Raw genomic sequence first — 72089 nt, 5'->3', positions numbered from 1 at the left:
GTGTTGGCTATCAGACAGTAAAACCAAGTGTTAATTTAATACCTCTCTTGAATTAAATGAACACTGATTAATTGCGTAGGGTTGGAGAGGTTGACTGACCATATGTGTGTGCTAGCAGGTCACCCTGGTAAACTCTTTGGTTAACCCACCCCCCTCCACCTCCCCCTAAAAAAGAGAAGGAGAAAAAAGAAAACACTAAACAAAAGGCAGAGGAGACAAGCGCAGCAGTTATTTGGGCGGGCCGACCGTCCTGCTTCTATTCAGGAGCCTGGGGTCTAAGTGACTGGCCGACTGCATTAAACAGTACATAGAAGTCAAGGCAGGCAGATGCTGGGCTGGATAATGGGTTAACTGACAGCTTATGGACCCATCTGTGGCTCTTTCTGGCGCGTTAAAAGAGAGATGTGTGCGTGTGTGCGTGCGTGCGTGCGTGTGTGTGTACTGGTATTAATATAGAGTACTTGTGAGGACCAAGTATAGAATTTGAGACATTGTGAGTGAGGACAGCTTTCCTGGTACTCACAAGAGAAATGGATGTTTCACGGTTAAAATAAGATTTGGGAAGTTAGGAAATCCTTTCCCTTCAATACGGAAAGGATTCAGGTTTGGATTAGGGTTAGGATTAGGCATTTAGAGGTTAGCCTGCATGATAATACAGAAAATGATCAATCTACAAACTCACAACACGTTGTAGATCTGCTGTTTTACAGCATGTAACTAGCATTTATAAATTGCTGTCCTAAATAGTGTGGGAGGTTCACTTGTCTTGCTTAGGAGGGTGTGTGTGTGTGTGTGTGTGTGTGTGTGTGTGTGTGTGTGTGTGTGTGTGTGTGTGTGTGTGTGTGTGTGTGTGTGTGTGTGTGTGTGTGTGTGTGTGTGTGTGTGTGTGTGTGTGTGTGTGTGTGTGTGTGCGTGCGTGCAGGCATGCGTGCGTGCGTGCGAGTTAGTGCGCATGCTTGCCAGCTTGTGTGGGGCCAAGAAGATGATGCACTTAGAGATAGATGAAAGAGTAACACATGCACAGGCTTCATTCAGGGGTACAGCAGCAGAATGCAGAATGACAGGCCCAGTAATCACCTGCGAAACAGCCTCACGCCGCACGCGCACAGGGCAGCAGAGGGGAGGCAGGAAATGTCTACCTGTCATTTGCAGCTAAACATGTTCCTAACCCCTGTTTCCTGTGCGGTGCAGGCAGAGGGTGACCCTGTACTGCCCTGTGACCCCGCCCTGCCTGTCTGCCACAGACAGAGATAGACATTGACCACAGGGGACATGAACACACCAGCAGCACTTCATTCAGGTCCTCATAATGCAATGACAAATTAGGATTTTTCTGTCTAACCCCTGGGGCTATACGTTGGGCGTGTGAGTGTGTGTGTGCGTGCCTGTCCGCTTTAGTCTTGTTTCTTCAGATATAATAATAGCCATTTGTCGTTCTTGCTGAGACATACGCTACAATTGTTGACAATCATGTCATGTTAATAAGGATTTGCTGACTTTACCAGCTGGTGAAGTCAATCATCAACTCCAGATCTGTATGGCAATTGTACATTGTTTTATAAACATTGTTTATAAAAATAAAAGATATCTTGTCTATAGCCCAAATAGCCCAACAAAAAGTGGATATAATTATTCCAATATGGTTATGTTGATCATTGTTGGACACATAAGTGCAGAAGTAAGAAAGGGAGAAAAAAATTAAGATTTAGTGAGAATCTGTATATTATTCAATCTATCTATTTCCATAAAGTTATCCAAAGTTATCATGTTGCCACATTATTATTGGCAAATACTATAAGATTAGCAATTGAATTTATATGAATATAGCTTTTCCCTATGGCATTTGTGATTGTCGAAAGCTGCATTCAATACCTTGAGTTCAAGGCATGCAGACTGTTTCTCCTGTCTTGTTCAGTAGAGGCTATGCAATGTTTCCTAAGCCTGCCATGGACCTTGTTAAAATCAGATTAAATTGTCTATTGTATACAATATGAAGTTATCACATTCAGTCTGACATACCTTTGTCTTACAAAGTTGCACACAAAAGAAGCCACAAATGGTGAGTGTTGTGAATGAGGCAAGGGGGCAAGCCACTTACTGTAGTTGGCAAAGAATTTTAATTAAGTTGTAAGTGCATTTTTCTTTGTATGCCTGTAGCTGTCCCTTTCATCTAAAAATGAAATTAAAAAAATGGTGATTGTTGTTTTAACCATAATGCGGCTGCCTATTGTGGGGTGAACATTTGGCAGGAATTGTGAGCTTGTACATTGGCTATTTTGGCGGAAGAGATTGGTCTAGAGGGCAAAAAGTAGCAAACCAATAAAGTCTAGTAAAAGGTCAAAGTAAAAACACTATAGTTTTAAGTGTAATGCTGACAGTGACCAGGATTGTGCTCATCATCCCAGACAGTGTGCACTCTGAAAACTAATGGACCAAATTGCCATCCTTAAAATGGACCTGTATTCTTAAAGGACCCCAATGGAAATGAGCTCTCAGGCTTTTTTGTGTTTTATCTTTTTGACAGAAATACATACAAATACATATATGCATTCTTGTCAACATGAAACATGAATCAATCAATCACATGCACCCTTATCTGGTATTTAAGGTTCACAGTATTGTCACAGCATCATGACATAGTTTGTCATATAATTTTGTTTGTTTATACCCAACCGACAATGCATGTGGAGGAATTGCAGCTTATTGTTCCACAGCTGTATTTGCTGTCTTTGTGTCTCTGTGGATGAGAGCATCGACCACACAGCAAAATCTTGTGTTGGTTTAACTCGCTATACCCTCTCAGATTGAAATGCCTGAAATATGAACGTAATAGCAATTTAGCCCTCAAGTAAACACCCATCCTAGTGTGACAGAGGCCTCCGAACTCGTTAGTTAACAAAATGCTGATTGAGTGTCGTCGGGCTCCATCAGTCAGTTGATTGACAGCTGTCTGTATCTCTTTAGTAGTTTAGCTGTGCTGTGTTCAGTGGCCTCTGGCTGGCCTCAGACAACTCTGACACTTCGCGTAACCCATGCAAATACACACAACATACGCACAACACACATGCACACAGACACACAGGCACACACGCACACACACACACACACACACACACACACACACACACACACACACACACACACACACACACACTAACGCCCCCCCCCCCCCCAGACCCCTCCTCCTCAGCCGTTCTCCGTATAGTATAGTGCATACTTGCAGCAGATAAAGAGGGGCCTTATTCTGAGCCGAGCCATTCTACTTGACCTTCGACGAGCCTTTTCACTCTTTCACTCCCTTCAGACCGTCTTTGGGGTGCGCTTGCTCTCGGCTCAATGTGACTAGTCCATCATGGGTGAAGGTTGGGGTGCTGGAGAGGTTTTGAAGGGGGAATACCCAAGCCCCCACACGCACGCACACACACACACACGTCACACACACACACACACACACACACACACACACACACACACACACACACACACACACACACACACACACACACTCACTTCAAAGTCGCTGTGCATTCATTAATTGCCCTTTGAATTGATATCAGAGGGTCACAATAGGAAAGGGAAGGAAAAAGAGGCTTTAATGAAGCATAGAGCGCCCATTCATTTGCAGATAACTATTTTTGATAGTCATGCAAGGACTTATTAATAAAATGATAAAATAAAATAAAAACTCACGAGAGGGAGAGGGGGGTGTATATGAGAAATGGAGGGTGGTGGGGGCACAGAGAGCCCCAGGGTAGGAGAGTGATTTGGTGCTCTCGCCTCTTGCACCCCAGTGCCCCCTTTGCCCTCATGTGCAGCGACACTTTGAGTGACACATTGTTCCTACAAACAGGCAAACAGAAGGACAGAGGCCTCTTCAACAGATACTTGACTCAGGCCAGTATAATAGCCATCATCATGAAGCTATTAAGATCCATCTGACTGCATTGCATTGAAATGAGTGGTGATGATGTCACTATAGGTTGATCACGTTTTATCTATACTTTTTGTCTAGACAAAGTGACAGTTCAACTCTTGAGAGTGTAAAAGTGGATGTTTGTGTCTCTAAATATCACTCAACATTGGAATCAATATATCAATTATTAACAAGTCCAAAGTCAAAACAAACAAAACTAAATAAAAATGTAGAATACCTCAACAAACAGCCGCTGCCAATTAAAGATAACATTTATTCCTAATCTGTTCACTTTCAACGTTCTCTCCTTCTTCTAAGTGTCTTTTTCAAACGTTCCTTCTTCCCCATCCTGCCCTGTCCTCCCCCCCTCCCTCCCTCTCGCCTGGCACCCATCCAGTGTGTGCCCACATTTGCAGTGCAGTGTCCCTTCGCCCCAAGACGCCGAGGAGCCCCGAGTTTCTCATTCACTGCACATTATTTACACAAACAAAGTCCTGCTTCGTCTCATTGACAAAGCTAGCTAAATCTTTATGGCGCTTTCATGTATTGTCTGCTCACGGTTCCCTTTTGTCCCCCGGCCATTGGCCTGGGCCTTGGATACAATGAGCCCGGGAGAATGGAGGCAGATTGGAGGAATGCGCCTCAATAAACCTAATTATGACATGATGACTGCGCTCACCATGGTAAGGGTTTTTCAAAGATCCCGGGCTTATTCAATTAGCCCTTTCCAGGATCCCCTTTCACCAAATAAAGTTATCCCATTGACTGTTTGCATTGCAGAGTGGAATGTGCATGTGTGTGTGTGTGTGTGTGTGTGTGTGTGTGTGTGTGTGTGTGTGTGTGTGTGTGTGTGTGTGTGTGTGTGTGTGTGTGTGTGTGTGTGGCACGCTGTGCACGGACAGCCCTAAATGGAAACGTGTTGGCCTTCAACAAGGCTTCTCTGTATCATCTGGCTAATTTCACTTAACGAAGCAGTCTCAGTAAAGATACACTGTGAAAATATGACTGTGGAGAGGGGGCGGGCCAACGGCTCTGCTCTATAAATCGTTAACTTTGCCTCCAGGGTTAATTAGTCTGATGTTTGGACTTTTAGAAGGCATGGAGGCAGGCCTGGGGGACCAACTTCCAAATGCCAGCAACCAGGAAAACGTTCTTTCTAATATTTACAAATTAATGTTGTAACGGTTCCACTGGTGGGAATGTTTGTATGTGCATGGAGATATAGTAAACTCTTCTTGCGGGTTCTAAAATAAAATCAAAGTTTAGCCTAGTTTAGAAATTACACTAACATTTGATTTTTATAATTTCTCATAATCACGTATTTGCGGTATAGCCTATACCTATTACCGACTCATTCCTCGCTTGGTCTAGCCTATTTCCGACAGTCCCAGATTGTTTGAACTAGGCTAGATACTGAGCTGCCTTTTATCAAAGGCAACATTTGATTTAAAAAGACTAAAGGCAGAGAAAGTTCTCCGCCCTCGAACAGTAATGCTTTTCTATTTAATTCAGTTGTTTGGCTGAAAGAAAGAGCCCCTTGCAGGTTTAAGACAAACAATTTGAATTGTAAACAAGGACTTTAAATAGTGACATTAAGGAATGTTATCCTTTGTGTGACATTCTACATATGTGCTGCAAAAATACCGATATTGATTTCCTGAATACAGAGATATCCAACAAAATATTCTTTAGGCTCAGGCCAGTGGATCTCAAACTTTTCCAAAGACCTCCATCTGAAAGTATTTTGTAACATAGATCATGGTTGTTACATGTTTTTAAAAAATATTCCACATTTTTCACATTTATTTCAAGATTCATATTTTTGAGGGGCTCCTATACTCAGCTTTCCGGGTTTGTGTGAACACAAACATTTGCTTGTGATTGGCTGATCATCCCACAGCGATGATTTGATTGGCTGAGCAAAGTAAATATTGAACAGAAAAGTGAGGGCAGAAAAGTGATTGAAGACAAAAGACAAAAGTAATTGGCCAGAATTACATTTGTAATGTATGCTGTATGTTGATACGAGCACCCCTCACTTAACATATGATTTTTGCCTATATGCAGGTTGAAGTTTTGTTTTTAGTTAAACAAACATTAAAGTTTAATGTTTGTTTAGTCGCTAACACAAACATTAAATGCCATTAACAATAAAGAGAGTTTGTTTTGTCTGTGTTTGTTTTACATCACCTATAGCAACATGAATTAGACTTTAATATATTAGTGCCCTCACTTTCAAACGGGTGTGATTTTTTATATACCGGTATTAAGATCTACAAGCTAGCTCACAAAGAATCTCATGCAGTTGCTTGTTTAAGTTTGAAACTATAGTTTCCATGCTATATAACCTGGGGACCCCTGGAACCCGCATCAAGTATACCTGTCCCCGGACAGCCAGGAGGAAGGCTATAACGAAACGAAATGCACAGGTATCTCACACAGGCAGAAAGTAAAGTAAAGACAGCTTTCTGTTTTTTTTTGTTGTTTCTTCCCTGCTCTGGAGAGAGAGAGAGAGAGAGAGAGAGAGAGGAGAGAGAGAGAGAGAGAGAGAGAGAGAGAGAGAGAGAGAGAGAGAGAGAGAGAGAGAGAGAGAGACAGGGGTAGAGGGCGGACTCGCTCTCGAGATGAAAGTGGGATGAAATAAAAGAGTCGATTTAATCTGCTTGAAGAGATTTGGAGCGGGTGTTTTTGGAGCAGTGCGCATGACGCAGTGGCGAGGTTCCATTGTGAAGCGCCGCTCGGGGCCATCGAGCCGCTCGCTCTCGGGGGAGAACATTGGTCCCCTTTCACCAGAGCACTCTTTAATACAGTTCCTCCGTCATTAAATGTGACATAGTACAATATCCACGTCGTTTAGAAGACATTATTAATGTTCAAGAGGGCACACGGGGTCTCATCAAAGAATCAATAGGCTATACGTTGAACGATGACGGCATTTTGAAATATAGCCTAATATATTAGGGCCTATTTTTAGATTCGTTCGTTATTCAATCAAAACCTTATCAGAGTTAGTTGTTAATTATTATTGTACGCGTACGATCTTAATTATAGGCTATTAAAATGATGGCAATATTGTGATTTAAATCCGAATTAAGAAGATGATCGAACTGATGTTTAATTTGCATGATTAGCCTATAGGCCTACCTATTAGTCTGCGCCTATATACAACTCAATCATTAAAACACATTAAAAAACAGAAATGATAGTAATATACCACACTTGTATAATGGATCTATTCATATAGGCCATCAGTGAAAGATTTATAGGCTAACCCACAAACAACAAACTTTTAAAATTAAAAAACATGATCGTGATCTTATTTTGACGGTATCTCACCAAATAGCCTCATGTGTGTGTGTGTGTGTGTGTGTGTGTGTGTGTGTGTGTGTGTGTGTGTGTGTCACAGTCAGTGTGTGTGCGCGTGCGTGTGTGTGTGTGTGTGTGTGTGTGTGTGTGTGTGTGTGTGTGTGTGTGTGTGTGTGTGTCTGTGTCTGTGTGTGTGGGGGGGGGGCGCGTGCGTGGTGGTGGTGGGGAGGGGTCATACATGCCTGCGTGCGTCAGTCGATTTCAAAGACTTCCAAATGTCATGTGAATAGCAACCGGCTCCCCTAGCTGACCCGCAAAGAAGCATTTTGTAGGTGAAAATGGGCAATGTTTCTCTAGTTCGCTCTCTGTAAAACTTTGCTGAGGCCGCAGCGAGGCAATTGGCGCTCCCTGAATAATTCATCCTTCATTGCTGCCTCATAATGTCTTTTCTCGGGCTTTTGTCTAGAGGAGCTCTCCTCACTCCGTTTTTTTTCTTTCTTTTTTCACCCTTTTTTCGGACTGAATTATAAACAGGTTGCCTTCTTTTATGGCGACCAAGCTGCCTGGGAGCTGGCCCTTTGTCCGTGCGTAACCGAAGCGTGAGCCTCTATAGACTCTCGGCCCTTTGTCTCCCAAGTTCATCCTCAAGTGTCCAATTGTGTGTCATTGTGAGGGATGGGACTCTTATACAAATGTTTGATCAACTCATTTGGGGTCGTTTTGTCTTGTCAAACTGTCCGGCCTCCAATTCGTTTTACTGTCCTTCTGGAGACTGTACACAACGAAATAAAGTGATTTTCGCTGCTAAAATTGTTGGAGGGAAAATACCTCACGTCAGAGCTATTTTATTGAGTTTTTTGCCATAATTCTATATGTATTTTTTTTTATTTTGCACACATTCCATTTGGACGCACAACTGATCCATATAACATTTATTTTGGGACAGTATAGCCTATGGCATATCATTTACTGCCTAAATAGCTAAATTGCTGGGAATAGGCGAAAGGCTATTGATAGCCACACAATTCTCGAAATTAATTAAACAAATCATCCGTTTGACTTTGTTTTAAATTTAAAACAATTATGTATGTAGAGTGTAGACAGTAGATATGGTCTATTCCTTTAAAAAAAAACGATAATACAAAAAAGAGTGCACTCTCTTTCTCCTCCTTTCTTTCTAACGCGCAGAGCGCGCGCGCACATAAAACACATACACACTCACGCACGCACGAACACACACACCCACACACACACACACACACACACACACACACACACACACACACGCACGCACTCACACACACACACACACACACACACACGCGCGCGCATTCTTCACTTCCCGCAAAAAAACATCACCTGCTGTTTGATTTACGGTAAGGACTCATGGGAAAAGCATTAGCAGGAGAGATATGGTCGATAAAGAATTCCAAACAAACGAGCGCACTTTATGGGCGCGCCGACAAAGGCGCACACACTGACTCTCCCTCTCGCTTCATCCGCATCCAACAACTTTACAACCGCTACAACTGCTCGCAAAAACATGCCAGGTACGACAAAATAGGCTACAACCGCATGCAATCTCTCACCGTCACCTCAAAACTCCACAATCACGCACGTTCGTCTCCGACCGTGCAGATGCGCAGGAAAGCAACAGGTTGGATAGGCAAACGTTTATACAATTCAAAGAACCAAACTAACACTAATGCATAATAAATTATAATATAGCCTACTCCGTAGCATGACGCTGCAGCTTGGCAAGAGATGGTGGCGAAATGTTTTTGTTTAGTTTTTTCCTCGGCAAGCGACGCCGTCGTGCCAAGAAGTAAAAATGTAACTCAATAGTTGACTCACATCTGTCTCCCAAGATGCCTTCAATGCTGTGTTTGGCCCGGCGGTCCGTGTCCTCCAAGTCTTTCTTCTCCATGTCTTCTTCATCGTCGTCATCCTCTCCTTTCCCTCCGAATTTACTGCGCATGATGCGACTGATGGAGCTCACTGAATTCGGAAAAAATTAAGAAAACAGAAATGCATGAAAGTCATGAAAGGCTATTACCGGTATATTATAATTGTACTGAGAAAATGTCAACGATTTCAAATTAAATTACGCAAAATGTGTAGGCTTGTATAGCCTACCTATATTGGCCAAAACATTTTGATAAAAAAAATAGCCCTCTTTGCCCTCTAATAGTGCAAAAAGGAAAGGGGAAGCTATAAGTCTTCAGTGATTTGTAGCTTCCATTAATTAATGAGGGAGAACATTTGAAATGATTTCTTGGCTTGGGACTTATGGGATCATAAACGTCACTGTGTGTGCTGTCACAATGCGGGGTTTATGACAGGCTAACGTGTTGATCTCTGCGGGCAGGTGTACTTAATGAAGGCTATATGAAAAATGACGATGGTAGTGGTGACGATGAAAATGATGATGGATGGCCAACTATATGCTGCCAGCCTGGCTGGCTGCACACACGCACACACACACACACACACACACACACACACACACACACACACACACACACACACACACACACACACGGCAAAATACTTTAACTGTGTGACCTAATGCAGTGGTTCTCAAACTTTTTTATGTCAAGGAGGACCCCAAAATGTATAGCCTATTGGCTGCGGATCCCCAGTTTGTGCTATAGGGAGTGCAGGGACCCCCAAGATTTGTCTTGTTAAATTGTTTTGAAAAATTCCAAAACATTCTAATAGAATATTTTCAAGGTGTATAGCCTATTTTAATAGCTGCAAGCACAAGTGAGCTTGTAAATCGGCTATTTCAAATAGCCGAAAGGGTTAAACTTCATGGTTAAACTGATTTTATGCTGTGATAATTTTCTAGGGACCCCTTGAACCCTCAATGACCCCTGAGGGTCCCCGGACCCCACTTTGAGAACCACTGATCTAATGTAGGCTATATATATATAGGCCCTCTTCTGCCTCTTTTTTTACCTGATGGAACGGTGTCCCGGTCACATATCCCATCCTTCAGTAATTTATCCCGAATCTCCCAACTAAACATACCCGGGTTGTCGCGCTTGAACTCCTCGATTCTCTTGTCTACGTCCGGCGTCGTGCCCTGCTTTAAAGACCAGAAAATGCACATTTATTGACTTTTATATATAGGGTGAAATATCCATGTATATATTCAAATATTCACTTTGGGAGGCCATGTTGCATCGCTGGCCTATTCTTCCATACCTTGGGTTTACTTCCACCGATAGCCCCGGGTCGTATAGAGCCCGTTTCTTGATACCGGCAAAGGATTTTGGACACGCAGCCGTGAGACACTCGTAGCTGCCGGGAGATGACACACGGCCTGATACCGTGGTGGGCCATCTCCACGATTTTATGACGAATGTGGTTGGGCAGAGGTCTGCCGTTTATGAAAACTCCCCCCAGCTGGTTTACTCGGCCTTGACCCAACGGGGTGGACACTGGATGTAAAGACAATAGTATAGGCTATGTCAAATAATCACCTACATTCACATGCCGCACTCGCAGTGAAATGCATTAGTTATGTTATGTTACACATTCACGATTCAATTATGATTCAAATTAAGTGCATGGTTAAAGAATTGTCCATTGTAAAATTTCACAAAATAATTTCCAATTAATATAGGCTAACAATTAGACAACTTAAAATCGCACGATATAGATTTAAGTTAAATTGCTCACAATAATTTACATAATTTGGCTAAAAATAATACTGAACTGAAACTTTTTTTAAATCTAAAGGCTGAGATTAGATCAATGCCATATATGCACTATACAAATGTAAATGAAAAACTGCACATTACACATTATTTATATAGCCTATAAAACCCCTTTTTACTTGAAACACAACTTCTATAGTGCAATGATTCTCAGATAAATGTATGAAATTAAAGCAAAACAACAATGCGAACACTGCATTTCAGCTAATGTTGGACAGACAAAAGTATATGCAGAATAGGCTATATATGTTGTTGTTGTTGTTGTTGTGTCTGTTTTTCTTTTTTAATAGTCCAGGGTGTGCTGCGTGCAGCGTGTGCATTGAGGAACCGCAATCTCTCGGCCTAACTTAGGCTAAAATGTCGTTGTGGGTCTTGATCTTTACCTTCCAGGGGGAAGCCGCTGCGGGGGTAGTTCTGAGCCAGAGTGGGTCGCATCATCATGGGTAATGCCCCCGCCAACGCAGTCATACCTCCACGACCCCAAAGTTAGGAATCCCTCCTCCCGTGCTCGGTTCAGAGCCTGGGGATTTCGTGCACCAATACAAAAAAAGAAAGAAAGAAAGAAAAGAAAAAAAGTCTTGTATTCCTGTCCCTGGGTGGTTAGTGTCGGTGAAGTTATATAGCCACACTGCAATGGGCTAAAGAAGTAGCATACAACTGCCCCGGGAGAATGAGACCGCCCGCCTCTGCGAGGCAGAAGTTTTCTGCCAAATGGGAAACAAAAAAAATACAAAAACAAATACAAAAACAAAATCAGCTTGTTTCGCAGTCCGTACGCATGCACGTGAAGACGCGGCGGCCACAGCGGACGATGTCTCCGGGACAGGGCCGCGTCTGGTATATGTTATTATTACTGTTTGTTGTTGACACACGTTCAAAGTGAGGGGAGACGGTCAAAAAGTAGCTGAGCACTTATTAGATGCTTGCGCTTCGCTCTCCATCAGTGCTCCGGGGATGTGATTGGCCGAGAGGTTGCACCCGGTCGCGCAGCCGTGCGTAATGATTGGCTGACGCGGTGAAAACTTTCTTCCTATAAGGGTAGGCTATAGCTGTCTGTCAGGGTTGTGCTTCGAAGAGGACTGGACCTGGATGATGAGAGACTAGCTGTTCTTTGACAGATGAATGATAAACTCAAAAGTTTACAAGTTGCCATATACAGATATTATATAGGAGAGAGGAGGGAAGGCTTGGAGGACACAACAGATATGTCCGTTTTTCTTGACAAATAGGTTGGCATGCGTGATTTTGCATAAGAGCCTATAGATTAGTACGATAAATGGCCATTTAAATTAATACTTCGGAGTGCACTTTGCGCTTACACATATCTGCATTTGCTGCATGCACCACCCATGTCATATTAGTGCATCTCTCAGCGGGTATAGGCCTACAAATGGAACCAAATTGACTCGTATGGAGTCCTTGAAATAAAATTAAACAAAGTTTGAGAACCACTGTGTTATAATAACACAAATGGTGCCTGCAGTGCAGAGAGAGTGCACACCGAGGACTTTATTATGTGGTTTTCAAGCTGGGCACTGGCACGCAGAGAGCAATGTAAAGGGGATGTGCGTCACAGCAGGATGCGACGCCAGGGCGGCCGTAAAACGTGTCTAGCTATCTAGTTGAAGCAGACAAGGGTCGGTGTTTAATGTCTTTTTTAAATCACCAAATGTGATATAAGTTTCTAAAGTTTGTCACGACGACCACAACGGTTTGTAGCCTGCAGGACGTGAGTCTGTGACTGTAGTCTCTCTCTCTCTCTCTCTCTCTCTCTCTCTCTCTCTCTCTCTCTCTCTCTCTCTCTCTCTCTCTCTCTCGCTCTCTCGCTCTCTCTCTCTCAAAACTCTCTAAAGTGTCTTTTTCTAAAGTTATCTTCTCTAAGTCTCTTTATGTATTGTGTCTGGGGTCATAGCGTCTCTTTTAGCCCCCGATCAATCAACCCTGCACCGCGAAAGGGGTTTCCATTCTGACCTTTGGAATCAGACAAAAGCAGGCAGCCTTCATCCGAAAGACCCCATCCTCAGTGTTTGTCCATCAAAGTTGATCTTTCCTCCACGGACGGCATGACATCATATGGACCTCTCCACTCATCAATGATGAGCCAAACTATACACAACTTAGACAATTTTGATTACGTTAAAGGACAGCTATATTAATTATTCTTATAGGCCATTTAATTTAAAATTGTGTTAGCATATTTAAACAAATCTGTGACACCATTTTGCAGGTGAGGGTTGGAATATTATCACCTGCAAAGGTTTTTATGTAATTTGCATAAGGAATATGTGTCATGGTGAGATGCATAGTGAAATGTACAGGCCGATTTGCATTATAATATAATAAATGTATACCGGTAGCCTAAACTCGGAAAATAAACGAATAAAGTATAGGCTACCCTATACAATTATAGATAAAGTATCTAAATTAAGATTGTAGGCCACATGGTGCCGCATTGATTCTGTCATGTTCATTGGAAATCTGTCTGTCAGCACGTCTGACTTTATTTTATCACCCTCTAAAGTTTGTCCAGGGATCTGGAAAGACCTGAAATGCTCCACGGGACGCACGTAGCGCAACGGGAACCGGTTGCAAACGACCCGGAGACACGCACCTGCCCCGCGCTTTCATCTCTTCACTTCCTCACCTTTACCTACTGGGCGCGCAGCGGGAGCCACGGTGCGCACTATAGCATACAGCTCTATTTACGGACATCCCACTGCCTATACGCATTCAATTAACATTCGTCTCTTTTGTGCCTGTAGAAAGGCACTTCAGATCCTTTTGTCTTTTACGTCAAAACCTGCTCGGACAATGCCTGGACGCTGGGCTTAAAATAAGCATGGGAAACGGGGGTTCTTTCACAGCATTATTTAATATCCCCCTGAGAAGGTTATTATCCTCTTATCTTAAGTCAACCTCATATGATGACACGGCCGAACACTTGTAAGTGCACTAGATAAACCCGGGTGAATTGTTCATAATTACGTGGGAATTAGTTTAAATTCGTGCCAAAGTGTATTTGCAGTTCTATTATCTGATGCTGAAGCACGAGTGAAGGCCTAGAGGAAATCAAAAGGTTCAACATAAAAGCTCTTACCGTGTGGGGAAAATAATAGGCCTATAGTTCTATTTCATCGTCGTGTTTTTATATATCTATTTATTATCACACGTTTGCATGGGTCATCCCATGAGGTGATATACGGCAAATAACAGAAAAACATCACTCTGTATATAGCTATACGCTGACGAACGTGACGATTTAGAGGGTCATTGAACTTATTGAAACTGGATATTATATCCAAGAAAACAGAGGGGGGAGAATGGAAAACAGAGAGAAGCGAGATGCATACCTCGGCCTTCTTAAAAGTGACATTGAATCGCCGTGTCCAATCCATTACCGGGGGGATGAAATTCAAAGTCAGAAATCTCGCTTGATGAGAAATAAATTAGTTTCATCACATATTCTGTTAAGAGCACAGTGCCATCTATAACCACGTATCTGTCAAATTATTTCGAACTCAACGCATATTAGGCTATGGGCTAGCTATTAATATATGTTGGTTATGAATCAAACGAGCTGACGTCTATTTGGCCCTGGGCTGGGCGCCATGTATCCCATTGTTTATTATGTGGGCTATATTTAGTTTTCATGAAGTGAAAACACATTTTAGACTATAGGCTATATTTTATTAATTGAGACTTTATTTGGGCCGGTTGATAATGCATAGAATGCATATAATTTATATTGTCACATGACAGGTTTACAGAAGTATAGGCCTAAACAAGTGGATGAAATTCGTTTTATCGTCTTATCGTTTTGTTAGAAAAAAAGAAAGGGAAGAACTAGAAGAAGAAGAAGAAGAAGAAGAAGAAGAAGAAGAAGAAGAAGAAGATCCTGAGGGAGAGAGATCGATCAATAGGCCTAAGCATTCCATTATTATGGAATATATAGGGTAGGCTATAAGTGATATTTTTTGGTTATAAAACAAAATGTTAAATCACTATATTCTGAATAGTATTATCATTGTTAATGCTAGAGTGTTTGTTCAGTATAGGAGTCTCCCGGTCTCTCCAGCTCTTTAATAAACAGAAAATACATTTTCAGGTATAGGTGACACATTTACAGCCAATATTATAAAGAGAGAGCCATCTATCAGCTTGTTAGTGTTCCAGTTCCAATTTGTCTAATAATTTCTTTGTGTCATCACTTACTTATACTATACACTTACATTTATTTAATCTGTATCCTGACTGAGTTCTCTATATCCTGATTGGATCAAATTGGTATTCCAACCTGAAAATGCATTTTCTGTTTAATAAAAACTTGGAGAGACATGGAGACTCCTGTGAACAAACACAACAATGAGTGAGCTACTATCACAATATAGAGCTGTTTAACACTTATTTTAACAAAAGAAAATCACTTACCCTATACCTTTAATATATATAAGTCTACTTTAGCCTAAATAAAAATAAGCGAATTTAATTTGAAATATAGAATTTGGCTAGGCTAATAGCCAAGTTAAATCAATTAATTAAATCAATCAATCAATCAATCCTAAATTGATATAAGCTATACGCCTCAATTACCATAGTTACAGTGACTTACAAGAAAGACTGTTTTGTTTAGGTATAGGCTATATTACTACTTAAAATAATGATATCATAGCATATTAATAGCATGATTTAAATTAAACAGAGGGGGGTTCAAAAAATTGAACTCGAAACCATTCACAACTAGTTTACTATTAGTTTTTACAACTAAAAGTAGCCTATTTAAAAGCTGAACACAATTCGGTGAGCATAAAACATGTTATAGGCACTGCACATTGTTTGCCACTAGAGGGCGCGTTTGCCAAACAGCAGGATGAGAAATGGAACATCTAGATCCAACTTTTATAGGCCTTAAAGTTAACATTAGAGTTAAATCGAGCAATAATAGTATAGCAGTGGGCTAAAATGTGAGTTGTAGCAAGTCATGTGATGCGCCAACATTCTATTCTATTATCGTTTTCAGACAATTAATAAAAGCAACAGATCATATGATCTCTTTAATACTGAAATGTGTTTATGTATGTAAAACAGCACATAAAGAGCATTTCTCTGTGCAAATACATTTTGGTACCTTAACAACAACCACAGATTCTCATAAAAAAAGAACATTTGCTATGTTCTCTTAAATAAATAGGCCTACAATAAGCTTACTTCCCACCAAAGATCCTATCATGTCAAATAAAAGGGTGAAAAAGTGCATCATGTAAGATTTTCTTGGGGGGGGAAGTTGAAGAGGATCATTGGAGCAGGTATGAAAATTGGGATTGGGGTACTCCATGATTGTTTTTTAATTGTCTTAGCCTCTACCCATAGCAGTGAGGTAGGGTTAAAATGAATGTGAAGGGGAAATAAGTGCTTAGATAAAAACTGAGTTATCGCCAAAGTGCATTCTTCTTCATACTAACACATGAGGAGCATCAAGGAGCCATAGTTTTCCCTGTTCTCAAGCTCACTTGACCACTGTGTTGTCAATTTTGAAATAATAAACCATTAAAAGAGCTGTCATTGTTAATGTTATCAATCACATAAAATAATAAAGCAACTATTGTAGCACATAACTACAAAGCACATAATTCACAGCAAATACTGGTAGTATATCTTATAATACGTCTTGGTAATGCTTGTTGGACATTATCCCAGAATGACATTTTCCAATCACATTCTTACTTAAAAGGCCTAGTTTGAGATAAATATTCTGGTATCTGTTGTCATATACCTCAGAATATCAACAGCTGAGTTAATAGACTCAGAGAGACCAAAATGTAATTATGTTTAAATTAAATTCACATTAATTAAGTTCACAACGTACACTCAACTTGTGTGTTCCATTGGATTACACTATCACAGCCCATCTAGACCCACTACTGGTATTATTTCATTCATGAACACTTCTGGATAATCTCAGCCATACATAGGCAACTGATTAAGCTTTCTATAAATCCTCAGCCAGGCATATCGTATATATCACATAACCCCTGACAGAAGAGTGAAACCCAAACTGCTTCGTGTCTGATTTGTTCGTGATATTTCATCTGACACAAGGTCTATTTAAACCTGGAAACAATATGGATTTTCATATATCTTCACCTTGGACTGCATAGTGAGAGATTCTGTCTGTATCAACAAGTCAAATCCAGATGAAGAGAAAGGGGCTTTGGCATCCCACCCGTGAACATAGCTTTTGGATACTATAGGTAAAATTTCATTTCGGATTGATTAATGTGATCCATGAGATTGTTTGTCTTTTATATATAATGAAATTAATAAATACATTATAAAAAACGAAAAATGTATTTACACATTTTCTCAACTAGACCTCTTTTTTAAGCCAGATGTTTCCGAGTCTGAACAGCTGCAGAGAAGAGTCTTTGCTTATAGTCCCACTGTCAGATCTGTAGAGGAAGAGGAAATACTCCATGACGTCCCAGCTGGATGCTAGATAGGAGAGGTCTGTGCCTGATGATTTCAATTATGATTGTGATTATGCCGAAGTCTCTGATTGAAGCTCGATTATTTGATTGACTAATTGATCGATTACCGGTATATCGATCATGGGCTAGCTTTGGAGGGTGACGACGTGAGGCACACAAGTGAAGAAGATGCAACGACCTGCGTTTATATCATTAAACAAAAAACTTTCTCCAACTTGGTCTTGACCATCAGTAGCCTAACATGCACAAAATAGATTACAGACCTTGGGTCAAATACTCTTGATTTCACTGCTGGTCATTCCAATGCGCTTACTTGACCTCACAGAGAACAGTGGAAAGGGTGTCCTTCTGCAACTCAAGTTCATTCAATAACAGAAGTCTAAGCATTGCAAGGCTTTGGCCCAGGTCTGAAAGATAAATATAGGCCTATCAAGTTATCACACCACTCTTCAGTTAGCTGAGTAGCTGCTGCATCATTGGACTATTTACAGTTTTCATTGTGATGATTACACATCCTGTGATTGACCGATTGGAGGCTTCTCGTGTGATATGAAATAAAACCAAAACCCATCATTTCAAAACTGTAGACTACTGGACACAATACAATTGGCTAGTGCTTAGTTCAGATATAAGTGATCATGCCCAGCTATCTACAGTGAATCATGGCATAGTGGGATATGCATATTTGGGGGGGATTAGGGGAATATCATACCCTGGTGAGGAGCACTTCACATTCAGTCATCAAGCCAACCACAGCAGACCTAGAACAGTCTCTGGCAAGTTCACTCAGTCATAAGCCACAAACCAAACCCACTAGGCCTATAATAGGCTATACCATTTCAAGTGCATATAGGTATAAATAAGGAAGGAGCATGTGACTGTCAGCCTATTGCTCAAAACTAGATGAAGGCCTTTGGGTGTTTGCTGTCTTTCAAGGCCATTTAGGGCGATTTGTTTCTATAAAAGATCAAAGGATAGGATTGCCTTATATGCACTGTACATAATCACACCCCCTTCCAAATCAGTATAGGCTATAGATGATTCTTTGTCATAAACCAAAATCAGGCGTTTCTCCTGGAGTTAGTGGTGGCGGATGAGCGGCCCGTCTCGTGATCCGGTCTGTATTTGAGCCAGCAGATCAGCCATGTGACGACCACGGAGAACATGGCTAGGATGCTGGCTACAGACAGGCAAATGGGTCCCGCGGGCGACGGAGGGCTGCTGTGGCTGTGCACGAAAATCAGGCCCATGAACAGCAACACCAGCATGGACAGGAATGAGAAGATCACGCACACGCAGCCGGTGGTTAGCGCCACCCGTTTACAGCTCTGACAGCTGTCGTAGCGCACCGAGTCCTGGGACAGGGTCGTGGCCGTGGACACGGTCGTGGAAGGGGTGGCTTGACTGGTGGTGGTCGTGGACGCCCCCGAAGCCTCCTCCCGTCGGAGCGCGATGAGCGCCGGGTGCAGTGGGGGAGGGTAGGGTGGCAGGGCGTCCTGGGGCAGAGGGTCCGAGTCGATGTAGAGCGGAAAGTCCTCCGTCACCTTGGTGTTGTTGGGAAGGTTCTGTATCCTGTAGTCCGGCACGGGGGTCCTGTGGCGGCACACGGGGCAGCTGATGCGCCATGGACGCTCCTCCCGGAGGTGAAGCGTGTTCAGACACTCCTCGCAGAACGTGTGCAAGCACTCCAAAATCTTCGGAGCGCGGCGGTCAAGGTCGAAGTAATTGTAGCAGATTTTGCATTCGTACTCCTCGTAGGGGAACACTGTTGCCGTGGCCTCGCCTGGGGGTTCCGCTCTGTTTGATGTCAGATCGAGCCCTGCCATGTCATCTTTCGCCATTCACATTCTCTAGTGAACACAAAGGGAGCTGGCGAACAGATGCTGATGACGGTGCACGTCTCTCTCTCTCCCTATTACCCAGTTCATGCAAGCGCCATCATCACTCCGATGAATCGCCTATGTTGACATGATCGTAGCCAGGCCTTTTTTTCTTCAATCATCCACACGATGTTATATTGTTATGTTAAATTCCGAGCGTCTCTCAGCAGCCTTAATGTCCGGAACCCCTCACTGAAATGTTAAAAGGGTCTCATTTCACGTTCCGCGTGCAGGGAGCCGATGATGTAATGGTGGCGACTCCAACGCCGGGGCTCATTCAGCGCGGCTGTGCACATCCCCACAAAAGAGAGAGAGACAGAGAGGCGGCGGTCGTTGGATGTTGTTCTGTTTCCCGTTATAGCGTCTGTTGTTTTCTGTTCTCTGTTGCTCGCAGAACCAGGCTGGAACTCACTGATCGGTCGCCATCTCGCAGCATCCCAGACAAAGGATGCGCTAATTGGGTTAAACCGACGCTGCTTTACAATAGGCTGCGTTGCCAAATGACACACACACACACACACACACACACACACACACACACACACACACACACACACACACACACACACACACACACACACACACACACTCAATAAAAAAATAGGTCAAGTTGAACATTGTTGTCATGTGACATGTTCCGTTGAGTTACCTCATGATGGGAAAATAAATAGGTCTGTCTCATGCGTGGATGCCCACACGGCCACGCCCCACGGCCGTGGTCATGCATTTTCTTTTAGCCTACCTGTTGACACATTTGTTAAAATGTCAATTGCAGTACATTGGATATGGCATTTGTTAAACATTCAGTTATAGGCTACTATTAGGTCTATTTTAATTTGACCATTTGACAGTCAATAGCCTATAGGAGGCATCCTAGGCTATTAATTAATGTATTGCAACAGAGAGAGAGAGAGAGAGAGAGAGAGAGAGGGGGGGGGGGGGGGGCGCACTGGGCTAGCCTAACAACAGATTAAAATATTTCTCATCTTTCAAGTATTTTCTTTTCTGTAGCCTATACAGAAAAGAGAATACTTGAGAACAAATAATGAGAAATATTTTCAACCATCATCAGCTTTTTGATTGCAGTTGTTGCCAATTGAATACTCAGTTACAGCTTAAAGCCCCCAAAACACCTTGATGTTTCCAGTGTGCTGTCAGTTCTTGAATCAACTATCAAGAAGGCCAATGCATTCAACTCCATGTGTGCGTGCGACGTGCGTGGTTATAACCTGGTTAGCAACCTAACGGTGGCTAATCTCTGCAAACACATTTAGGCGTGTAGGTGTGTGCAATGACTGCCACCCAGGTCTAAAGGTCGGGCCAACCCCGAGGCTTCGTTTGAATCGTTACAGCTCGGTGTGTCCAACCTGCCCCTCCCATTCCACCCACACACACCTGCAGCAGGCGTAGCCTACTATAGCCTACACTACATCAAGTTCACATCTACATGCAGCACAACACCTGCGTCTGGGATGTGTCATGTGTGTCGCTATTATTTTCCAGATTTACGAGTTTAAATTAGGTTGCTCACTGCACACCGTACTACCATTTAATTGACATGTTGGAGCTCCTGGCTTCCCTCCAGGATTCGGAGCTTGTGGCCCGTTTCCAGAGGAGATGCGGACTCTTCCTTATCGAGGACGTGCATCACAGCGGGGAGAGAAACGGATTGTCGCTGGGACATACCACGGACCACTCTGACAACAACACCCCGTCTGACAAGCTGAAGAAAAGATGTAGGCCCAATGGAGTCAATGGACATGTTGAAAATATAAGTGAATACCGCCGGGAGTATGATTCAGATCACAAATACAAGGAGAACGGAGTTGTTGTTGGAGTAAGTAGGCTAGTCTGAATGGGATTTCTTTCAAACTGAGTGTGATGGCACGTGTGACGTCACGTAACTGGCTTTTCTTGTTTTAGTCTAGCCCAGAGGCATGTAGTCTATACTCTATGGCTCTGGTCTAGTCTAGCCTAACTGACTGACAGTGACAGCACCTGACAGTTCAGTTTTAGAATGAGCAAGGGGTGCTCAGTGGAGTGCTAATCTCCGCCAGGAGGCACGTCTCTACATCTTTGTGATTGTGTCCATGGAGTTGTGCACATGCATAAAAGGGTACATAGCAATTGGAAAGGCAGTTAATATCTTCTGCCTTTTGAGCCTTTTTGTTCAAAACGAGCCAATCCTGCAAACTTGTTAGCCTGCCAATGTTAGCCAATTAGGATGGAATATGAAATATCGGACAGACTTGGTACTGCGTACTGCGTTCTATACGAGCATGACACCACTGAGGGCCAGACTGAGAACACGCATCAGGAAAATGTAAATTAAATGTCATGCTTTGGCATTTGTTGTGTCCCTATGGGTCAAAGTGAAGCCATTATGATTTTTGAGGTGCGCTAGCCCCTGCCCAGCTTTCTGTGTCTGTGTGTATAGGCCTATGCCATAGTGATGATTTGATTGGCTGAGCACAGAATGTGATGTATGATGATGTTAGCCGCAATTTGCAACACTTTCCCCTCCTATGCCCAGCTTTGAGGGTTTGTGTGAACACAAACATTGGCTGATGATTGGCTGATCACCCCATAGTGATGATTTTATTGGCTAAGCTAGAGTTGCAATACCCTCCCTAGCCGCAATTTGCAACTCTAGATTTTTTTACAATTGGTTGAATCTAGAGTTGCAATAACCTCCATCGACTTCCTATGCATGTTTTTTGGTTTGTGACCTCCTGGTCTTAAATTACGTTAAACTCACCAACATTGCAGCTGTAGTCCAAGCTTGAATTATCCTCTTTCGATCTGGTGTCGCTTGTTTATCATAAAAGTCCCCATAAAAAAAGTTATGAGCTACTTTCTGTCCAAAATATTCCACAACTATTATTCCGAGCCGCCATCTTGGATTTTTTCAACGTGCCATAAAACAAGACGTGAGGGGGAGCGCTTGTTTAATAGAATCTTACCTGCGCAGGTAAGACACCCAAAGAAGAGGCCGACACCCTAGGGAGAGAGGGACGCTATTAAACAAGCGCTCCCCCTCACGTCTTGTTTTATGGCACGTTGAAAAAATCCAAGATGGCGGCTCGGAATAATATTTGTGGAATATTTTGGACATAAAGTATCTCATAACATCTTTACGGGGGACTTTTATGATAAACAAGCGACACCAGATCGAAAGAGGATAATTCAAGCTTGGACTACAGCTGCAATGTTGGTGAGTTTAACGTAATTTAAGACCAGGAGGTCACAAACCAAAAAACATGCATAGGAAGTCGATGGAGGTTATTGCAACTCTAGATTCAACCAAAAAATTCAACCAAAAAATCTAGAGTTGCAAATTGCGGCTATACCCTCCCATTGACAGCCCATTGATTCAAAGCGTTTGTTTCATAAAAATCCACCATATACAGACATGTTATGAGTAGCCCCTTTTGGGATCCTCGGTTACCTTTTCTGTAATTTGAACGGCGGTACCCTAGGGTCCCTTGAAAGTTAATCCACTCTCCATAGGACGCAGATGTCAATTTTGGCTTCTCTGAAATTCTCTTCCTCACTTCTATTTTCCTGCCTCTCTCTCTCTCTCTCTCTCTCTCTCTCACACACACACACACACACACACACACACACACACACACACACACACACACACACACACACACACACACACACACACACACATTCCTTTGCTTTAAAATGAACCAAACAGATTCTCCTTTCTGCGGTTTAAAGGTTGGTCAGTTTGCCTATAGGCAAATCATTTAGGTCCACTTTACTATTACATTGAAAGTGGATGCGATGCAGTGCAAGGCCAAAGGTTTCGTCAGTCACCACTCGTGCAAAATTGTATCCTGAAAATGGCCAGTATGTTCTTTGTCATTGTAATTTGTTTGTTCCCCACAGGGCTGCAGTGGTCCTCTGTATGAGGTGAGGAACAGACTGCTCTACTTCCTGTTCCTGCTTTCAGCGGGTCTGGGACATGAAGTGTTCTACATCACCGTTCTGCCTATCATCCACTGGAACCTTGATCCATTCCTCTGCAGACGCCTCATCAACATGTGGACCGTAGGTCACAGTCAAGTGTTTAGTCTGTTAACTGTTTATCTGAGGGAAGGACGCGTGATCTCTCTCTCTAGGTCTAGATCTATTTTAGTAAAAATAAAAAACATTATATACGCCCAGGCGGTGGCGTAACCATCTGGGCACCCGACTGGTAATCCAGTCGCAGTGTGCCGCGGGTTCGACTCCGAGCCCGACACGGCCTTTACTGCATGTCTTCCCCCATCTCTCTCCCGTTTCCTGTCGGCCTACTGTCTGTCCCTTCAAAAAACCAATAAAAGGCGTAAGCCGCAAAAAATATCTTTAAAAAAACAAACATTATATACAAAAATAAACGATAGAGATGCATGTTTACTGCCTTTCCCCCTATCTAGTGCCAACGTCAGTGTGTCCATGCACTGCCCGTTGCCTTCGTGCACAACTGTCTCACAATGCCACCTCTCTTCTCTCACCCCTCTTCTTCACCCCCTGTTCACCTTTCAACCTCCTTTCATCCCTCTTCTCTCCCCTTTCGGTGACCTGTCCCCGGCTCCACCATGTCCGTATCCCCAGGCCTGGGGCCACCAGACCCTGGGTGACCGGGGCCCTTCATAGGATGAAGGGGGCCACACATATTGATGCCCATCCATCAGTGGCAAAATATTCTATTGGATCCTGCTCTTAGATGTTGGGTTGTAACAGTCAGTATGTCTTTGCGAGTCCCTGAACAGATCTCAAAGGCACTCTGAAAGATGTGCATCAGACAAATGCTGGCAGTACGCAGTGTGTGTGGTGTTGCACAGGCACACACACAAGGACAAACACACACATTCCCACAGTCTGTGTGATGGGCAGTATGTTTATGTGCCCTTTGCGTCTTCATCCCAAAAGCATGTTGCATGTCCTGCATCTGACCCTCCTCTTTTAACCCCTTAGGGGAGGACATTGTATTATTCTATAGATCAGAGGTTTTTAACTTTCTGTGGTTAAGGCACACAAATAGGCATGTGAAAAAGGTACATGTATATTCATAACTAAAATAGCCAATCTACAAGCTCACACCGGGTCTTGCATAACTGGGTGGATTTCCAACTTGCATATAGTAGTAAATTAATATTAAAATGATTCACAACTTTTTGTATAGGTAGTGTATATGATATCAAACCCTGTACAATCAAGACATGCTCCATATATGGCCAGACCTCATCAAACCCTGTACACTCAAGACACTGCCACGGTTAGATCTCCATATATGGAGCTGACCTGTTCTGACTAATCCATGTTGATCTGACCTCATAAAACCCTGTACACTCTAGACATGCTCCATATATTATGGCCAGTACAGAATTCATTCCATACAGTATGTTGATCTGACCCCCCATGCCGGGGCGCACCTGGACTTGTCTCATGGTACACTGTTTGGGAACAACACACTGTTTGGGTCCCTGCACACTGTCAATAATACATTCATACCGGCTCCCTATACAACTCCTCTAGTTAGACATTAACAGTTCACCTCCTCCTGGCCTGTCCACACACAGTTTTATTGACCCAAGTAGTCTATGGTCTCATTGGTCTGTCACCCTTCAGGGCAGATTACACCAACAGTCCCTTGCACCCCCAGCTTAACCCCTCACACATTATGATGGTGGAGCTATCCAAGGTTCACACGCACGCACACACACACACACACACACACACACACACACACAGTAGTGTCTTTCACTACCCTTTAGCACAGTGTATGTGTTTTACTTGGTGGGTGACTTTGGTCTACTCAATAACACATTTTTCATTGACCATATGGTCATGAATAACTTATAGGTACACTGACACCTGAAAAGTTCATTTTTATGCAAAGGATAAAACCAGGACATTCTTTTTGGAATATATTCCAAATGTAGTGTCAAATTAACGCAGACCAGCCTCTCCTCTGTAGCGGGAAAAAAATGTTTTACCTACTCACCAATACAGAAAGGTTATGTAATTTCCTTAGCCTGCTTTCCTTAGTGGACACACTCTGAGCCCCCCACCACACGTATGAATCGTATTTCACCGGGGGGAAAAAATGTAGTTACTTAGTCCACTGCGCCCTCTACCGATATTGCCAAGAGAAAACCCTCATAGAGAAGGTTTTTCCTTCGGGTGAAAAATAAATTAGCTACAGAGGAGAGGCTGGTCTGCATTTATGCGAGCCCCGGAAGTTGACAGTAACATAGCTCTAACTGTGATGGCATTAGAGCTATGGACCAGAGCTAGTGTCAAATCGGCTACCCAGAATTATAATGTGAAACGGTTTAAAAACAATTTAATTTCAACATTTGGCTGTGTTGTTCTTCTCGTTTTTTTAAAGATATCTTTGGAGCTTTTTGCTTCCACTGATAGACAGTAGGTTGACAGGAAAGGGGGAGAGAGACGAGGGAGACACGCAACAAAGGTCGTCGGGATAGGGACTCGAACTCGCAACACGCCACCAGGCCGGATTACCAGCCTAGGTTCCCAGACCGATAGGCTCTGTTATTCTGATGTCCCTAGCAGTGAGTTGGGTGGAATAGGCTTTCTCCTTACCATCTCTTTCTCTCTCTCTCTCTCTCTCTCTCTCTCTCTCTCTCTCTCCCCGTTCCATCTCCCATTCTCTCTCTCTCTCTCTCTCTCTCTCTCTCTCTCTCTCTCTCTCTCTCTCCCCCCGTTCCATCTCCCATTCTCTATCTGTCTCTCTCTCTCTCTCCATCTCTCTCCCCTCTTCATTAGCCAATAGGTTATTGCATGGTTGTTGTGTGGGTGAAATATGGTCTCTCCATCATCCCACCTTCACTTTCCCACCCTAACTCCCCCTCTCCCTTTCTTCTACCCCTTTCCCCGCTCCTTCTAACTCTCTCTGGCGTGCTGATCGGGGTCTATACTATGCCCTGTCCTTTTTTCCTTTTTCCCTCTCTTCACCATGATGCTATTTTCGCCTAATGTTCGCCTCTAGAATAGGGACACTGTGTTTTAACACTTTTACACAGGAGTGTTGCAGTATCAGTACTACTGTTGTTGATAGATTTCCTGTTCTGTTCTGTATTAAAACCTAAAATACTCACAATCCCAGTATGAGTGACATAAATGTAAGGTTAAACAAATGTGTTACCGTTATTAATTTTAGCGGAAAGATGAAAGGGACCCCAACCCACGTGTAGTACGTGGCACAAACGGCTTCTTCGTGGCATGATAATGATGACTTGTCCAGTGGAATAGCTACAGCATCCCCCCCCCCTCCCCACACACACACACACGCACAGCTGCACACTCCCACAGTCACTCACGTGGTGACAGATCAAAGTCCAGCGACACATCAGGCTCGATCAATACACTCTTTCACGAGAAAACACACGCGCACACACTTGTGTGGTTATCTGTTTGTGCGACCTGACCTATGTTTAACTCCTCTCCCTCTGTGACCAGGCTGTGCCTCAGTCAGTGCTTTGATGTCAGCCACACAAAGGCGCCAATGTAAGACCTGCGTGCTCTGGGCACAGTCCGGGCTTGGTAGTAGTGAAGTTTGTGCGGGCGGCATATCACATTACTGTATGCAAGCGTTGCAAGTGGTAGGCAGCGTCCGTTGCATGTTGAGAATGCAGTGGTCAGTGTAGGGCTCGTGGTGATCTGGTGAATGTGGAGAATTTCACCGTAACAGGGTTTAAGTGAGATTACGGTAGGATACTGCATCTACGAGAAGTGAATGGACTCAAATCCTCATATTTTAACTCTGAGAGTGTAAAATATAACCGAATGGAGCCATACGAATCAAAGGAGCAAATCTATAAATTAACACTGAGGAATTGACGGTTGTCTCCCTGTACTGTGCATGCAACAATACAAGTTTGTGTTAGTGGTGGGGGGTGGATGCAAATATTACAAACATGATCTTAACATTCAGACATTACCATGGACAGATGCACATTTGTGGAAAGAACAAGTAAACTGTTGTAGGCCTGGTCGAGAAATATTTGTCTCCGTATTATCCCATCAATCAAGCCGGCCGTCTTTCTTTCTTCTAGTCCTGTATACTCTGTCTTTTCCAATTGAGCCTCACTTTTCCCTCTCTTCATCACTCAGTCTCCCTCTCCCTTCTCTCTCTCGCCAAGCAAGCAGACACCCCCCCCCCCCCCCCCCCCCCGTGCACACGCGAACACACGTGCGTGCCGCCTACATGGCTATAGTGTATGAGAGTCAACTTGTGACAAATTAATGAATTCAAAGTAACACCATAGAATAACAATAACAATAAATGTCGACACATTGTGCCTACAGACTAGCCTACAGACTAGCCTACATTATAGGCCTACTTAACAGATCGCACATGGACCATTTATATGCACAAATTGCACCGGCAGCTTTTATAGCTTGGTAAAAGCTGCGAATGGGGCAGCCAATGTATCTATTGTTGTCGGAGGAGCAGATTCGTTTTCTAAGTTTGCCTAGGCTGGGCAAGAGCTCCATTGACTGGGCTGCCCACATGGGGACGGGGGACGTTCTACCGTGCACCGTACCGTGCCGTACCTGCAAGTGAGCGTGAAAAGAATATTGGTACCACGCCGTGGTACTGCGTGCTACGACCATGACACCACTGCACACACCCCTCTCTCCATCTCTCCCTCCCTACCTCTCTCGCTGATCGAGCTCTGGCCTGTCTACACACACACACACAACGGAAACCGTTGCCAACAGTGATTTGTGCTGATGGCACCAGTTGTCTAACAACAACACTTTGCATACTGATGTCAGGCATGTCCATTTACAGACGACTTGAATTTTATAGACTAGACAGCTGCAGATCAGTGATCGGTTCTCTAAATGTCATTAAAAAAGCCTGCATTTGCTTAAGCATAAGGTTTCTGGACTCATAAAGTTCCATTTTTGGGTTGTTACTGTATATCTCCTCCCTTCTCTCTAAGTCTAATGGCTTGGCTTGCTGCTATGCTCAGATGGGGTCAGCAGACCTACGCTACATTTCTATCTCTTGTTCGCCATGGTAACAAGCATTCTCTGATTACAGTGCCAGAGGAAATGGTAACAATTACCCCCCTCTCCTTTCCCAGTCCTTTCTCTTTTCTCTCTCTCTCTCTCTCTCTCTCTCACACACACACACACACACACACACACACACACACACACACACACACACACACACACACACACACACACACACACAAGTCTCTATCCGCCTCCCTCTGCTCCAAACCAAGACAGCCATTCATTAAAAATACAACGCCGAGCCTTAAATAAACTTTGTGTTGGAGTGGGCTGCACCTCAGCACACCACTGGGATTGCATGAAATAGAATAGGCAGCACGTTTGGCACTGACCACATGCTCATACTTTGACGTGCACACACACAAGTGTGTGTGTGCCGTCGAGTGTGTCATCATGTCACAGGGCTCTTGTCTCACCGTCAACTGAAGACGCTATGTCAGCAAACTATGCCAAATCCGATTCCCATTTCCTATACAACAGATTTAGTTACTGTACAACTGCAGGATGCACACTTTTATACAGGGCTGGGTCTTCACTTACTTATTTATGATGAGTCTGCTAGGTGTAATGGCACAGAAAGGGTCTAATCAGGGCTGTACCTCCTTTGTTTTCTCACGTCACACTTTAGTCTTTCTTTCTTTCTGTGCTGCTGCGGCCAGCTGAGGACTTAGGCTTCGGGGAGGTGGGTGCCACAAGCAGGAATTCTGTTTTACCAATGAGCGTTCAAGTGTAATGATGCTTGTTTAGTGTATGGCCGATTCATCCACATGGCATTTGTACTGTTGATTACATATTTTTAAGAAAGGTTCTACTTCTATTTAAAGTTGAGGTATGATTCTGAACAGAAACGTTTTCCCAGATATGTACAGTAGCTACTATGATTTGTTATCTCTCTGCACACAGCATATCATTTATATGAACTTGTTTTCAATTAAATTCTCACTGTCACTCACCAGTTGGTGATGTACATAGGTCAGCTGATGAAGGACCTGTTGAAGCTGCCTCGCCCTTCCTCCCCTCCAGTGGTTAAGCTGGAGATGCGTGTTGATGCTGAATACGGCCTGCCCTCCACCCACGCCATGGCAGCCATCGGCATCTCCTTCACGCTGCTGCTCAGCGCCACCTCCAGGCTACAGGTGGTTGTCTCCAAATACTTCATTTCTGAAAAGACAATTAGCACTAAATAACATGGTTCTATCGCTCTTGCTCACAGGGGGAACCACTGTGTTTTGGTGCTACACAGCACCTTTGTCAAATGGTGCTATTCAGAAGCATTATAGGTGCCTGCCTACACTCAGAACCAGTAGAGAACCTCTGAAGGACTAGACATACAGAGGCTTTGTACAGCAGTGGTTCTAATGTATGTATATCACGACTACCATCCCAAAGAACCGCTGATTAACAGTGCTCAAGAACCACAATTTGTGTATGTGGATAAAGCCAATCAGGAAATGATTAAGCAAAAACAATTAAGCCAAAAGACCAATTTTGCAGTGATATAGTGATAGTGATGCAGTGAGCCTTCCACAAGTATGAGAGATGAACTTTCCGAAGAACGGTGGTGGCTTTCAAACTCAGTGTTACTGGAAGAAAAGTCAGTTTGTTTATTGGTGCCTCTGTGGGTGGAGGGGTGGGGCTCCACTGTCCGTCATTGGGTTTTGACTGAGCAGAGTTGGACAATTGGGAGGGGCAGAGCCGGCAGTCATCATCAGTCAACATCAGCCACACCCACCCAGCTGTTGTTTAGTCTTCTGATGGACTCAGGAGAGTCAATGACTGTCAATCTCCACCACCTCTCTCCTTCTCCCTGTCCCTTTCAAACTGAATGCAAGTCTCTCACAGTGAAATCCTCAATCTAATTCGACCTCTCTGTCATTACTTCCTGGACGATCAAGTCAAATGCTCAGAAGCTCACAGGCTGAGGGAGTCTCATACAGTTGGACACATAACCGTGGCATGAATTCCCCCTAGAATGCCCCTGAAAGGCCCTCTGCACAGCTTTACTGTAGAGTGAGTAGATAACAAGCAGTGGTCAGTGCAGACGTCCCTGAATAGCTCCCGGGGCCTCGGGCTGCGTACTAGGTCCCGTCCCCCCCACCACTACACCCCGGAGGAGGTCGGAGGTCACGACAGTCAATCACAAGAGTGACCTCCTCCTATTCCCCAGGAATCCTTTGTGCCCATTCAGAAATCCCCTCTTCATGAACTGCCAGTGAATAGGCTTCCAGCTGCAAGAAGGACGGGAAAAGACACAGGAAAAGGAGAGAGGGAGGGAGACAGGGAGGAAGGAAGGAGGTATGAGGAGGTGTGTGTGTGTGTGTGTGTGTGTTACCGCCTCTCCTCTCTGTTATTGAAATGGAAGAGAGAACAAAACCCGCCGACATAGGTAAAGGAGTCGGGGAGAGAGGGGGAAGGAAGAGAATATAGGAGAAAGACAGTAGAGGGCTAAAGGACAGATGACTTGATGACTGGCCATACGTCAAGCCACTAGAATGGATGTTTGGCGGGGAGAGGATCTATATTTCCTCGCAATGAGCACAGAAAATAAATAAAGATTGGATGAAAACGAACAAGAAAAACGGGGGTGGGTGGTTGGACTAGCCCTGACTGTGTCCGCATAGAGGAATGTTTGGAATGTGCACTATGCCACGGTACTATGTGCACGCAAGTTGAACAAACTGATCTTTAAGCACATTGTGTGTGTGTGTGTGTGTGTGTGTGTGTGTGTGTGTGTGTGTGTGTGTGTGTGTGTGTGTGTGTGTGTGCCATGTACTTGACCTTCTGTCTTTGCGTCTCAGTTCCAGTTTGAGGTGGGCCTTCTTATTGCAGTGGTGCTGTCTTCTATGGTGTGTCTCAGTCGCCTGTACACAGGCATGCACTCTGTTCTGGTGAGTTAGCCTCCTCTTTCTCTCTCTCTCTCTCACACTCACTTGCACGCACACAGACTAGCGATATAAAACATTAAATTCCTATCCAATGCTGGATGTCTTATTAGACTGTCTGGCTGAGAGTGGACTTTATGGAACGTGTTTCATTCTGGAATCATGATGTATATTGTCATTATGGCATTAATGTCACTTAGATAAGAGCTTAGAAACTCATTGGTATAGCTTTATGACTCAGAGGCAGCATAAAGGCATGTGAAGTCCTTTTCAGGTCTGTATTACAATATGTATTATAAATGGAAAAATCACACCCGTGTGAAGTGAGGGGCGCTCCTATCATCGTACATCATGACGTAAATTGTCAATGGGAATTGAATGTTTGTGTAAGACGAAAATGTAAACTAATAGCTGAATATAGGAGGGGCTAATATCACACCCGTGTGGCGCTCTAATCATGGTACATCATCATACATCTCATTCCGGCCAATTAGAATTTGCGTCCTCACCTTCACACACACTAAAAGCTGGACCCTCAAAGTGTTTATTCTTCTTTTCTTTTGTTCTCTCTCTTTCTTGCCCTTAGGATGTGATCAGTGGTGCTCTGATCTCATCTGCCCTGCTGTTTCTCACCTACCCTCACTGGGAAGCATTTGATCGGTTCCAGCTCACCAGTCCCGTCTACCCAGTTGTGGCGCTGGCGTTGCCCCTCTTCCTCAGCTACACATACCCCGAGCTGGACCATTACACCACCACACGGGGGGATACGACCACCATTTTAGGGGTAGCAGCTGGGAGCTCTATTGGATACTGGGTGAACCAGCAGCTCAGGGACACTTTTGAGCCCAAGGGACGGCTGCCGGTCCCATTTCCCACACCGACGGGTAGCGTCCTGGCATTAGGCACAGTCCGCGCTCTTGTGGGGATTGTGACATTGCTGGGGACACGACAGATAGTGAAGACGTTGATCCTCCGGGCGTTGTACTCTTGGTACAGAGTGCCATTAAGTGATAACAATGCCAGGAGACGGAAAGAGATTGAAGTGCCAAGCAAGTTCGTGACATATGCGTCTGTCGGTCTGGTTAATTCTATTCTGGTCAATAGAGTCTTCATACTACTGGGATTACAATGGTCCAATAGTAACATAACAATATTGTAAGACTGCAGTTCTTGTATGTTACAGATCTGTTCAGATATTTGCTACTAAATATCCAAGACATTTTCTTTAGTCCATCCGTCTGTTCGTCATTCCATTTAGGTCAAACTAAATAAATTAAACAGGACAAATACTAATCTTACATAATTTCACAATCTGAGCTAAATAAAAGTATATGTACAGCTTTGATGAAATTGTAGTTGAATTACATGTTTTTTTGCATCTCAATTCTGATCAGTTTGTGGTAGTGGTAAAAAATAAATTAAACTGCACCATGCCAGTTGAACATGAAAGTAGCTCACACGAAGTAGCTTGCACAAACCAAGCAGTTTCTGACATTATCACTTGTAGGTTTCACTGCCACTCAGACCAGTTTGGTTAAAAACATTTGAACCAGTTTGACTACAATGCTGGGGCACACGTCAGACTTCATTGCAAGGATGCCTGCAGTATCTATCACTGCTTGGAGGTGACAGAAAGCACAAACCTTAAGTTCGGAAAAACCAGCCCTTGTAATTTATTTCTGGACTTTGAAAGCAGTTTTAGCTTCAGTACCACAATGTCCTTAGGTGGTGGGGGTGCTGATATGCAGATTATTTAATATTTGAGTCATTATACTGATGTTAGATAAAACCAGGCTTGTTTCCATTCCATGCCAGCTTGGAAAATCAACAATGGTGGACATTGTAAACAAAGCGGAAATGCAAATTTGGAACTGAAGCCTGAAGAAGAGGAGTTATACAAAGAATGACATTGATATCACGATGACAAAATCAGTTGAGCTGTTCCTGAGAGCAATTTCCATTAAAGCACCTACATATGTTTTGATTGTTCAAAATTGGTTATTTGTGGGGATAGAAAATAAATTTCATGTTATAGGTCCTTTAAGCAAAGAAAATCAAGTATACCCTACCTTTTAAAACCTGTAAAAAGCATGCTACACAGATGCAAACTACTCATCAGAAAAGATATGCCTTTATTTGACTATAGAAAAGCTCACATCAAAACATTTGACCACACACTGGACATTTTAAGTGAACTTTGACGTCAGGATGTGAGGTTTGGTTGCCGTCACTGTCCAGTATATTATGTTACATCAGTCATAGTTCCAGGCTGGTGAGGCTGCACATCTCAGCTGCCACCGTTATGACTTTACTGCAGCGAGTGCGACTCAGATCTTATTGAAGGCCGCCACATCCATAGACTGAACGTAGTCCTCGAAGGCAGTGATGGCCTCTTCCAGCTGATCTGTGCCCACCTTATCATCCTCCACCACGCAGCCTATCTGCAGCTTCTTGATGCCATAACCCACAGGCAGCAGCTTGGACTGCCCCCACAGCAGCCCGTCCATGCTAATGCTGCGGACGCACTCCTCTAGCTTAGCCATGTCCGTCTCGTCATCCCAGGGCTTGACGTCCAGCAGGATGGAGGACTTGGCGATGAGGGCGGGCTTCTTTGACTTCTTGGCAGCATACTCAGCCAGGCGCTGCTCCTTGATCCTCGCCGCCTCTGAGCTCTCTTCCTCTTCATCCGAAGCGAACAGGTCGAAGTCATCGTCACCAGTGTCGGGAGCCGTAGAGTCGGGTTTTGCCTCGCCACCCAACACGTACTGACTCTTGGCTGCTGGGAGGCTGGCCCTCTCCCTCTGGAAGGAGCGCATGTGGTTGTACCAACGTAGGACGTGGCAGAGTGTCTTCGAGGGAACGGATGGGACGGCATCGAACACCGCCATGTCAGCCTGGGAGAGCACGAAGCCGTCAATGTAACTTTTATCCGCCAGGAAGTCATTGAGGGCTTTGAGACCAGCAGGTGTGCTCAGGTCGCCAAAGACCGTTTTGGTGCTGGCAGAATGAGTTGCAACTGGGGCGGGCAGAGATCCGTCTTGCGTCAGGAACTCGTGCTTTATGGCCTCGTGCATGGGGACATCATGGGTGAGGAGGGATTCGGCAGTGAGACCACTGGAAGAACCAAGGCAACAAAACAGTAAAATAATAAGTCCAATGTGCTTAACCCTAGAACACTAAACCGAGTGATTTTCACCTGGACAAAGCCATCATGATGCTCAGTGACGACATAGAAGGTAGGTTTGTTTCCCTGTCCACATCCATTTTTTTCCTCTACAGGCAGGCGTTCGGGTGAATATCACTGGAGCATTCCCACATGTCCCAGGAATGGGTGGACCAAAGTTCCCAAATCAATTCTTCCCAGATTTTCACCAATTTTGACCCCCTATGATAGGGCCCCCCAATTACATCTATTTTTCATGAAATGTCATGTTGAAATTAATATAAAGAAGAGTACCTCAATGTATTGCTGTACTTTTTGATGAGAAATATTTTTATGGAATATATTACGGGTAAAATAGTGGTTTGCCAAAAGTTGGGTTTCGTGTTCTAGTGTTAAGCGCATTATCCACCCAGGCAGGACAAGCTGCCTCCACTCCAGTAGACATAAGCAAACACATGCACACATCAACCACGTCACAAACATGCAACATGATCTTGGTCTTGCGATTTCTTTAATATTAAATAATTATTATATTCTGACTTGAATTAAAACACCCACATCTCTGAGGTATTAAATACTGGCCCCTGACTTTTACATTTGACAAGAATGTTACAAATTGGTCCATCAATTTTCCATTTTCAAATGACCACCACCACTAATGTGGAGAGAACTGTGCGTTTAAGCTGTGCATTTTCAACATGCAGGGGTTTAAGGAATGTGACATCACAGGAAGGGTTCGATGTCTATCTCCAGGGCAGAGCAGGGCATGGTCAGCTCGAAGCGGGTGATGACATCTGGGTGGAGCACCCCAAGGCGTCCTATGTTCTTTCCGCGTGCAAAGATGTCCGCGCAGCGGCCGGGGAAAAAGGTGGCATCTGACAGACAAAGGAGAATGGAGGAGGGAAAATGAGAAAACGCCATGTTGAGCTATCCGGGGAGCTATCAAGTATTTCTTGAATCAGACAAGAGATAAACAATGAGAGGAAAATACTCTCATAAGAGTGGCATCTTATCTCCAGGACAGAACATGAAAACCTTCAGAAATGTGGACAGACATGTCAGGGCGACTCGATACACAGTTGCTATGACTACAAGTACCACCTACAGACATGGCAGTCTCCCATGGTGTATTGCTCCATCCCACACTGCCTTGCTAATGGGTTCCAGAACCTGCTGTGTCAATGTCTCTCATAACTAGGCTTACTAAATACATGGGTGGTATTGAGTGTGTGAGGCACAAAGTAAGTTTTTTTTGCCATTTGCCCTGCCTTGTTTGTTGGTGCTGTGTGTCTGTTAAATACATTAAAACCATGTGTGTGCGCAACCACACACGTCATACTGGTACTTAGCGAGGGCGGTGCCATGGCAACTATAAAAATAGCCCTGGTATTCTGAAGTGAGGATTCAGTCAATGAAAACGTCGCTTCCACCCACATCTCTCGACTCATTGAGTGGTGTCCTCCAACACGTCGCTTCCGGCGCATCCCTCCAAGGTCACTGACTGAACACCTATGCCAATTAAACTGATCACAGCGCCTCGCTCCCGAGTGCACAAGGGCCGGGGCCCTGCATTGGACACACTTGTTAAGTGGAACGCAGGCATCTGCTGCTTAAGTGGCTTCTTCCTCCACTACCAATCCCCATGAGTCTCTCACTCTCCGTCTTTCCCTCTCTCTCCACTACTCTCTTCATCTGGCTGTCTTTAGCTCTCCGTGCTTTTCCCTCCGTCTCTATCTCTCTCTTCCAACCTCCGTGCTCTTCCCAGGCGGCCCCTTGAGTGGAGGCAGGAAAACTAGCTGACAGCTATTCCCTTATCCACTCGCTCTCTGGTACATATCCAGACAACCCCCTCCCCCCCTGGACATATGCTGAGGGGGTGAGGTAGGTGTGTGTGTGTGACAGACAATCAGGTGAGCTCTTAGAAGGGGTTATGACCTTGTAATGGGGTTAAGAGCACAATGACATATGGACGGAGATTTAGAATAATGCATGGAAAGGAGAGGGAATACTGCATAAGAGACAAGAGAGATTATACACAGCTTTGTGACTGGCTGTACTGTACAGACACAGTAAGTAAAGAGCCTCGTCATCGAAGGAGGCCGCTACAGGCAGGCCTGGCTCCCAAGAGAAGACAAGACTGCTTACCCATTGCACACAAGATGAGATGGAAACTCAGCTGCACTTTTTAACCACCTGCCAAGTGTACACATACTACTCAAAATTGAGTTTGAAATGACTAATGAAAAAAGAAAAAAACACTCCCTATACTACATGTCCGGGGTATTCAACTAGATTAGGCACAAGGCCACAACTGTAGAATGATTGTGTGTGTGTGTGTGTGTGTGTGTGTGTGTGTGTGTGTGTGTGTGTGTGTGTGTGTGTGCCACACACACACACACACACACACACACCACAGCGCCACAGCGTGCATGCGTAGCACACAAAATTAATTTTGTGAAGATTTATGTATATATAATACATTTGTGCACAGTAATGAGCAGGATAATATATGTCTATATATGCTACCTTAGAATAGATGTATTGTAGACCCATTTGACAGTGCATAAACATAATTGCCTTGAAAATGAACGAGCATCAGGTAGAGATACACACACACGGCTGCCCTCTGCAGTGCTCTAGTCTAAAAAGTGACTGGAGTCTCTCATTTCTCTCCAAAAGCCCTTGAATATGATGGAATATTAATATATTACTGTGATTATGGTAATCACGTTACAAATGGCATATACACTATACCTGAACTTTCATTAGCGCTCCCAAAAGATTGTTGAGATTTATTTCTTCTTTTTAGAAAATTGATAATTTGCTCCAGGGGCCACAAGAAAGGTCCCTGACATGTTCAGCAATGTGCACTAATACATGAATGCATGTTTTAAAAGCAAAAGCAGAACATTTAAAGTAATTTGCCTACAATGTTGCATGTTACAAAGTTCTGTTAAAAAAAGATTAAATTTATTTATTTTGTTTTTATTTTATACTTGTTTTGGCAATATAAATGTTTCTCACGCCAATAGTCTATGAATTGAATTGAGAGAGATAGTGTCTTTGTATGTGAGTGAGACAGTCGGTGTTTGTGAGAAACAAGGCAGCAGGCGATATGACTCACTCTCTCTCCCCCACTGCAAACATCACATGCATTCACCTCTCTCTCTCTCTATATATATATATATATATTTATTTCTTTCATTTGCCTCTTCCTCCCATCTGTCTCTCCCTCCATCACAACCATTCTCTCTTGCCCTCTGCCCCCACAGCTTTCTCTCCTCTCGCTTAGCTTCCCTCCGTCATCTCTCTCTCCCCCTCAATGATACTTGAGCCCATTGATTTGTCTCCTGTCTGATTGGGCCAGCAGAGACATATAGATATCCTGTGGTGTGACCTTGGAGGAAGGGAAAGACAGACAGACAGAGAGAAAGACAGGTAGACAAGGAGAGAGAGAGAGAAGGGGGACCAGAACATATTGTATGTATGAGGAGAAAGAGAAAGTATGGACAGACAAAGAAGGGAGAAAATGTGAGGTAGGCTGTGAAAGGAGTGTGGGGGGATGAGAGAGAAAATCATTTAAGTCCAAAACCTAAAATGATTTATGAAACCCACATCTATTTTCACAATTCATCGTACGACAAAGTACAAACCAAACCAAACGTAAAGCTGTTAACATGTTGGCATTGGCAATGAAGAAGGTCAGTAGACCGAAAGCTTGCTAAATAAATACATTGATTGATTACATTGATACATTGATTGAGTGTGCGGAGCTTCCCTTTATTTGTCTCAGCGGGAGAAAATCTAAAATCTAAAACAACTTACTGCAGTGAAGAGTAAAGCTTTAAGAGACAAAGCTTCTCTATTTGTTTTGTCTCGTCTTCATTCATGGAAAGGCACTGATCAGGCTCTTTTTAAATCAGCAGGGTTATTGCACTTTTCTCAGTTTTAAGATGAAAAATATAGTTTTCATTTGGATTTATTTAGTTAGTTAGTTGACTTAATGTTTATTTTGTTCTATTTCAGTTCATATTTCTTGCTCATTTCAGTTTGGGTAAACCAGCTCCTTCATGATGCCTCATTCAACCTCCTGAGGTGCTGTGGTCTGCAGCGATAGCTGACAACCAATAAGCCCACATGTAGAGAGTATTTTACAGTGGGGAGGCCATCTCAGGCTGGGGTTTGTAGTATTGATGTTTATGCTCATGTGACCTCACAAGAGGTATTAGATCAATGCCCATCTATTTATAGGTTGAATGGGCATGCAGAAAATGACTCTTAAACTCATTTGACCCAGATCTGTTTCTCTATGCCTTAATGCACATACTAAATCAAAGACACTAAGCTACCACCATCCCATACTGCTGCTATAGACATTCCTAATGGGGCTTTAACTGTCTTGTCTTTAGTCTTAGATCTTTATTGTTATTTAGCTGTTGCTATTGCTGACCTTACCACACTTGAATTTCGCTGCTTGTAGCTGTATTAGTAGTGACAAATAAACCTTGTTATGTGTATCTCTTGGGACCACTGCAGGAACTTGACCTAGTTCCAGGAACAACTTATTATTTTGAATGCAGTAGTGCCCTGCAAAACTACACCCTGCGGCCATACTCATTACTCATATACAGTAGGATGAGCTCATCCTATATGACTGCTAGACTACACTGCTCACTGACCATAAGACATGATTAAGACCACCGGTGAGGACGATTCTGAGATATCAGAAGAAAGAGAATGTCATAAACTGGGGGGAAATGTTTCTGTGTATTGTCATACTCATTGTTCATACTATAACTGTTACTGTATGCATTTCATATGATAAATTAACAGAGATAAGGTTGGAAAATGTATTACTTTTCAAAAAGATAGTGTTTAAAAATTATCTGGCTCTGGGATTTTCCTTATCCCGGGGAGATCCATCCTTTGAGGATATTTGCCAAGAGACGCAAGAGTACTAAATATAAACTGTCTCACAGCCCTACTTATCTGGCTGCTCTCCCTCTCCCTGGGGACCTCTCACCGTCTGCAGCTTGGATGTGGTAGCCTTCTCCTCGCGCTCGCTTCACGTCCAACAGCTGCATGACGCGGTCCAGCAGGCCGAGGATCATCTCGAAGCCTGAGCTCTTGTAGTAGATGGCGCACAGACGCCGGCTGTTCCTGGCCCCTACGTCTGGAGGAGGGAGAGAGGGAGCAGGGGTGAGCGGAAGGACACGGTGTGTAAGCAATATTCAGCAAAGATCGAGGCCCTCATTTATCAATTGTAAAATCTGGCCTAAATTCGAGTGTGGGTTTCGTAGTACACCCACGTCCCCACGGCATTTATAAAGTGATCGCAAACAGCTGATCCTTCCTTAATTCCGTTCTGACGTTAATAAATGTGACAGCTGAAATCTATCTGGCACGCCCTATGAAATCAAGCCTCGCCCTCGTTTTTGCGACATGAACAACTGCAATACGACCTGGAAACCATGGTTACAGGAAAAAAAAAAGTTTATCCCATTCCTTGCTGCCCGCCTCAACCCCCCTCTCTCATACACACACACACACAGACTCACACACTCACGCACAACTTGCAAGCCCAACTAACTGGTGTGTTGTTAAATAAATAAAGAACGAACACCTGCATGAATTAAATAAAGTTGTAGGCCTACCCTGTCTGTTTCCCTCTCACTTCGCTTGCCTTGCTGTCATGTCCACGCACGCACGCACCTACATGACACAACGACATCGCATCACCATGAATGGAATACGTTTGTAGGCTGGCCTATATTAATTTTACCCATTAGTGCGCAGTGCACGGCGAAGGCGTGAGACTGCGCACTGCTGTGATAAGTCCTGTGGGTGAGTGATGCCTGCATGAGAGATAGGCTATCATGTCGTCAAGGCAGTCATAATCAACGTTTATGTAGTGATTTGATCCTTGATGAACGAATCATAAACATATGGATGAAGGCTTGCCGCTTGCATGTGTGCTGGTATGTGTTGGCGACGCATGCTGCGGTCCCGTCCTCCCGACCCCCGAAAATGATCTCGCTTTTATCTGAACTGTCAAAGCACTTATTTAAATGGTGAATGATTAAGCCCCTTACGCCTATAGCCTGCTACAATTGCAAATAGGCAAGCTTGCCATTGACACTTGGAAATAAAGGCGTGCAGTCCATTTATGCCTTTTTTTATAACAAGGCCAGTAAAGCACTGTTTGATTAAGCTCAAACTAATACATTGTAAACATGTTATATTGTTTTTAATTGCGAGATTTTAATTACTTGTAAAGTTGGAAATTTCTCTTTTTCTTTTAACATGTATATAGGCTACACATACCGTTTTATATTAACATTTTAGGAGTGAAAACATATTTTGAGATGCCTGTGACAGCCTCTCAGCTGGTCAAACAATGCTGCTCCGCTGTTCTACGACAGAAAAACAGGTGAGGACAAAGCGTACGACAGCTCCCGACCAGACGTGAGTTTTGAACTTTGTCAAGTTCAATTTCAAGCTTTGGCGGAAATGGTAAATGCAGAAAATTTGTAGATGTCAGAACATCTACAACCTCACAATCTGCATTTCGAAAACAACTCTCAATGCATTGCGACGTGCCGAGAGCTTGTAGATTAGCTATTTTGCAAATGTTGGAGTAAGTTCGCTTCTGATGACATGCCCAAAATAGGCAAATGGTTAGAGCATGGCAATCCATATATGTGTTAAATTAAGTGACAGAAACAATTTATTTTAATTAACTCCCACACACAAACTAGCATCACACATACACAACACACCTTTGCTGTCATCCTTCAGTACCACATCAGAGATCTCAAACAACCTGAGGGGTAGAGGCATCTGCCTGTTGGCTGCCACAGTCTTCAGTAGGCCAGGCAATAGGGTGGTGCGCGCCACCTGGTGGACAGACATTGTACTGACATTACATACAGGACCACATTTGAGAGTCAGTATGTCAGACAGGCTCACTCTGGTGGTGAAAATGTGAAAAAGAGACCATTCTGGGTAACAAAAAATGTACCATACTTTTTTTTTTTTTTAACAATAATGTACAATGCCTTGCGCTGCAAGTCTTTGTAAGCTTGTAGATTTGATATTTTCAGAGAGTTGGTGTAAAGGTAAAAAGAGCAGATCAAGTACAGAGCCGGCGAAATATTGAGGGTTTAAAACTGTCTGAAAATACACTTTTGACATGAATACAATATTAACACAATCATCCCTGGGATTCCTTGAAAATAGGAGCTCTGGGGTTCCAGAAAGACATGGCCGCTTTTACTCTGAACCGCTTTTACTCCTCAGAGGCGGATGAGGAGCAGAAATGAAGCGCTAGTATATCCATCAGATCAAAACCACAGAGAGCGCCCTGGATTAGGAGACGAGGCATTGATGAAAACCCACTGAAAGACCACTGAAATACACACTACAGAATAATGGAAGTGTTGACATTTTAGAGGTTCATATAGTAACCACTCCTTCACAGTACACCACACCTGTATATCTACTCACTAATTAACGTCTTTCCATAGAGACCTCCAAAGGAAGTTTGTCAAGCGTACTCAGTAGCTAGGGTTACAAGAGTCAAATGTAATCGGTCCGATTGATTCCCACTTAAGCATTTAAATAAATAAAACGATTCGATAAGGTGACCTGTTTACATGCCCCACACAGTAATCAGAAAGGGTTCTGACATTATGAAACAAATCAAGCACTTGACTCCTACCTTCTACTACAGGCTAACCTTTGAACTAACTTTGAGTGCTGGACACCATTATGGGTTTAATGCTGTGCTTTCTACTACAACAGTTTGATCAGAATATACTACTCCTGCAGTTATTAAACAAGAGAAGGCAAGCACATAATGCACTTGAGAAAGGTCTTCTTTTTTTATTATATCAATGCAGAGGTGAAGTCAGTGTGTGTGTGGGGATTCGGTATCAGACCTGAAACTCTGCAGTCTTGGGGTTGGCGATGTGAGCAGCCCTGGTCTCAGAGAGCTTCTTGCCCAGCTTGTCTGCTATGTCTTCTTGGGAACACTAGACATAGAGGACTCATTGTGTCAGTGGAGGCACATCTCCTGGGTGTGAGAGCGAGAACATGCAGTTTGGAGCATCCCTTACCAGAGCAAAGGTGAGGGCCTCTGTGTAGCCAGCAGCAGCCAGGTCCTGCCTCAACAGCTCCGTCAGCTTATTAAGAGGAAACTGTGAGAACAGACATGTATGATAAGTGACATGCGTATTTCAGGTACGTATTAACCTTCCTTTGATTTCCTACATAACGTCATTATCACTGTATGCCCAACAGTGACCAATGCTCTACCAATTATATATATATATAACGGCGTTACTGAATGGGAAAAGGTAACTAGTTACGTTATTAGTTACTGCAAAAACTAGTTGTATTACGTAACACGTTACGTTTGTAGTCAAGTCAGTCAGTCAGTCGGGCCACAGGGTCTGACAAAACAACAGAAATCCAGGTACCTGATTGGCCACGGTGTAGGTGCGCGGTGTTGTGCGTGGAATGTTGTTAAAGCCGTAAGCCGTGGCGGCATCCTCCATGATGTCACAGGCGTGGATGACATCAGGGCGTGTGGGGGGTATCTCCACCTCAATTTCATCCCCCACCCCCGTGACCTGGGAGCTCAGACACATCCTGGTCAGCAGCTGGGCAATCCGCTCTGTTGACTCACTGAGAAGCACAGAACCACATGCATCTAATTCCTGTTCAAATTCTAAGATTAATACTCTAATAAGTAAATTAGAAGTTCTATTGCAAATATACTGCATAGTTTGAGTGATTTCCTAAGAGAATTGTAATTGTATTATGTGATAATGTGATATAGACTATAGAGAGGCGGCAATAGAAAGGCTCTTGTAGGATTCTATCCAAGATCAGCACATGCACCCCGCATGTTCTGGCAAAAACTATCTTAACCATCACTGACCTGATGCCAACTTTACGGTTGATGTAGTCACTGGACAGTCTCTGCTTCCTGTAGGCCAGCTCCTACAATCACAATGAAATGACCAGAGAATCATGAGGACTTCTTGTTCTTCTACACCAGGAAAGAGACACTGGAGGCTGATTGAACAAGATACAACTGTATTGATCTGTGAGGTGAAATTCGACACGGATTAGCAGTCGATATAGATAACAAGCAGCTAGTGCTGCTTGAAAGCAAGCACACACACATCAAAACAAAAACAGCAGGCCTGTCACTGAATCTATACATTATATGCAGGGGCGATATGACTTCAAATCAATCACAAATTATTTTTAAATTTCACTCTCAATTATGATTAATGAATTCTTATTTTATGCGTTCTCTCTTCTTTCTTTTTTACCCTGCCCTCAGTTTTCTGACAAAGTCTGCTAAACTAATTAGTAATTAAGCTGAAATATAATTTCATATAATGTTGAAAACTCTTCTTTTAGGGTTGCAAGACAGCTTTTTACCAGAGCGACGTAAACGAGAGACTAGCCAGTAGCCGGTGGCAAAAACTCCAAGTCAATTCCTCTTACATGTTTTAATGGTGATTGGCAGGCAATTCGAATAAATTCAACAACATTATATAACGCAAAGCACCTGTTATGACCCAGAGACCCATGAGTTTACTAGCATTGCTTGTCAGTTGATGGAGGACCAGGGCCAGGAGGCAAACCACAGTGCCCCAGACCTCCCTGCTGAACCAGTTCAGAGCACAATAGGGGGTGAATCTGAGAGGTTGGAGGGCTTCGAGAGGAAAGCTCAGCTGAATCTACCACCAGCAACAGACAGCAGATGGCGCAATTGGATGAATATATGAGTATCACTCTGGACAACATCCTGAAAGGAGATGCAACCAAGATGAAGACCTTGGTGCAACTTGTGTATCAGGCATGTCAGGATACCTTCGGCGTGAAGGAAGGCACAACAGTCCGGTCCTAGTAGAAGGCAGCATCAGATCACAGAGCTGCGGAAAGAACTAGCTAATCAATGGATATGCACCCGTGATTTTATTTAAACTAGACCGGTGCCCGGCTGTAGAGCACCGAGTCGTTAACGATGGAAGTTGGAACTCCATGCCCCACCCAGCTATGCACCTGTTGTTTGACACAGTGAACCACCAGCTGCTCCTAGACACCCTAGCGGATCTAGGCATCGGTGGAACGGCACTAAAGTGGTTCTCTTCCTACCTCACCGACCGGACCTACCAGGTTTCCTGGAAAGGTCTGTTATCATCCCCCCGAACCCTCCAAACTGGGGTCCCACAGGGATCGGTTCTTGGTCCCCTCCTTTTCTCACTGTACACTAAATCCCTTGGCACTATCATCTCTGCTCACAATATATCCTATCACTGCTACGCCGATGACACACAACTGTTTCTATCCTTCCCCCCCTCTGCCACTCAGGTGGAAGAGCGCATCACCGCATGCCTGGCTGACATCTCACAGTGGATGTCCTCCAACCACCTCAAACTGAACCCAGACAAGACTGAGCTTCTCTTCTTCCCAGCTAAGTCCTGCCCTATGCGGGAGCTAACTATCTCCATAGACAACGCCCTGGTAACGTCTGTCCCAACAGCCAGGAATCTTGGTGTTGTCCTGGACAGTCAGCTCTCGTTCAAAACTCACATCACAGCTGTCACTCGATCCTGTAGGTTCACACTCTATAACATACGACGAATTAGACCGTTCCTCACCCAGGAATCAGCCCAGCTCCTAATCCAGACAACAGTCTTGTCAAAACTTGACTATTGTAACTCCCTCCTTACTGGCCTACCAGCATGTGCACTTAAGCCTCTCCAGCTGATCCAAAATGCTGCAGCTCGCTTGGTCTTCAACCAGCCAAAATTCTCACATGTCTCCCCCCTGCTCCGCTCCCTCCACTGGCTCCCGGTCGCTGCCCGCACAGAATACAAAACCCTGATGCTGGCATTCAAAGCAACCAAAGGTATGGCTCCCCCATATCTTGCAAGTATGATCGAACCCTACAAACCCTCCCGCTCACTCAGATCAGCCAACGCAGGGAAGCTGGAAGTACCCTCACTAAAAACGCCGGGACAACGCTCCACACGTCCCAAACTCTTCTCCCTTCTGGCTCCAAAACTGTGGAATGCACTTCCCATTGCAGTCAGAACTGCAGCATCACTCCCAATCTTCCGCCGCAGTCTGAAAACCCACCTTTTCAGACTCCATCATGGCCCATAGCACTTACCCCACCCCCTTAGATAGCAATTCTAGTAGTCATAGCACGTCATAGTACATATGTGTAGCATAGTAGTATAGATGTATAGCTTATATGTATAGTTTCATTATAGATATTCCACTGTTACTTTCTTAGCTACGCATGTTTCATGATAAATGTCTTTATGTGATGTATTCCCATGCTTTTGTTCTTGCTTAATGTAAGTCGCTCTGGATTAAGAGCGTCTGCTAAATGCCTAAATTGTAAATTGTAAATTGTTGTACCTGTGTCAGAGTACCCGTTCCACCATCTGCCTGTGTCCCTTTTATGACCATATATGGGGATTTCTGTATCCGTCTCTTTATTCCTATATATGGAGTTCTGTGTCAGGCAGCTCCAAATATGGAGCCTTGGCAGGGGTCCTGTCCAGAGGTTCTGGACAACCGTGGGTCCGACCGACTCAACACCGGACAGCGGACAGTGGACACGCACTCCCTGTGGGGGTGTGGAACGTGTGTCGAATTTGAAGTCGGTGGGGCGAACGGTTCTCGAGTTACATAGATTACAGACGTGGTGTGGAACGCATGTGTCGAATTTGAAGTCGGTGGGGCGAACGGTTCTCGAGTTACGTGGATTACTGACGTACAGAGACTTGGTGCATTTATAGATTACATAAGCACATGCATTGGGGAAATCAACTGAATTAACACTCATGAGCAAGACTAAGTTGGTCAGAGGTTCACAGTTCACACTGGTAGTAGTGGACCAGATAAATTAGTCTATACCATATAAACACAAAGAACTCAGTTTCATTTTTGACTTGAGAATGGAACAGCGTGACTTGTCCCTCATCTGCCCTCAGATTCTAGTCTCGTTACTGTTAAGTCTAGAAAACATTTTTAAATGGTCACTACAATACTACTTAATTTTGTATAATGGTTCATTTTTATTATTGCTTAATTGTAATTAATTATTGCTTAATTATTATTGCATGATAAGCTCAAGGCTCAATCATTTAAATGTACATTGACTGTTATTATGCACTTAAGAAATACATTTAGATTTGATGTGAAACGTAAAACATGTGCAACACATGCAGCATAGTTAGTGAATGATTTAAATACACTACCGGGTACATGCAGATTCTGCCGTCTGGGTACACCACCTCCGCCTCCTCTACACTGAAAGAGACAAATAGAATAGATAAAGATGCATTTATACATATTAAGAGACAGAACCCAGTGACAAATGTAGTTATACAGTGACAGAACAGAATATCAACTTTACAGTCTCATTCTGTGGAAGAGAAGAGTAACAAAAATATGTTCTATCTGTTGTTTAGAACTCACATGAAAGGCAATGAACAGTACTGGCTGAACATGGTCACCATCATGTCAAGAACAATCTTTGCCTGGAAAGAAACATGCTAATTTTAGTCCAGTACAGTATTTTTAACAGTACAGTACTCATTTTTAACAGTACAGTATCGGAGGCATTGTGTCATGCATTCCAGAGTCATACCTTGGTGAGGTCTGTGGCTGTGCACTCGATGAAGACATTTTTGGTCTTCAGGGAAATTTTGGAATGATCCCCTGCAAAAAAACAAAAACAAAGAACTATCAATGACCACACAATTATTTTCATAGTCGTTTCATCTGTCTGTTGTTGTTAAGTAGTGCATGTCATTGCAGTCTACTTTAGGTGATCTTGTACTTCACTCTGGATAAGAATCTCTGCTAAATGGCTATATTTTATCAATGAGGAAGATTTTTCACATAAGCCGGGCAGGAAAACAAGGCAATGAAGTACAAAATGATGGTAAGGCCCATTAAAAATGTGAACCAAAAGATACATCATGAAAATTATGAATATGTTTACCCAGCAGTAAAAAACATTATTTTTTATAATAATGGAAAAAGACAAGTACCGGTATTCAGAAAGAAATGTGAATTTCTCATAATATAAAACCAATGATTTGATTTCTAAAATATAAGCGGATACATTTTCAGATCAATTGTTTCATCTGTACAAGAGCACAGTCTATTGTAAATAATCACTCTCTTTATATTGAGAGGTATGTGAGATGTGAATGCCGTAGTTTGACAGAGGGGGAGGTGAAAAGAGACATGAAAACCACAGTATTCACCGTTTATGATGGGTGGCATGGACAGAACAACACCGTTGCTGTCATAGATGACTGGGTACACTGGTTTATCTTCAATGATGTGAAGATAGTGTCTCAAGTGGCTGTCTGTCTGTATGAACACACATGCATACAGACCACACCTCTGAGTTAGTACCACTATCCGCAATAGTTACGTCTTCCTGAAAAACATTATGTTCATCTTACGGACCGAGAACCAATTGCTGGTTACCTTATAGAGGCTCATGAGTTCTGTAGCAGTGTACTCCTTGGTCTGGTTAAGAGGTTTGAAGCAGATGTCACCAGGGGGTTTAGCTGTGTAGGTGAAGGGGCCTGAGATGGTGTCCAGGTCATGGGTTCCAATGGCCACCAATGCCCTTTTCCTGGAAGCCATTTATGAGTTCAAAATATCTCAGTTACCGCAAACATGATAAGAGGAACAAATATGGATTCCAGACCTTTCCCCGCTTCTATTTTCTCAAGATGATATCTAATGGACTCTAAACTGACTTTGGATAGATAAATGGACATGATGTAAATGTCCAGTCAAGCAAACGGAACTTAAGAAACCCCTTTTATTTAGAATATTTTAGGGCTCCATGTCTATGTTTGTAGTGGTTTGAAAAGGAAAAACACTTTGGTAGCACTCAGGAAATGGTCATGATCACATGCTTTTCACAAACCACATTCCACAAGACTTCATACCAAAGGGAAATCCCATCACATCCATAATAGGCATGTGTTGAGACTCAGAGTTGTGTTGGGGGCCACAGGGGTAAAGAAACAAAAAAAGTGTTCATTTAACTCAGAGAGTGTAAAAAGGAGGAGTGAGGGTCTGAGGATTTTACTAGCATGCAAAGGTGATGGTGATGTAGAGGTATCATGTCCGACCTGCAGATGTTCTGGTGGAGTTTGTCCTGGAGTTCGATGAAACTGTCATATCGCTCCTGGGTGAAGGTAATGTCCCTCAACACAGCTGCCACAGCATGGGGTCGCACTGCTGCTGTCTGCACAGGCACACACAGGACAGCTTAATTAGGACCTCAGCTACATATGGAAGTGACCCAGATTCTAACCAGCTAACAAAATATGAGCTGCCTTACAGTTGGCTAATATATTGCATATGGCATACCAGTAATATGCTTTATATAAAGCAGTGGTTCTCAAGCGGGGTTTAGGGAACCCTTACATGTCTATATGATTTTATGAATGAATGAAATTTGTATGTCCGGGTCATGCCACCATTTTGGCCCATCCCATATGGGATTATATGACATATTATACAAAAGAAAAAGAAAACTGACATTACCAATCAATCCTGTTCATATTACATCCTGCCTTATAACATACCATATAAATAAACATACGTACAGTCAATGTTCCCTCAATTTTTTTCCCGGTCTGAGCCAACACTCAAACCTCCTGAACAGACATCAGCAACTACTGAGCAAACATACGTCACCTTGACACCAACTACCCAAACCTTAGATAATGCGAAGTGAGTGCCCCTCACTTCACACAGGTGTGATTTCTTTCTTTTTTCCAATTAGATTTTGGTATACTCAATTGCTTTACATGGGAGCCGGGGGCATGAGAAGACTTAAAACTTTATTGGGACACACACACACACACACACACACACACACACACACACACACTAAGACGAGTTTGTTGGTGTGTCTTTGAACTCCTAGTTTCTCAGATTGTCGAACGTCAGCAGCCCCTTATGGCCCCTACTACGCCAGCTATGGGCTATGTAGCTCTACATAGCAGAGGGATTGATTGATTGAAAGATGTATGAACAGATTGGAGAATTACAGAGAGAGGTTCCTGTACACACTCAAGAGTTACGGGAGTCCTTGGACATAAGTTTGGGAACCACTGGACATAAAGCCTTTGTTTGCCAAGTTTTCCACCCACCTCCTGAGAGATGATCAGCCTCTGGGGCTCTCCGCTGGCTGGCCTCACACGCCTGTAGCGAGGGGCCTCCATCCTGGAGCACAGACGCAACATCAGTACAGCCACAAAAGCAACATTCAAGCATCAAGTATTATAATGACGAGCCCCAAAAATAAAGCGTACCGCACAACTCTAAAACAAAGTCCAACTCACTTGTCCTTGAAGACCTGCAGTCCACGGACCAGGCCCTCCAGACACAACAAGTCATAGCGGTTAGCCGGCACATCAATCTTGTACAGTATGACATCAGATGCCTCCGACGCCTTGGATCCGCCCTGCTCGCGGCTTATTAACTCCTTCTCAGAGGTCTGTGTTGAGGTAAGACATATGAATATTTAGGCAATACAGTATGTGGCATGTTGATATTAGATATTCTCTTTCCAGAAAATGTGTCTTGAGGCGTTTCTGCTTAATTAGACAGAAAACCAGAGACAGGAAAACTGTTGGCAGAGAGAAAGGATAACACAAGTCATAAGCCGAATTTGAGCAGAGCAGCACACCGTAATTAAATCTGTGCTTAGGTGGAATGCATACCAACTGGTTGAGCCAGCAGGGTGGCCGATATATTATGTTATCATATATAACAGTGTTGTGATTGATCCAGGAAATTACAGACCGCATTAACAAAGTTAGAAGAGTAAGACAAGAGAATTATTAAAAGATGACAAATGACAATATGGAAAATTTGACACTAGTCCTCCGGCTCCGGGTTAGTGGCAGGGCTCGAGATTAACGGTGTCCCGACGTCCCGGGGACTGTAAAATATCTATTTGGGACTTAAATTGATCTCATTCGGGACGGTTTCGGGACTAGAGGAGTTTTTACACTGAAAATGCGCACATCGTGTGCAGCGAGGAGAAGCATGAGACTAGCAGCACTGCAAAGACTTTTTCCAGTGCCGTCAGACAAGTTGACAACAACAATACACACACTACCGTTCACCCAAAGGAATCAAGTAGCCGCTTATATCGCTTTTTCCCTGTGGATGTGACATTTAGATTTAAAAACTATCGGTTGGATGCGTGGATAAAACCATGGTTGTGTGCTACAGAAAAGTTTCATATGGACATGGGGCTACACTACACCAACGTTTAACGTTAGCTCCATGCTAGGCTTGCTAGCTGGCATCGACATTAAATAATATGTTGGTATACAGTATATCCTCTGAAGCAACAGTTTTCTAATGCTCAGATTGTTCTGGAATTGCTGCCCCAACACTGTGGAATACACACCCTAAAACGCTCCCATTCCACAGTTTTTATTGATTGTATTCCTTCGTCTTAGTGTTCCCCCTAATATCATTTTATTTTTGCGGCTTACGCCTTTTATTGGTTTTTTGAAGGGACAGACTGTAGGCTGACAGGAAACGGGAGAGAGATGGGGGAAGACATGCAGTAAAGGCCGTGTCGGGCTCGGGAGTCGAACCCGCGGCACACTGCGACTGGATTACAAGTCGGGTGCCCAGACGGTTACGCCACTGCCTGGGCAATAAAGTAGTTTTTATTTGTTTTCTCATGCCACCCATGTAATAGACATTTGAGTATTCATAGACTACCTGCATTGCTGCACGTTTATCTGTTGGTCTTGATCAAGTAACACCAAAGTTGTATAGGCTACTGTAGTCACTATTCATTGATTCACTGGTATACGAAAATAACAAAATCCATTTGAAAATAAATATCACTTTTCTCAGGTCGAATATTGATATGCGATTAAAATGTGATTAATTTAGATGTATTAATTACAAAGCCTCTAATTAACATTTTTAACCAAGCCCTATTTTTCATCTGGGAGCATTTTGACTAAATCAGTGTATTTTCTCTATCTACAGAAGAAACATGAAGCCAAACAAATAGTATACTGCATTTATTGTATTTTTATTACAATAGGAATACAGTTATTAATTTAGCAATTTGAGTGGTGCTTTTTTTAAACTTTTTTTCCCGGGACTGTATACATTTACTTCGGGACGGTTCAAATTGTATTTTGGGACGGTTCCGGGACGTTGGTGAAAAGGTTAGTCTGGAACCCTGGTTAGTGGATTTTTGAGATCACTAGCCCCACCATTATAACCACTGGCATTTTATCCCGAATCTTTCCCTAAAATAAAAATCCCTACTTTTCCCATACAATAAACAAAAATATATATGATAATTATTCTAAATAAATGTAGTAAAGTACCCCATTCAGATTGAATATCATATTCTGCAGAGCAGCACACGGACAGCCGTCGGCTCTGTCTTGTTTGATCCAATACGATAATCGTTTTAACTTAAGCTTGTAAAAAACAGTAATAGAATATAGAGCATTTATCGACAATAAAGTAGCTAAAAACCAGCAATATGTTTCGACCTCAGAGGTCTTCATAAGGGCGAAAGTTATAAAATGCTCCACCAGGCCAGGTTGCCTACTGCCTAGTAGTGGGCCCACAAACCAGTTTAGAAGGCAGTCAGCCAATTGGAATGGAATCAGAAAATTCTGTTTGTATTTGTATCAGATTTTGACAAAATGAGTACTATAAAGTAAACACTGATTTATAAGTGTGTGCTTCTCTCAGGCAGGTCGTTCCACTGTCAGGGTGCTCCTCTGACAACAAAGGGACAGTGTCACAGTCACAGTGACCCTAACCAGTGAGGTGACCACATGCATGCAGTGAAATTAAATCCTCAGTTAATTTAACTGAGAGTGTACAAATGGAACCAAATAGACCCTTACAATTCCATTTTGTTCCATTTGTACACTCTCAGCGTTAAATTAACTAATTAATTATTATACATTTTAGCTACAGGAAGTGCAGAAATCATCTTAATACTGTTAAAGGTAAGTGTAAGTGTTTGTCTAAATGTTTATTAAAAAGTCAAAGCTCAATATTCTGTTTTAGTGTTTGTTTGGTAACAGAGGTCTCCCGTCTCTCTAACTCTAATAAACAGAAAATTACTTTCATGTGGGTTGCAAATTTCACCATTTCAGAGTTTCAAATGTGTCTAATCTTTTCTGTGTCATCACCACTTCTAATTTCACTTGTTTATCCTCACATGTATGAAACTGTTGTCCTGACCTGAAAGTGCATTTTCTGTTTTCTAAAGAGCTGGAGAAATGAGAGTTTAGTGAATAAACTATGTATTCCAATGACTAGTTTGTTCACTTTCAGGGGTCTCCCCATAGACTAGAGTTTTGTAGTATAACTATAGTACTACTATCGCCGCAAATTGCAACACTAGATTTTTTTTATATAATGGGATGAATCTAGAGTTGCAATACCCTCCATTGACTCCCGACTCATCCAAATTGCATTTCCGATCTGCTTGTATTAACGTTAAACTCACCAACATTGCAGCTGTAGGGAAAGCTTGAATTATCCTCTTTCAAACTACGAAGCGTTTGTTTCATAACAATCCACAGTAGACATGTTATGAGCTACTTTCTGTCAATTAATTATGTGCGCATGATTCCTTTTCAAGAAATTCCATGCTGTTGGAGTTTGGAAGCGCTTGTCGAAGTAACTGAACGGCCCTGCGTATCACCCGCCTGTTTCGAACTTTCACATAATGGAGGCAGCAGCACGAACAGTTAATAAAAACGAGTGCTTCTAAACTCCAACACACAAAAAATCACACCCGTGTGAACTGAGTGGTGCACCCCCCCTCCCTCTCTCTCTCATTAGCAGGCAACTATCCCTCTCTCTGTTTCTGGCACCCCCTACTGGTACTATTTAGTCATATACTGGTGCTCATCACATATAGGTAGTAGGCATGTGGAAAATAATCGATACGTATCGATACATCGATTATGACGTGCGCGATGCGAGTGAATCGGTTCATTCACTGTGTGTCGGTAAAATTGACGGGTGGAATCTCGATGCATCGTTCGCGGAGTGCTTGCACCGGTAAAATCCGTGGTTGCACTGTTTTTTCATGGTAAATTTCACCCTATCCTGTGTTTCCGAGGCGCATTGAACGTACCATCAGAAAAGGAAGGGGAAAAAAGGTCTCTCGCAGCCAGCTCCGCACAGTGTGCGGCTGTGCGCTGCGAGCAGTCAGTGAACAGAAGCTACCGTACGACGGTGCAGAGTAGCCTAGACACGTTGATTCAACAAACAGACTATAAAGACCCAAGAGCACCCGCGACGAACAGAAGTGAGCCCCACGCACAAAGGAAGCACAACCTTTAGCTTTATAAAATAGCTGTCCGTCGATCAGTTGACTTTTCACTGTAGCGCTGCGTGCTGCTATAATGATCCACACTCCACAGCTGTTCTAGCTGATTCTCCGACGCGAATCTGCGTCGCGACTCGCGATCATCAATTTGTAATTAAATAAAGCTTCTGCAGTCTGCACACACGTGTACAACAACAACAACGCCACAGCTGGGTGTACTGCTTGTGCTTGCGTTTAAAGTCGTTTACAACCGTTCCACAACTTTCTACTGTCCAGCTTTCCCCTGCTATTCTCTGGGATAGAAGCCTTATTTATATTCTGCAGCAAGACGGTGTCGCACGCCTAAAATTGCAGATCCACAAGCTCACAGCAGGGCGTGGATGAGACGCGTTGTGAGCTTGTACATCTGCTAATTTGCTATGTATTTATAACGTTAATAATACATGCAGGCCAGGGTCTTCAATGTTTTTTAGGTCAAGCCAAGGACCACTTAGCTGAGAGTGAGAGATCAAGCAAGGACCCCCACTATACATAGGCAATTATATTATAAAACTGTGTTGCAGATTAAACTACTTGTTTGACAGCACTACGAGTGTGACCTGTCATTTTTGTTTTGTTTATTTGTTTCTTTTCTATTTGTTGGTAACATTAATTGATGAACGATAGGCTATTACATTTTAATCTCTTGAACCCTCTATACTCAAAACCTCAAATTGACCTTTGAGATATAATAATTATACTATAGCCTATGATTATTAGTAATCTAACAATTCCACAATAACCAGCAGAGAGCAGACCCTTTGTTTACTTACATAATTCTATAAGTTGGGTTGTTTGAGATGCAGAGCTATAATACTAACCTACAGTAAAACAATAAATTGCTTTGAATTTAAATGTAATGCATTTTTACATGTTTTGGGAAATTAATAGAGCTTTAATATAAATCCTTTCTATTGTGATGAATCTCCATCAAATCGCATCGTATCGGTAGAGGGGTGAATCGCATCGTATCGCATTGATTTGAACTAAATGGTTATCGCATCGCATCGCATCGGGAAGAGGGAGAATCGTATCGCATCGTATCGCCAGAGGATTCCATGTATCTCTAATGTATCGTATCGCTGGCAGTGCATCGAGATGCGTATCGAATCGTGAGATGAGACGAGATTCACATGCCTAATAGGTAGGTGAACCAACATTGCTGTTCCTTGGAGTGGTTGCACCACTCAAAAAATATCACAGCATGGAATTTCTTGATCTCATAATAACATGTTTGTTTTAGTTTGACAGAGGATAATTCAAGCTTTCCCCAGCTGCAATGGTGGTGAGTTTAACGTCGTTTAATACAAGCAGATCGGAAATGCAATTTGGATCAATGGGATGTCAATAGAGGATATTGCAATTTGCAACTCTAGATGAATCCCATTATAAAAAAAGATCTAGTGTTGCAAATAGCGGCTAGTACTACTATAGTGTATATATAACAACAACAACCTATCTTTACTAACAGGGCACTAAATATTAATAGCAATAATAAGACAGAGCTATCATACAGACGCATTCACTTACTATTTCATCCAGCTCCAGACCAAACTCAAAGCACAGCTCATCAAACTCTTCATCAGCTAAATAAAGAGTAAAAGGGAAAAATGTCACATAGCCTTATATAAACCAGTGTTAGTTTGTGATCTGGTGTGATTCGTGATCTGTAATATTAATTTACAAGAGTCAGATAATGATGCAATCGCCCCATAAGCATCCTTCTTGGCACATATCCCAAGTTCAGTTTGCAAAGTTTTACTCTGCGATCAAAGTCACGGTTACAAGAGCACACCATTGAGTAAAACTGGGTGAATGAATGTAACCGTTGTGATTTACTGTCACAATGACATCATTTAGTTTAACCTAGTTTTTAATCACTAGTAATACTGCTTCAACAAGACAGCTATAGCTATAAGCTCATCCATTCATGGACAGCTGCTATATTTAGCCAACTAGCATGCTAACGAGCTGGCCAAGTTCCGCGGCAGCTTTCCCACGGCAAATGAAATTACTATAATCAGAAAACGGAACTTTATTATTTCTACATTCTGTTAAACGGACTTACTATATGTTTTGCCCAATGCGTGGAACAAAAGATCCCTGTTTACACCGACAGTCGGCATGTTGGCTGACAATCCTCCTCAGCACTGCATGGGAAAGGACCCCGTCCCCAACAGACCACTGAAGCTGTCTGGAGATTGCCTGATTCAAAACCAGAGAATAGGCCATTATGATTTAGGCTACTGTTATTGTTTTGATATTTTCACATAATAGTTATTTTTCCCCACCACTAACAGGCTGCACATTAAACTTTGGCTGTGCTTGCAAATGAGCCACTGTGTGGTTCACTTCCAAGTTAATGTTGTCTTCAAGACCTGTTATAGCCATGTTATAGCCTACACACATCTAAATAAAATGTATCCCAGTACCTTTGTATCTCATTTGCATAATAAATTGCGCGCGTGTGCGCGTGTGTGCGTGTGTGTGTGTGTGTGTGTGTGTGTGTGTGTTCAGTAGAAAGTAGCCTATATGTCCTGCATGTCCTGAAGTAATGTGTGTTGTTTGTTTTGGCTTTGAGGCAACATGCACAGACAGTGTTTTTATCATGCTGTAATAAATAGTGTAGGCTATATTATAATTTATAAACCCTTAACTCAACAAGTTAAGATGCGCAAAAGTAGCAAACATGAATAAATACCAACCAGAGAGACAGTCAGGATATGTTTTTATATGCAGATATTTTCCTGTTGATCTTATTAACATTATCTGATTATCATCCCTATAACCGAAAATTCCTTCCGATCAGACCTGATTGAAGTTATATGAAGACAGAGTTGAACTCAACTTTCACTTTCATCCACAATCATGTGGATGGGGCAAGTCATTTACCCAACCTTGGACCACAGCAGCAGACAGTATTGCAGAGCTGTGATTATACTGGAGAGCTTGTGTGTGTGTGTGTGTGTGTGTGTGTGTGTGTGTGTGTGTGTGTGTGTGTGCGTGCATGCATCTGTCCATGTGAGCAGTATGAAAGAGGAAGAGAGGTCATAGTCATAGACAGTGGATTGGAGACCTCCGGGGATGCGTGTGCTGCCTGCCAGAGACTAAGTTGTGAAACATTTGTCTAATAAATCCAAGTATATTTATTGGCTCATCGAGTTAAGCAATTATTAAATGTGCAATGTGTTGCGCGTGCGTGCGTGTGTGTGTGTGTGTGTGTGTGTGTGTGTGTGTGTGTGTGTGTGTGTGTGTGTGTGTGCAGGCCCTGTGTGACATCTTTCTTGATGAACAGGGTGATGCTGTTAGTATGCTCGCCTGTTGGATGGAGGGTATATAGGCCCTATACGTCAAGTGTCTATTTCTCCCTCGCTCCGTCTCTCTGATGTAGTAATGTAAAGTAATAACCCTTTCATATAAAGATAATGGAGATGTATAACATTATATTATATCATTGAATTTAATTATTTCATGTGGTCGGAAAAGGACCGTAACCACTTGAACCCCAGCATCCATGTTCTGGGCGAAACATTATCTAAAAATAGCAGATCGACAACAAGCTCACATTGCGTGTCACGCAGTTTACTAAGTAGACGGACGGGTTTAAGTGGTTCATACTTTATCTTCCTCCCCTTCATCCCCCGATTTTACAATGCCATTTTTTCTAACCACTATCCTACTATAAATGTGCCATGTCTTTGCGTGTATGTCTGTCTGCGTGAGTGTGTGTACGGTTGTAATGCACGTAACTCGAGAACCGTTTCACCCACCGACTTCAATTCGACACTGGTTCAACAGGTACCGTGTCGGCCAGGTATCGAGTCGGTCGGCCCCACGGTTCTCCAGAACCACCACAAAAGGCCCTGGTCAGACTCTGCCAGTGGGCCTAATGGGCCAACTACTTTCACCTGTGCAATTTACAGTCTTTGCCTCAGCCAATTGAGGCTCAACCAATCAGGCTCTGCCAGTGGGCCGAATTGATTGCCAAGTACACTTTTCAGTTTGCAGTCTTCACACACAGGCACATACACAGATCACCATGTGGGACACCGGCTGACAGTTAAAACGGGTGCTATGACAACGTATATCATTAGGTTCCCAAGTTGCATCGTTCCCAAGTAGACCGGTGGCCGACAGTGAAGGGCACGTACAGATCTAGTCAGCACAATTTGGAATATCAGACTGTTTTGTAACTTTTGTTTATAGGCTATAGATATATTTATCATATTAGTAATATTTTAGAATATGTGACCTGTTTCCCTGTTCTTTCCTTCAGATCCAGCTTCTACAGTACATGTATCTCTATTCCTCTCACCTTTCCTGAAAACGACAAATGATGGGAGTTATAGGCTACGGACATTAATGTCACCCACCTTATTATTATTTATGTATTTATTTACCAGTCCCATTGAGATTAAAAATCTCTTTTACAAGGGAGTCCTGGCCAAAACAGCGATCACACAAAGTTTCAAATAAAGTTGAACTTGAAGTTCCAGTTTTGACATACCGGTATCTATAATGTAGTTACGCCATCAGGGATTATAGGCCGTGGCACTTGGCAGGCACCAGGCAGGTGTAACTTAAAGCAGTCAGCCTGGTAGTGCAGGTTTTTTCGCGTTATACCACTGCTTTCTCAGACATTTATTTTCTCTGCCAGTGAACTTTTGCCGAGTGTAGTATTTGCTAATCTCTTATATATCTATCTAAATCAAACAACTTGAGTTGAGAATGATGGGTGGGCACTGGCGTGCATGAGCTCCCCGTGACCGCGAGTAACCTCCGTTTCCATCTCGGCGTTACACCGACGTCGGTGACCTGTCGAATCCCGTGACTGCAGAGCACAATAATTCAAGAGTGTCCCAGAGTTCGGGAAATTCATGCTTTTTTGTAACCTGGCAGCGCCAGACAGACCAATGATTGAATGACCATTTGATAGCCAATTAATTTCGAGGTGGCAGGCTCGTCAGGTTTCCAGACTTTCCACAGTTCCACTTTTATTTTATTTATTTATTTTATTTTGCAACACACTGACACACAGACATTGCTTTCACTTTTAGTTTAATAGTGAAAGGATGAAGGTTCAGAGGCACGATGGCATCACAAGTTTGGTGCATGCATGGTTATTGGTGTAAAGTTAGTTACATTTTTATTGTACATTCGACATTTTGTTCAAGTCTCAGATGTTGAGGTTAAACATTTTCACCATGGCTATATTATATTTCCTCAAAGTATGAATACAAATATTAATGCAACAATAATTCCAGTACGTATTGTAATTTGTATGCAAGCACGTTGACAGTTGACACTTTGACTGGGATATCATGTCATACTAATTAATCCTCGCATACCGAGTCACTAAATCCAATAGGTCACAAATGCCGATGAAACCACAGCCCGGCCCCCAGCACGCGCCACCTCACGAGTCCAATCACAGAGCGTGGTTTGTCGCCAGCATGACAACGCGCCTGTCACTTCCGGACCTAGATCGCCGGGCGACCAATACAACGGACTGGACCTGGTGCGGGAATTCAATTGCAAGCAACACCTTTAAAGGTGGCGTTAAATCTTCTCCGGTTAGAAAACGAAACTAGGCGGGAGACGACATCCATTCTCCAGCAGCCAGCGACACAGAACCGAGGTAAGATTTGTATTTTTACGAATGGAACTGCCGAACTGGTGTTTATCCTGGTCTGCTATATGTATTTTCTGCGCCCAGATGTGCTGGATGGATGCTGCACACAGCTGCAGCCTCGGCAGAGCACTTGATAGACCCTGGACCCGCTGTTAATGTGAGAGTAAAATAAATCATCACAATGTTAATTAATTTAACTCGGAGCCTGTACAAATGTAACCAAATGAACCTGTCCATTTTGTTACATTTATACGTAGCCTACATGCTCAGAGTTACAAATGGATGTGTAACTGTCGCTCAAAATGAAGAATTGTTATCTCCTGCTTCTCTTGTGTCTTCTATGTTGATAATTGGATTTATTTGGATGCATCTGGATGCATCTGTACATGCTCAGTGTTGCAAATGGATAAATTAACACTGAGTAGGCTAACTCAATATGATGAATTATTATCTCAATCTACTACTCCATATTCCATACAGAAAATGATAATTGGATGTGTGAGTATTCTATTTTCACAGACGACCCGGTGAATTAATAATGTATAAGTGTCATATGACCCTAACATGCTTCTGTCTGTGAGCAACATATTGCAGTCTAGATTGATGACCTCCTAAACCGCTTTGCATCTTTTTCTTTCTCCTTTTCTTCTCCTTTTCGTTCAGCATCCTTAACTCTGTTGTGTTTTACTCACCTGCTGTCACTAACAGACTGTCACTTCATCTTTCATAGCACCTCTGAGGCTGTTTACCGTAACCATGTTTACTCAATTTCCAGGGCACCGCTGCCGTGAGATGCTTGGCCCATGGTAACGCTTATCAAATTACGGTTGTTCTATTTGCTAGCGCCTGTAACATACACAGAGATGCTATTGTCTCACAAGGATGGTCCGATTTGAGAACACACAGACTCGCTGTGTGTCTTGTCTCATAATATGCCAGGCGGGAAAATATGCGTTTTGAATTAAAAAAGGAATAAACTGCTTCAAAGTAGCTTGTTGCGTGAGGGTAAAGTGTAGCTACATATTAGAGAAAACTATTTTCTCGCATAATCCACTTGTGACCAAGAACTGTCAGCATTCAAATGATGCCCATGACGTGTTCAAGACACTTCCAGTGAGTATTGTAGTAGCCCTGCCCTAGTGTACAGTGAGCATAACATTGGAACATTTCTGGTGAATGGCATGTCTGTCGTGTGTCATTGTGCACAAGCCAGAACAGAACAGAAAAGAATCTGACGTCTGGTCTGCATAAATCTACATAATCTCTCCCAACTGTGCGCTCACTTTCAGTGAAATCATGCTTAAGACTACTCAGAGCTTTTGCAAGCTGTGATTACACCATTGTTTGGAACGAGCAAATACGTGTAGGTTAGTGTGTGCATGCCTGTGAGCCACGCTCGTGCGCGCGCACACACACACACACACACACACACACACACACACACACACACACACACACACACACACACACACAAATTGTTCGCAGACATTGTCGGGAGAAGTGGAGTCCCAGTCCCACCAAAGACAGACAGACAGACAGACTCACATATAGCCTACACACATGCAGACACATCCCCTCCTGAGGCAACTGCTGGCCCTTGCCCCTGGCAGTGGGACGGTGTTGCATGCTGGAGTGTGGCATGCCGTCACAATAGCTATGTTGAACTTTCACCACGACTAGCCCGCTTGCATGCATGCCTGCTCAGCTGAGTGGGCTGAGAATGCATCTTGCCACACAAAAGGCCCCATTCACAACCCCTTAAGGAAGCAATAGTTCCCGGCCTAACACACACACACCCACACATACGCACGCGCAAACACACACATACACATGCGCGCACACACACACACACACACACACACACACACACACACACACACACACACACACACACAGGCAAACACCAGCTCACCCCACCATGCTGTATACGGTATTACTCCATTAATCCAGTGTGTGGAGTGTGTTTGCAAAGCTACTGCCTGTTGCATAAAGCTCACCATTGACTAACTACTGCATACCTTTTCAGCCCTGACTGCTGGCCATTATTCTCCCAGGCTGGAGATCAATTCAGTAATGATGGGATTCTCGATACTCATTTAGTGTATTATTGCAGCAAAACAAACCTATTGCTGAGAGAGAGAGAGAGAGAGAGAACATGTTTATACTATTTATAATAGTGATGGAGGGGAAATTGAGGGACAAAGTCAAAAATAGGTCATTAGATTAGAGTGAAAGAGTGAGAGAAGACGAGGCCATGTTAGCCAGATTGCTGGATATCTTGGTGTGACTTTGTCTGACAGGTTGACATTACCAGCACAATGGACTTAATTGGATTTAACCACTTAAGCCCTATTTTCAAAAATTCTAAAGCTTTCAAAAAGTGTTCAAAAATGTGGGAAATTGGAAACACATTGCGCTGCAACACGCTGTGAATTATGATATATTTTTTATGTTCGCCTATAATGTCAAAATAAGGGCCATGTTTAAAGTGGTTAATTATCCAATTACGTAGAGATTAGATTAAATTTGTGGTTGTTTTCACTCTGTGTGTGTGCGTGTGTGTCTGCGCCCGTGTGCGTAGGTGTGTCTGTGCGTGCGTGCATGCATGTGTTTGCATGCATGACACACAAACACACACACGGGCGCGTGCACACACACACACACACACACACACACACACACACACCCACACACCTAGAGACTCCTAGACACACCTAGTCACACCCACAAGAATAGTATAATGAATTTATGCAGATTTATATCTCATAAGACAAACCCCTTACATTTTGTCATTGTGTGTCTCCTTATCTGCTTTGTGTTATTTAACGTGACTCATAGTGTGCCACAGCCCAGTCTGTCTCTAGCTATCATGTATAGTGGCAAGACATTAATCCATATACGGTACCAACAATGCAATGATATTACAGAGACTGAAACATCATTTCGTTGTTTTTTTTAATTATTTTCTTATCCTATATTTTGCAACCCATTTTCTCACTAGGTGTCAATTATCTAATGTAATCCTGGGTGCTACACTTCCTCTGCCAACCTGGGGGGCAGCGGACTGGCCTCATGCTTCCTTCTATGCATGAGGAGTCCTGACAGGGGAGTTTCCCCGGCCGGCCATAGCGTGTGGAAGGAACACATTATTCCGACCAGTTGCTTCCTTCTATGCATGAGGAGTCCAATCTGCTTCTTTTCACCTGACAGGGGAAAGTTTCCCCGGCCGGCCATAGCGTGTGGAAGGAACACATTATTCCGTCCAGTTCCTTCCCCCTCCCCTCCCCAGCGGGAATCGAACCCAGGACCTTATAGCTGTGAGGCGACAGCACTACCCGACTGTGCCACCGTGCCCCCTAAAACATCATTTAGCTTGAGCCTGAGATTACCAGTTTGACCATTACGGTCATTGAAGTTGATTTCTATCAGCATAGGATTCATGCAGCAAGCTCTTTAGACATGAACCAGTAGCTTTGGATGGCACACAAAGAACAGCACCTTTCTACCACCATCCACTATAGTCACTCAAATGTGCTCCAGTTGAGAGAGAAACAAGAAATCCATTCTAGTCCAATCTTGAACTATATCATTAGCAAGTTAATATACTGTATTGTAGTGAAGTTTCCTACAGTATGTACAAATTCACCTTTTTATGTAGTAGGTCTGGCCTCGCGGAACCAGTCCGTTCATACTACAGCAAGTTACACCCGGCACCGTGTTTGTTCATGTTTATGACCTAATGCACGTACAGTATTTGTATTGATTATTATTATTTCTTCACAGTACACCACATTCATCCTTCATAGACCCATCCCCATCCTTCCAACCCGCTACACATTCCCACCCGGTTACACAAATCCAACAGCACTCACAGTGTTGTACCCGAGTACAGGGCTAAAAAACATTAATAAAATACATACATGTTGAGACTTCTTCAATAGCCAAAAGGCAAAATAAATGCAATGCAAATTGAAAGACCCAAACAGATACTGGCAGACAGATAAGTAGAGATACAGATGTGTTAATGTCATCAGGCTAGAATAGTGAATGGAACATTGCATTGGAGTGCAAAGTGTTTCGCCTTGAGGCCTGACATGAACCAGGACATGAAGTATCACTGAACTTCAACACACTCAACTTTAGCACAGATGCCCAGATTGCAACAGAGAGAACCATACTATATTTTTCTGGCTTATGCTAACATTAAACGTCACTTGGCTACAGAAAGCATGGCAGTAGGATATTTGCACTCATGTGCCCAAATTGCAACAGACAGTTACATAGTTTGTGCTAACATTTACAGTAGCGTCACTGTCTGAGAAAGCATGGTAGTAAGACATGTCTCAAATAGAAAGCATGGTAATAAGACATGTGTCTCAGAAAGCATGGTCCAAATTAAGGTAGCTCTCCACTGCACCGATGTCGGCGGCGGTAAGTGATGGAAAGCGTCTGTTGCCAAAGACCTGCTGTTGAATGGGCGGTGAGTACACTGTCTGGTCGTAAGTTGTAGGGAAGCGTTGAAAGCCGACCGAGCTTGTTGTTGAAAAAGGCATCAAGGCTATTTTTAGCACCATAGTAGCCATCTGTCGGTGTCAGCTCTCAGGTGCATTCAGCTACTTTTTTTTGTTCCAACCCACTGATCTCCCGAATTCATTCAACTCTGTAGTCTCAAGTCTGTAGTAATCTGCACTTCTGCAGTAGTCGGTTTGGTGGAAAGCGCCCTCAGAAAGCATGATAGTCAGACATGTTTCTCAGTTAGCAAGCATGTCAGTAGGACATGTGCCTCAGAAAGCATACCAAGCATGGTAGCATGGTACATGCCATGGGACATGTAGGATCTGGGATCAGCACCACGGACAGCTCCTGGCCCCTGCCAGTTTAGGTGGTAGAATCACAGTATAGTGCCTGTGTGTGTGTGTGTGTGTGTGTGTGTGTGTGTGTGTGTGTGTGTGTGTGTGTGTGTGTGTGTGTGTGTGTGTGTGTGTGTGTGTGTGTGTGTGTGTGTGTGTGTACACACGCACGCAAGCCTTTCACCTAGTGAAGGATACTGTGGCAATCCATCATTACAAATCTGTGCTGTGACTGTCATTGCATCATAGGGGTTAATGGGTACATCCTCTGCTCATCCAAACACTTGCTTTAGATACAGTTTGCTCTCCCAGTCAGAGACCTTATCTGTCCCTCTCTCCTCTGTATCTATGGGCCCAGTGCTTTGTACCCTGTCCACTCACATACTGTCCCTCTCTCCTCTGTATCTATGGGCCCAGTGCTTTGTACCCTGTCCACTCACATACTGTCCCTCTCTCCTCTGTATCTATGGGCCCAGTTGCACCGCTCAGTTATTTTTACAATATTTTCTAAAGTGTCTACATGTAGTACGTTTAGAATAGTAATCTAGGATCATACAGTAGGTAAACTAAGAACCTATATCAACAGTCTAGACAGTAGAATATCCAATAAATCTATTTCTATGTACCGAGGTCACTACGAACAACGATTAGTCTTTAAAGTGGTTGAGTTCCATTTGATATCCTTCTCCTATCACAGCAGCTTACGAATCCTGCTGCTGTGTTTGCACTTGTGTACTTTGCCGAGCAGATATGGACGTTTTTTGTCATTGTTTTCAAACTCTTCTTGGGTAATTGTAATCTGTGGGAAGTATGTGTGTCTGATGTCAAACAGGCGGTTAGTAAATGTAACTCAGTTTCCACTTCATTCAGTCTGTCTTCTCAGGGAGACAGGTCTGCTTATGACGGCCTTTCTCCATCGCAAGACTGTGCTCACTGAGTCTGTACAAGGTCAAGATCTGTCTTTGTTTTGGGTCGGTCACAGTGCTCAGGTGTTCTGTCACGGTGTATTCTCTGTTTAGGGCCAAATAGCATTCTAGTTTGCTCTGTTTTTGGGTTGCTTCTTTCCAATGTGTCAGGTAGCTTTCCTTTTGCTGCTTTGTAATTTGGTCACATTCTTTGGTCACATTCTTTTAGGTGGTTGTACAAATGCTCTCTTTTTTATTTTGATTATGAGTGGGTATCGTCTTAATTCTGCCCTGCATGACCATGAACTGATTTGTATATCGATTGTAATGGATTTCTTTTGCGTGCATGTGTGTTGTTGGTTTTTTGTATCTAAAAAAATCTTTCCTGTGCTGCTGATGTTTAGGCTGAGGTACTGTAGGTATAGACTTTGGTTTGTTCTAATGGGATTGTCTCTCTCTCTCTCTCTCTCTCTCTCTCTCCATCCATGCGAACAGTGAGTGACAGTGACAGTGTTCATGCTGTGTTGGTGTTGGTGTACAAAAAGAGAGAGCTGGTGTTAAAATGTGGTTCACTCAGTGACAGATTTATTCTGCTTTCTGCTGAGAGCTAGAGGATTGTGACGCAAACCCTTTTCTTTCACTTTCTGATTGAGTTGTCCTAGCCCTAACCTGAGTGTATGTTCTCAGGATAATCTGTTGCAACAAGCAGGGAAAAAAAGAAAAGAAAAAAAGAAATCTTACTTTGACATTAGTGAATAGTGATTGTTCTGAACTGTTTTCTTCTTAAATGTTTTCCAGGAGTTGAAGCACGCCGTGTGTTAAACAAGAGGGGTGTGAGCACCAAGAAGTCCAAAAAGGAGAGAGCAAAAGAAAAGTGGGACACTGCTGTGACAGAGAAGAGAAGACGCACAGAGGGGACTGAGTGACGCCCTGCTGAGAGGGAGAGACAGAGAAAGACAAGGAAACACACAACAAGGACCTTTCCCTCAACAGCCTCCAAATATTCTCTTCTCGATCCTCTTCCCTCCTCCCTATCTCAGGGAACAAATACACACACACACACACACACACACACACACACACACACACACACACACACACACACACACACACAGCCGACCAACATGAAGATGAAAGAGGACCTCAACCCCATGCTGCTTCTCCTCTTTCACCTGATGGTGTGGATCTATACCTTCATCACCTTCCTGCCTTCCTACTTGCTCAGCTCGCTCTGCGAGCCCCAGGCGAGTGCGGGCGGCTCCGAGGCGGAGCGGGCGCAGAGGCCCAAGGCCCTCTCTGTGTCAGGCCGCCCCGAGGGGCCGTACCGAGCGCTGGGTGCCGCCAAGAGGCTGGCGATATCGCTGCACCCCGGCGTGGACACCCTGGACAAGGTGTTTGAGTATGCAGCCACTAAGTTCCCTCACAGAGATTGTCTGGGCACTCGGGAGGTCATCAGCGAGGAGGACGAGAGACAGAGCAACGGGAAAGTGTTCAAGAAGGTAAACAGACCCTCCTCCTTATACACATTTCATACATCTACTGCTAATATATAAAGCTCTTCTGTGTTAGGCAACAGTTTGTGTCATGTGTTATGTTATTTCTTCTTCCCTTTCTTGTATTTCTTGGAAAATATGACACGATGCATAAAAATTTCACACACTTCTTTACTTAAAACTGTGATGTGACAATAAAGTTGATTCTGATTCTGTTAGACCAGAGCACGAGAGAGAGACAGGGAGTGTGTGTGTGTGTGTGTGTGTGTGTGTGTGTGTGCACGTTCCTGGAATTTTGTTTGTTTTGCACGTGCATGCAAGTATGTGAAAGTTTAAATTGCAACACTTTTAATAATGTCCAAATTGCCCCTTTAATCCCACTTGCTCAATGGCTCTAATCCCCTTTGACCTCGCTGTTGCTCTGCTGTAAGCCTGTGGACCTCCAGTCTCCAAACGGTTTACACTAGAATAACTATTTGAAAAATGCTTGGGGGGGGGGGGGGATGGCCCCAGCCCTGGTATGCAATCATATTCCACTAGCAATGATAAGCCAGTTGGGGGCAGTGTCACCTCACCAAAATGTGTGTGTGTGTGTGTGTGTGTGTGTGTGTGTGTGTGTGTGTGTGTGTGTGTGTGTGTGTGTGTGTGCGCACGCACGCACATGAACTTGGTTGCACTGTATATTGGGTTATTTATGATACTGTACATGTTGACAGTGCATTATGTTCAGCATCTACATTAAGTAGTCAATTTTAGCTGACCTCATCACATTTGTGATGATGGGTATGGCCGATTTTTGCCCAAGGAGTGTTTAGGGCCTTGGAAACGGGAGGAACGCACACGTTGTTGCCTGGATCAATGACAGGTCTGTTACAGGTCTGCTCAAGAGGGGCGCGACAAAAAATCTAAAGAACCGAATCCAGGTCTGGTGAGTCGCAGGCGTGTGCACGAAACGAGCACATGCTCAACAAATTCACGGGACCGCGCTCACGTAAATACACTGTGAAATAACACAGAATTGCAAATCCTTACATACACGCCTAGAAAACCCCAAAATCTGTACATATGACACTGCAATCCTCCCCATAGACAATGACGGAGGGGTGCCGTCTCTACTCTCTACCGAATGTGAGCCATGGGAGACACCACCGAGCAGCCCTAAAGGCTGCTAGAGGGCACAGAGTTGCTGTGTAGACTAGAGCGGGCGAGTTGTCCGATTTCTAACCCGATATGGACAGAATAGTGAATCATGTCAAACCTGAACTCACCCAGCCCGACCCAACCATGGTGAAATAGCACTTCCGTACTAGTGAAAGCCACGCCTCCGTCACGGGCAAAAAAGATTTTGGGGGTTTTCTAGGCATGTATGTATGTATATGTACGGAATTGCAGTTCCGTTTCTCGCTACAAAACACCACCACCAAGCTCTCTGTCTCCCCTTGCAGGTGATCCTGGGGAAGTACCTTTGGATCTCCTATGAGGAGACCCACGCGGCGGCCTCCCGCCTGGGCAGCGGCGTGGCAGCGCTGGGCCAACGGCCGAACAACAACATCGCCATCTTCTGTGAGACACGGGCAGAGTGGTTCATAGCCGCCCAGGCATGCTTCATGCACAACTTCCCATGTAAGTAGCAGTACTCACATTTTATACTTAGTAGTAAAAGTATCAATACTGTATCGATACCGTAATGTAAAAGTCCAGAATTTAAAATGTACTTGAGTAAAAGTACAAAAGTATTGGCATGAAATTCTACTTAAAGTAGCAAAAGTAAAATCACTCATTGTGCAGTTTTCAAATGTATAAATAATTTTTGTTCTTGTTGTATGTTGTGCCTTGAGGACCCCCTTGAAAACGAGTTGATGCAACTCAAGGGACTATCCTTTCTATATATATATATATTTGAAAATAGCCGTGGAAAAGTGGCTTTTACTTTCCCTCTCCACACCCATGAGCAAACTGACACAATTAACCAGGATAAGGCGATAAGGCGATACTGTGATACAGCATATTTATTAGGCCTAGTAACAGAAATCTGGTTGGATTCAAATGATTATTATTTTCTCCATCCCTCCAGCACCCCTACTTCCCTTAGCCATGACAAAGAATGTGATGCAAAAACCCCTCATGCTATTTAAGTAAGTGGTTCTCAAAGTAGGGTCTAGGTAAAAATAAATACAAAATGAATAATTTATGCAATAAGTAGATGGTGGAGAGAGACAGAGCAGGAATTAGTCGTGAGTCGAACTTGAAATAAGTACCATATGGACAGCAAATCAAGACTGTCCCACTCAGAATCACACTAGCACTGTTACCACATCTTCTCACATTAACCCTGCAAATAAAAAACAAGTGACCTACTGAGGACCCTCAGTGACCTACTGAGGACCCTCAGTGACCTACTGAGGACCCTCAGTGACCTACTGAGGACCTACTGAGTGACCTACTGAGGACCCTCAGTGACCTACTGAGGACCTACTGAGTGACCTACTGAGGACCCTCAGTGACCTACTGAGGACCCTTTCCACTGGCGTTGAACCATTTCCGTTCTTTTTTCCCGCCTAATCTTGAACAAAATTAATTGGTTCAGAAGTGGGAACCAAAGTGGGCGTGTCAGTCAGGTTGGAAGATGCAGATGTGATATAAACCATCAAAAAAATAAAGAACAGAACCAGTTCTAGAACCAATGTTCTTTTGGTGGAAAGGGGGCCTTACAGAAATGTTGTGCTGATTAGTCCAAAACATGCATTAACCACTTCAGCTCTGTATACATTTCAGCCATTTGAAAATATCAGATCTACAAGCTCACAATGTGTCGCGATGCGACGCATTGTGAGCTTGTTGATCTGCTATTTTCAAAGAAATGGGACATTCTGCATAATGAGTAGGCCTACTTTTACTTTTGTTACTTCAAGTACATTTTGATGCCACTACTTTTGTACTTTTATTCAAGTACATTTTGAATTCCGGACTTTTACTTGTATAACAGACTATTTCTTTATTGCAGCATTGATACTTTTACTCGAGTAAAAAAGGAATGTGAGTACTTTTCCCACCACTTCCATACATTATGTGAGAGAGAAACAACGTGACAGTGAGAGCATAATGCAGACAGAGATGTGGGGATGGAGGGAGCATAGGGAAGAGGATGGTATCAGGGCCAGCTGGGGGTGAGAGGATCTACAGTACGTGAGCATCTGATGTTGATGGAAGCATCAACGAGTCAGCCAAGGGCTCCCAGTCAACTCAAACTCTGTGTACTGTGTGTGTGTGTGTGTGTGTGTGTGTGTGTGTGTGTGTGTGTGTGTGTGTGTGTGTGTGTGTGTGTGCGTGCGTGCGTTCATGTGCGCAGTATGCAGTACGTGCATCTTTGTGTACATCGGCGTCTTATGCCAAAAGTGCAGACATGTGCAATGAATGAATGAATGAACCATTGTAAAGCGCTTTGAGCACTTGGGAAAGCGCTATAAAAATGCAATTCATTATATTGCATAATCCACCATGCCTCTCTACTAGTGTTGAGGCCTGACGAATAAACGGTAGGCTATAGATGCAGGAGTAATAAACGGTAGGCTATAGATGCAGGAGTAACGCAGCTGCTTTGCGTGCTGTATATAGGGTGCCTTAACCTGTAGGCCCTGCCCACTGCGGGGCAACGAGGATACTTCAATGATAATATCACAATAGTTTATTAATAATAATAATGTAAAACAATGTCATGGTATTTTTTCTTTAAAACCTTGAAAAATGAGCATGAACATAAACAGAAAAGAACTCTGAAAATGCACATTGCCCACCCATCAGACCACTTCTGTACAATTCAAGCCTGTACATATTGATTCATATTCATATTGCAATAATAGGTGATGCATCATTTGAATAATTCTTTGCATGAGTCACTGTTAGGTTTGTGCATGTGTATGTATGTTGTATGTACTGTACTGTTGTATGTGGTTGTAAGTACTATTGTTGTATGCTTGCGTGTATGAAACACGATGGAGATTCATGGAGTGTTTGGATCTCACGACTGGAGGTGACATGCCATTCGTCTGCATGCACACGGGTCACACGCACATGCACTCACACTCACAGACACGCACGGACACATGCACAAACACGCATGCAGGAAATGTTTGGAACCATCGTGACGCAAAGAATCTGTGATGTCACCAAATCCTGTCCTCTGTGTCTGTGTCAACATGGGGTTGGATGAAACTCTCTGTGACCCGCCAGCCTCTCCATCTGTCCCTCTCTCTCCTTCTCCCTCTGTCCCTCTTTCTCCCCTTCTCCCTCTGTCCCTCTCTCTCCTTCTCACTCTGTCCCTCTCTCTCCTTCTCCCTCTGTCCCTCCCTCTCCCCTTCTCCCTCTGTCCCTCTCTCCTTCTCCCTCTGTCCCTCTTTCTCCCCTTCTCCCTCTGTCCCTCTCTCTCCTTCTCCCTCTGTCCCTCTCTCTCCTTCTCCCTCTGTCCCTCCCTCTCCCCTTCTCCCTCTGTCCCTCTCTCCTTCTCCCTTTGTCCCTCCTTCTCTCCTTCTCCCTCTGTCCCTCTCTCTCCTTCTCCCTCTGTCCCTCTTTCTCCCCTTCTCCCTCTGTCCCTCTCTCTCCTTCTCCCTTTGTCCCTCCCTCTCTCCTTCTCCCTCTGTCCCTCTCTCTCCTTCTCCCTCTGTCCCTCTCTCTCCTTCTCCCTTTGTCAAATCATCCCATACTCTTTTGGGGACTGCCCATAAGTCAGACATCCCGTTAGTCACACCTGCGTCGCGAGTTAAGACTCACCCATGAGTTAAGACTCACCCATGAGTTAAGACGCACCCATGCTGTGGGTTAAAAATCACCTGTGGCTTCCTGTGAGGTTAAAGGTCAGGGTTGGGGATAGTGTTAGTAATGGTCTGACTAACGGGAGGTTGGACCAATTACATGTTCTCTCTTTCTCCCTCGTTTCAGCCTCCTTAGGGGTGACCTGACCCCAGCTAGCTACTGCTGCTGACCTTTTCACAGTCTTACTACTGATGGACACACACACACACACGCAGACTCTCACACACACACACACACACACACACACACACACACACACACACACACACACACACACACACACACAGACACACAGACACACACACAGGCAAGTACACTTACTCGACATTTCACAATCACACATTCCTCAAATGTTTATCTCTTCCAAAGAGGGTTCACCAAGCAGCAAGAGTCTGCGTCCTATTGGCCAGAAGGCCAGTTCGACGCCACTAGAGGCCTCCGAACTGGCCTTCTGGGCCAAAGCCAGAGAAGGGCCACGGAGCCGTGTTGACAGAGAGCACGTACGGTACATCACAGCTCTCGCACACGCC

The 72089-nt window shown here is 43.5% G+C and overlaps 5 protein-coding genes across 6 annotated transcripts in view; 2 read left to right on the top strand and 3 right to left on the bottom strand.

Annotated features, from left to right (window-relative positions):
• LOC308321980 (paired box protein Pax-3-like) overlaps window positions 1–11412 on the bottom strand; it is a gene marked incomplete at its 5' end in the record, with an annotated part of 36512 nt that extends 25100 nt beyond the window's left edge. The window contains 4 exons of the mRNA XM_080773137.1: window positions 9074–9217; window positions 10181–10310; window positions 10430–10665; window positions 11328–11412. Coding sequence (XP_080629263.1) covers window positions 9074–9217; window positions 10181–10310; window positions 10430–10665; window positions 11328–11412 — 595 coding nt within the window. The remainder of the gene's footprint in view (window positions 1–9073; window positions 9218–10180; window positions 10311–10429; window positions 10666–11327) is intronic.
• A 4643-nt stretch (window positions 11413–16055) lies between these two features.
• rnf228 (ring finger protein 228) lies at window positions 16056–19585 on the bottom strand. Its single transcript, XM_080772207.1, has one exon. The coding sequence runs from the start codon at window positions 19268–19270 to the stop codon at window positions 18491–18493; it is 780 nt and encodes a 259-aa protein (XP_080628333.1). The 5' UTR covers window positions 19271–19585; the 3' UTR covers window positions 16056–18490.
• A 1185-nt stretch (window positions 19586–20770) lies between these two features.
• Window positions 20771–32464, top strand: sgpp2 (sphingosine-1-phosphate phosphatase 2). The gene is made up of 5 exons (XM_080771686.1): window positions 20771–21146; window positions 23210–23371; window positions 29317–29496; window positions 31159–31248; window positions 31829–32464. Exons 1-5 carry the CDS (start codon window positions 20868–20870, stop codon window positions 32399–32401), a joined length of 1284 nt encoding a protein of 427 aa, XP_080627812.1. The 5' UTR covers window positions 20771–20867; the 3' UTR covers window positions 32402–32464.
• Window positions 32465–33357: 893 nt separating this feature from the next.
• LOC308321042 (phenylalanine--tRNA ligase beta subunit-like) lies at window positions 33358–56040 on the bottom strand. Its single transcript, XM_080771825.1, has 18 exons — window positions 55939–56040; window positions 55401–55456; window positions 49828–49982; window positions 49636–49708; window positions 48607–48722; window positions 47948–48098; window positions 47719–47827; window positions 47094–47164; window positions 46922–46983; window positions 46702–46753; window positions 43350–43411; window positions 42886–43093; window positions 42523–42603; window positions 42346–42438; window positions 41185–41302; window positions 39429–39578; window positions 35133–35280; window positions 33358–34356 (listed from the first exon to the last, which is right to left on the bottom strand). The coding sequence occupies exons 1-18, from the start codon at window positions 55994–55996 to the stop codon at window positions 33570–33572; spliced, it is 2550 nt and encodes an 849-aa protein (XP_080627951.1). The 5' UTR covers window positions 55997–56040; the 3' UTR covers window positions 33358–33569.
• Window positions 56041–59372: 3332 nt separating this feature from the next.
• Window positions 59373–72089, top strand: part of acsl3a (acyl-CoA synthetase long chain family member 3a) — a 37732-nt gene continuing 25015 nt past the window's right edge. For both annotated transcript variants that reach the window (XR_013964613.1, XM_080772336.1), the window contains exons 1-3: window positions 59373–59508; window positions 66056–66756; window positions 68196–68373. Coding sequence is in view for 1 of the 2 variants with exons in the window: in XM_080772336.1 (XP_080628462.1) it covers window positions 66382–66756; window positions 68196–68373 (553 nt within the window). In the remaining variant the exon portion in view is untranslated. The remainder of the gene's footprint in view (window positions 59509–66055; window positions 66757–68195; window positions 68374–72089) is intronic.

Source organism: Protomyctophum bolini (assembly GCF_963924005.1).
Source record: "Protomyctophum bolini genome assembly, chromosome: 9".
Taxonomy (NCBI): domain Eukaryota; kingdom Metazoa; phylum Chordata; class Actinopteri; order Myctophiformes; family Myctophidae; genus Protomyctophum; species Protomyctophum bolini.
This window is presented reverse-complemented; position numbering and strand designations above follow the sequence as displayed.

What these genes read in the sequence shown, in the direction of transcription:
- rnf228 (XM_080772207.1), bottom strand. Translation starts at nt 19,270, where the DNA reads ATGGCGAAAGATGACATGGCAGGGCTCGATCTGACATCAAACAGAGCG.
- sgpp2 (XM_080771686.1), top strand. Translation starts at nt 20,868, where the DNA reads ATGTTGGAGCTCCTGGCTTCCCTCCAGGATTCGGAGCTTGTGGCCCGT. An exon ending in AGAACGGAGTTGTTGTTGGA is followed by an intron (nt 21,147 to 23,209) that starts GTAAGTAGGCTA and finishes TGTTCCCCACAG; the next exon opens with GGCTGCAGTGGTCCTCTGTA. An exon ending in GCGCCACCTCCAGGCTACAG is followed by an intron (nt 29,497 to 31,158) that starts GTGGTTGTCTCC and finishes TTTGCGTCTCAG; the next exon opens with TTCCAGTTTGAGGTGGGCCT.
- LOC308321042 (XM_080771825.1), bottom strand. Translation starts at nt 55,996, where the DNA reads ATGCCGACTGTCGGTGTAAACAGGGATCTTTTGTTCCACGCATTGGGC. An exon ending in CTCCACCAGAACATCTGCAG is followed by an intron (nt 48,099 to 48,606) that starts GTCGGACATGAT and finishes AATGGCTTCCAG; the next exon opens with GAAAAGGGCATTGGTGGCCA. An exon ending in CCACATCCAAGCTGCAGACG is followed by an intron (nt 35,281 to 39,428) that starts GTGAGAGGTCCC and finishes TTTGTCTGTCAG; the next exon opens with ATGCCACCTTTTTCCCCGGC.